General features: G+C 32.5%; 1 protein-coding gene and 1 long non-coding RNA gene across 2 annotated transcripts; both read right to left on the bottom strand.

Annotated features, from left to right (window-relative positions):
- Positions 1 to 15,566: 15,566 nt before the first annotated feature.
- On the bottom strand, positions 15,567 to 22,449 carry LOC132744852 (uncharacterized). Its single transcript, XR_009627760.1, has 2 exons — positions 20,783 to 22,449; positions 15,567 to 20,735 (listed from the first exon to the last, which is right to left on the bottom strand). It is a non-coding gene; the product is annotated as an uncharacterized LOC132744852 (long non-coding RNA).
- Positions 22,450 to 36,261: 13,812 nt separating this feature from the next.
- Positions 36,262 to 57,047, bottom strand: LOC132744665 (uncharacterized). The gene is made up of 5 exons (XM_060733462.1): positions 56,620 to 57,047; positions 56,106 to 56,177; positions 54,607 to 54,904; positions 54,216 to 54,272; positions 36,262 to 39,298 (listed from the first exon to the last, which is right to left on the bottom strand). The coding sequence occupies exons 1-5, from the start codon at positions 57,022 to 57,024 to the stop codon at positions 36,675 to 36,677; spliced, it is 3,456 nt and encodes a 1,151-aa protein (XP_060589445.1). The 5' UTR covers positions 57,025 to 57,047; the 3' UTR covers positions 36,262 to 36,674.
- Positions 57,048 to 72,089: the final 15,042 nt, after the last annotated feature.

Below are 72,089 nucleotides of genomic sequence, written 5' to 3'. Positions count from 1 at the left end.
TCTACTTAACATAGCTTATATTTAACTCGGACAAGTAGTGTACATGTTTAAGTGGAGACTTTAACTTGTAAAACAGCGAATACCAAAGTCCGACGTGCAAGAAACCCTTACCATTTGTCGGATGACGAACATGTAACCTTGTTACGTAATTTCATATATTTTCAGAAATGTTTTATGTTAGCAGCACAAAATACTACAACTAGTCTACAAGTTTTTCAGAGGAATTCCGCAACAACTTGTCAAGGTCTAGAAAACATCAGAATCCGCTTCAACGGGTGACATATAGAGGTTTCTTGACATTAAAAAAACTTTTATACATTATAATTTTCACTGGAAATTCTCTTTATTGTGATCTACAGCAAAATTGAATGCATATGGTTCGTCAGTTTATCAGTTTTCTAGTCTTATCTATTGATAAAAAGTGGGTCACTTTTTTACGAATAGATCTAATTGTTACAAAAATGGACGTAATATATTTTTCCAAAAAAATCATCAAAGACATGGTACAGACATGCAACCTGGCATGTAAGTTCAGCAAAGACTTTAACCGGATTTTGACGTTTGATGAACACAGGATAAAATAGTACCGAAACGTCAGCATTTATAATTAAGAAATAATATATTCAAAACAGTGATTTTATCGCTCAATAACATCACTTTTTGGAGTTCGGATGCGAGGAATTATATCAAGAGGGCGTAGCCCGAGTGATATAATGATGCGCATCCGAACGATCAAGTTTGAAGCAATTCACAAGAAAATGAGCATTTGTCATACGGTTTTAAAAAAAAAGTCCTACGAACATAAACAAAATAGACAACATGCCCGATATATTTTGTTACTGTGTAATAATTACAATAAACACTCCATGACTGTGGGTATAGATGATTATATTGTTACATTTCTCATGTTTGACAAACTTTGTACCTTAAAAAGTAAAACTAAAATTGTTCTATTTTATTCTGATTAGAATATTGAATACATACATAGTGAGCAAACTATTTCAGTCCAGACTCATCTTCTGTTGCATAATTTTAATTTTTGAACCAGGACTTTGCATAGTGAACAAGGGGTTCATAATTTATTATTGGCAATACTATTTTAAGTAAAGATATTTAGATTCCTCCTCCAAAGCATGGTTCATTCCTATAGCAGCTGCAATTTCTTTGCTGTAAACAAGTTCTGTATCAAATCTTGTAATTTGCCTTTCCTCATTTCTCACGCTTACGAATAATTTTCAAAATAAGATGAACGACATGGACATAAAGTATGTTTTATTTCGCATGAAGCATGTCGCACTTAGCAAAAAGCATTTCGGATAAATGCATATCGCATTTTGCATAAAGCATAACATATTTCGCATAAAGCATTGCACTGAATAACAATATTTTAATTCACCCTCAAATTCCATCGTTAATTTAATTATGATTGAACATTTCATACTATATACAGTAGAATTTTAACTGTACACTGTCATTCAATAATAACTTCCGTGTGTATTGATTAACCTAAATTGTGACAAACTTTTTTTTAACGGGGCCTCGCGACAGGACCCGTATGTAAACAATGACGTATTATTTACCACCTTCGCATTTCTATAGTCCGTTTCAAACTGGCATCGCGAAACGAATACAATTTTTTGTATGTGTATATATCTCCCTTCAGGCGGTATTTTTTTTTTCCTTTTTATGCTTCCCGAAAAAATTTCGGGGGAGCATATAGTCGCCGCCTTGTCCGTCCGTCCGTCCGGCTTTCCGTCCGTCCGTCCGCCCTCTTTTCTTGTCCGGGACATAACTTTGAAACAACAAGAGGTATCAACATGAAACTTTGTAGGTAGATAGATCTCATTGAGTAGGTGTGAAGTGCACAAGAACCGTAACTCTGCCTTACCTATTTTCTAATTATTTCCCTTTGTTTATTTTTACACTTTGAACTTTGTCCGGGACATAACTCTAAAAGTATAAGAGGTATCAACATGAAACTTTGTAGAAAGATAGATCTCATTGAGTAGGTGTGCAGTGCACAAGAACCGTAACCCTGCCTTGCCTAATTTTTGAATTATCCCCCTTTATTTATTTTACACTTTGAACTTTGTCCAGGACATAACTCTTAAAGTATAAGAGGTATCAACATGAAACTTTGTAGGTAGATAGGTCTCCTTGAGTAGGTGTGTAGTGCACAAGAACCGTAACTCTGCCTTGCCTAATTTGTGAATAATTCCCTTGGTTTATTTTTACACTTTGAACTTTGTCCGGGACATAACTCTAAAACTATAATAGGTATCAACATGAAACTTTGTAGGTAGATAGATCTCATTGAGTAGGTGTGCCGTAAACAGGAACCGTAACTCTGCCTTGCCTAAGTTTTGAATTATTCCCCTTTGTTTATTTTACACTTTGAACTTTGTCCGGGACATAACTCTAAAACTGTAAGTGGTATCAACATGAAATTTTGTAGGTAGAAAGATCTCATGGAGTAGGTGTGCAGTGCACAAGAACCATAACTCTATCTTGTCTTAGTTTTGAATTATCCCCCTTTGTTTATTTTCACACTTAGAACTTTGTCCGGGACATAACTCTAAAACTGTAAGTGGTATCAACATGAAATTTTGTAGGTAGAAAGATCTCATGGAGTAGGTGTGCAGTGCACAAGAACCATAACTCTATCTTGTCTAATTTTTGAATTATCCCCCTTTGTTTATTTTCACACTTAGAACTTTGTCCAGGACATAACTCTAAAACTATAACAGGTATCAACATGAAACTTTGTAGGTAGATAGATCTCATTATGTAGGTTTGCAGTGCACAAGAACTGTAACACTGACGTGCCTTCTTTTGGAGTTATTGCCCTTTGTTCATTTTGACACTTTGAACTTTAGTTTAAACATATTTTATTTATCAATTTTTACAAGCATGTAACATGTTTACATCACAATATATATGGATTGGAAAACAAGCATAACACTTATATTAATTCCTTTCCATACTTTGAACTTTGTCCAGGACATTACTCTAAAATTATAAGAGATTTGAACATGAAACTTTGTAGATAGATAGGTCTCATTGGATGGAAGTGCAGTGCTTAAGAATCATTACTCTGCCTTGCCTTATTTTGAAGTAATTGCCCTTTGTTTATTTTTACTTTTTGACTTTGGTCCGGGACATAACTTTAAAACTTTTAGAGATATCAACATGAAACTTTGCAGGTAGCTAGATATAATTGGATAGAACTGCAATGCTTAAAGAACCTAAACAAAGCCTGGTCTAATTTTGGAGTTTTTGCCCTTTGTTCATTTTTACACTTTGAATTTTACCAGGGACATAACTCTGATATCATCAGGAAACTTTATAGATAGATAGATCTCATTGAATAGAAGTGCAGTGCAAAAAACATAGATAAAACATAAATAAAGATAATTATGTTCTGTTTTGTTCTGACAGTTGAGAAGTGTATTCGTCATATAAACTCATCCGATTGTGTTATTTCTTATTAATTTGTGTATTTCTCTCGTTAATTGTATTAACAGACCATCTAAATGGAAATAATTGTCGAGTATCGGTACAGATAGTTTAATGTTAAATATGTATATGAAGTTCTGAATTGTGTATCATTTTAAAGCTCTGATATATTTCTAACATGATTTGCTTAAATAAACTTCTTTTTACTTGAAACTTTCGAGATAATATACGTTTTTTTTCCGTGATGTAATATGCTCTACACTAAAACATTGTCATAAATGTTAATAAGATAGTCATAAAGAAATACGAACAAAAATTTAATATAGACAAAAAATTGTATTTTTAAAACTTTTTCTTAATTTTTTTATTTATTTGAAATTTCAATACAGTAATTGTAAACTATTTACAGAGTTGTTTTTATTTCAATAAGTTACTGAAAATGGTATGTGTTGATCCGAACTAGACAGAGGCCCAAAAGTACTAGCTTCATAATCTAGTATTTCCTTTCTTACACTTTACAAACCGAATCTATTAAACCACAGATACGCGTATACAACATCTATATTTAGATCTATGACTAAAAGAGCAAAATTCAAGTCATACTACGGCATTCCACAAAATACAGCGGTCTGCTTACTGTTTGTTACTTGTTGTGCATAGTTGAAAGCAATAATATTAAAATATTCCGAATATTGTGATAATGTCCCGGCTCGTGAAAATATGTGGCATTTTATCATGTTTCGTGAAAATATTATTATTTTTATTATTTACCAAACTTATATAGCGCCCTTTTCATATACATGTTCAAAGGCGCTTTACAGTGATATAAACTAATAACTAATTACAGCAATACAATTTAAATACTAAAACAGCATTCACATAATAAATCTACGACATAATAAGAGCAAAGAATATGAGACAATCAATTAAAATGTGGTATTTACCGTTTTACAATGAATATAAAAAACTAATAACTAATTACAGCAATACAATTTAAAATACTAAAACAGCATTCACATAATAAATCTACGACATACTAAGAACTAGAATATGAAACAATCAATTAAAATGTGGTATTAACTTAGTCGTTTAGAATTAAAAAATTGAATATCGACAACATACGATTTAAAATATTCTAAGCGAAAATTTCTAAAACACTAAATTAGAAAATAATGTATTTTATAATCAACACCTTAATTATTTATTTTGTAACGGTTCTTAAAAATATTAGCAGAATTAGAACAAATTTTAAAATTATGGTTGATATCACACAGTAGTCACACAGTTTTCTTTCTAAAATCACTGTCTCAGATTATTCACGATAAACATAGGCTTGTTTGAAATAGTGTGTTTTTAAGTGCACGTTTAAAAGAACACAATGAGCTCGAGTCTCTCACACCAGACGGCAGATCGTTCCACCAGTTTCGGAGCTGCTATATTCAAATCGTCGGTCGCCAAAAGGTTACAGTTTTACTCGTTGGTTACCACTAAAGTAAGTGCTTTGTTCTGAGATCGTAGATTCCTTCGTGGTTTGTAAACACATAACATTTCTTCCATATATTCCGGCGATTTTCCATTTAAAGCTTTGTAGGTAAGTGTTAAAAATTTTAAACTGGATTCTGTATTGCACCGGAAGCCAATGTAATTCTTTAAGTACAGGTGTAATATGATTCGTACCGTGAAGTTCTGGAGATGATTAGGGCAGCTGTATTTTGAACAATCTGCAGTTTGTTTATTAATGTTTGAGGTACTCCATACAATAATGCATTGCAGTGATCTAGGCGCGAAATGACCAATGAAGTGACAAGTTGTTTAGATGCATCAATTGTCAGATATTTTCGAATTCTTCCTATTTGTCTAAGCTGAGCATAACATGATCTGCATACCGAATTGATGTGATCTTTCCATGTTCATGTTTGAATCAAAGATGGCACCTAAATTTCTAACATTGACCGATTTGTTCATTTTAGAGTCACCCACGGTTATCGATAGATCTTCAATGTGTTGGAGTTATATACGGAGATGAGAACATGATGACTTTCTGTTTTATCAAGTATTTAGTTTAAGCATGTTTGCATTCATCCATGATATTAGGTCTCGGAGACACGCTTGAATGCGTTGTAATGTTTCTTCCTTAGAAATGTCATCTAATGGTTTGAAAGATAGATACAGCTGTGAGTCATCGGCGTAGAGATGGTATTGCAGTCCGTGATCTTTGCAAATGGCACCAAGTGGTTTTGTGTACATAGTATAAAATTTTGGCCCTAAAACGGACCCCTGTGGAACACTTAAATTAAGTGTGACCGGCTTTGACAGCACACCGTTAATGTATACTGTCTGTTTTCTATCTTGAAGGTATGATGTTATCCACTCCAGTGGTTTTTCAGCAATTCCGAAAACATTTTCAAGTCTTCTGTACTAAGGTTTTGTGATCTATTGTGTCGAAAGCTGCTGATAGATCTAGAATAACTAAGATTGTCACATTGCCATGGTCAAGGGATTTTAGTACATTCATTTTGGACTTTGATAAGTGCAGTCTCTGTCGAAAATGGAACTTGCGATAGGCTGACTGATACTTTTTTTTGAAGTTGATTTGTTGTCACATGTTCATCAATGCGAGAGCTTACTACTCTTTCAAGTGTTTTCGATACAAACGATAAATTTGAAACACGTCGATAGTTTTTTAAAATATTTTGATCCAATGTTGGTTTTTCAGAAGGGGTTTAACATATGACCTTTTAAACTCTTCCATATTTCACTCAAACTAAAAAATATCCTCTTAATATATACATAATTATACATATATGTGTTTGTATCACAAATAATCATTTACAGAAGTCTTTCCTTATTTTTTCCTATGCTTTATGCAAAATGCGATATGCTTTTATTATATGCAAAGCTCAACGTTTGAAAAAACATTTAGCCTAATACTTAATATAAAGCGCGCAAAATAATAATACAACGTGACGTCATTTACGACGTCACGTCATTAAGTTGGTTTCCAGTACTGTGAACGCTTGTATTACACTGAAACAATGTAAGGGGCTTACATTCAAAAAGTGAAATAAATATCAAATTGATAATTTCACTGTTTAAAACAGTGAAATTATCAGTTTTTATTTCACTGATATATTTCTATAAACCACCGAAAAGCATATAATAAACATGCTTTCTTCTTATCTTTAAGCGCGTGCCACGCTTAACTTCTTATTATACCTATATAACTGATCTATTGGTTCAATTAATGAATGTATATATCATATAAAATTATAAATTATTCTAACACGACTCGAATTATTCCCTATTGAACATAGAAGAACCGAAAGTGTGTGTTATTATGCAATAAAATCACTGTTTGACGTTCTATATTTAGACATGTGACGTAATCATTATACACGTGACATAACCACTAAAAATGTGACGCGCTGACAATAAGTACGGAAACAAATCAGACGCAATTTAGCTAATTATCATGTACGGCAGCATTTATTTGTTGATGTCGTGTTAGAATCGAAATAATATATCTAAATCGATGATTTTATTGCTTGATAACATCACTGTTTGTCGTTCGGATGCGCATCATTATATCACTCGGGCTACGCCCTCGTGATATAATTCCTGGCATCCGAACTCCAAACAGTGATGTTATTGAGCAATAAAATCACAGTTTGGGATATATTATTTCTTAAATGAAATATGCTAAATTATTTGTCTTAAACACCTTTGATTCTGAAAATGATAAAAGCTTATAATGTTACTTAATACAATATCTCATTCTATTCTCTCAGCGATTAACAAATAGCATAGCCAGCGATAGGATAACCATTACATAAACTTTGTGTCTGTCTGTATAGATTATCTCCCCTGTACCAGTTCTAACAGATGAGAGGACGTATAGAAAATCTTAGATATTTGATATTAATACATGTCATTTCTTTGAACGCTGAATATATAATTTGTAAGGTTAATAAGACTTTACATGATCATTATTAAACCGTCAGTAACAAATTTGCTAAAACTGGTTTCCGTTCTTGTGTCATTTCCCATGTTTTGGTTTGGTGTCTTCTGAATCAACTGCGAGTGTGGCTGGTTGTGTATAAAAATGTCGCCTTGTTGACCTTTGTTCTCATGCTTTTCCGTTCCTTCATGGTTTTTGAAGGGAATATTGTTTTAAAAAATGTATAGAAAGAGATACATTATATCGAATCGTTCTCCGCCAGAATCAACTCATTGCGCAATGTATGCAAGAAACAAGTAGATAGGGCGGAATCTGGCGCTTAAAACAAAATCAAAACCATATTTGGACTGAATATGACGAAAAGGAAATATGATATGTTTTTGGCAAAATGGCTCTGTGGAGAATTTACCCAGTTCAATAGCGATTATTTTAGTGAAATCATGTATACGTACACGTAGGAGATGGAAAAATATCTGATAAATATTTAATCAGCACCCTTCTAAATAACTTTTTGGAGTTTGTTTGCCTAAACACAGATTTAACATTTGACACGTAAAGTGTTAAATTATTGCACTGCTGAGTAACGTTATAAAGCAAGACAATTAGAGCATGACCCTTGTTCTTTTCCCGGTGGCGTACAGGCAAATACGCAAGGGCGTAAAAAAACACGAAAATTTCAAATCGGGCATAGATCGATTAACACATTCGTAGCTGCTAAATGATTCTGTAGGTATGCTGAGGATGTTTCCAAATTCGAATATGTGTTACCTACTGTCCTAGGATGATAACTTGAGCCTTTGTTTACATAACAAAGAGCAATAACAATACGAAAAAATAGGTAAGGCAGATCAATGCCACAACCTTTAAAACATATTATCTTATGTCTTGTTAGCGCAGTAGGTAGAGCAACCGTGTCAGTAATGTGTTTTACCCGTACAGGCAGAAGTTCGACTACTGGTAAGACACTTTTTTTTACCTCAGAACAGTCAATTGTTCAGAAACAATTTTGACCGTTTTTTCTTATAACAAAATTTCTTATAGCCGTCTGCAATTTTACGTACTAAAGTAATTAAACTATTCCTGATAAATAACGATTTATTCATTCAGATTAAACAGTTCTGAGCTATTTTCTAGATATTTAATCTTTATTTCACGTTTTTTATTAACACTTTACTGTTTGAAATAGATTATTTAACTGCTTGTTAAATTTGGTCACGGTTCACTGGTACGCTATTTTTCCGTGTTGACTATTAAAGAAGGTACACGCGTTAGACATTATGATACACTAAATAAAAGGAGATAATTATAATTTAGAAAACGGTTTAACATAAATAGGATTTGAAAACTCTTGATGATTTCTACCACAAACTTTTACTTATTTATATATCGTATTGAATCTGTTGCTGAATGATAAAATACAATTGTGCTCATGTGTTGACAATTTATTATTTTGTTATTGTAACTTTGTTATAACCAAAATAAACTTGCAATTCACTACTGGAATAAACAGTGTTTAAATGTTACAGAGAATTTATTTATCTATGTAAAGCTAGTGTTTCATTAAAATTATAAGTAAAAGGTTTAACTGAGCAAAGTAGAAAAAGAATAGCGATCACTATAGAAGTATAGAAGTAAACTGTGTGAAACCAACCAACTCCCTTGACAGACTACTTAAATAAACCTCTATTGAGAGACCACACTACCAAAGGTTTTTACCTCACGGCATAGACCGTGACATTATTAGATCAACACCTGCAAATTTGGCACTCATCTCTTAACAATTCTAATAAAGGACGAAATTATTCTATATTTAAAGACTCTATAAAACTTGAAAATTACCTTCTTAAACTTAATAAACAGGAATACTTGAATCTTTTAAAATTTAGAACCCGGAACCATTGTTTTCCTGTTGAAACAGGCCGATGGGTTGGTCAGGATATACATGAACGTAAAAGTTTAGTCTGTGATTCTAATGACGTAGCAGACGAATTTCACTATCTGTTACAATGCTCTTTCTTGATGATGAACATAAAAAATATATTAATAGGTATTATTATAACAGACCTAATATCTTAAAATTCAAGCAGCTACTCACAAGTAATTCAGTCACACAACTTAAGAAAACATGTAAATTTATAACTACATTGTTAAATTCTATACAGTGAAAATGGTTTTATTTTGTCAAACAGTTGTACATTGTACAACTGTTTGACAAAATAAAACCATTTTAACATGTGTAATTAATTATTTGTGCAAGGTACTATCAATATTGTTAAAATCAATATATTGGTATTGAAATACTGATGATACCTGAATTAATCAATATATTCACATTCCGTCCATTTCTCTTTCAGTAATTTTCTCTTTTTATCAGCCACTATAATTACTATTTTATTTACAAATGTTACCGCATTGGAAAAACACGTGTAAGTTTACACAGTTGGTCATGTGACCAACATAGCGTGAAGATACCGGGAGTTTATTTACAAACATCATCGATCCGCCCACGCCTCTATACCTATAATCTGTTTCAAAATTGACCAATAATGTTAAACATGGACATCTACCCCCGAATCCAACTTCTTTTAATAATAAGATGTTGAAATAATAAGAATATCGATGGTACCTTTTTGCAGATGCTCAGTTGCCATGTCACTTATTATATCATATATTGATATACCATGTATTGTACACTCTTGTGTTGCTATATGTAACTAGAGTTAATAAAGAATTGTTCTGTTCTGTTCTGTTAAATAAATGAATGTATATATCATATAAAATTATAAATTAATGAATGAAAATGCATATCTAATTATCTTAAACACATCTGATTCTGGAAATGATAAAAGCTTATAATGTTACTTAATACAAATCTCATTCTATTCTCGCAGCAATTAACAAATAGCATAGCCAGCGATAGGATAACCATTACATTAATTGTGTATCTTTCTGTATAGATTATCTCCCCTGTACCAGTTTTATAATTGTAACAGATGAGAGAACAAAAAGAAAATCTCAGATATTTGATATTAATACATGTCATTTCTTTGAACGCTGAATATATAATTTGTAAGGTTAATAAGCCTTTGATGTTTGTACTTTACATGATCATTATTAAACTGGTTCTGATTATTGTCACTGACTAACAAATTTGCTAAAACTGGTTTCCGTCCTTGTGTCATTTCCCATGTTTTAGTTTGGTGCCTTCTGAATAAACTGCGATTGTGGCTGGTTGTGTTGGGGGCAGTTTTATATGAATGTCACCTTGTTGATCTTTATTCCCATGCTTTTCCGGTCCTTTATGGTTTTTGAAGGGAATATTGTTTTTTTGTTTTGTTGTTTTTGTAAAGTATACAAAGATCGAGATACATTATATCTAACCGTTCCCCGCCAAAACCCACTTATTGTGCAATATATGCAAACCGAATAGAACCGGGCGGCTAGGTCAAAGGTCATGTTCTAATCGTCTTGCTTTATAATAACTAGACTTCATCGTTACTCAGCAGTGCAATAATTTAACACTTTTGCTTTTATTTTTACGCGTCAAATGTTAAATCTGTGTTTAGGGTATTTTTTTTTTAAAGATTTATCATTTATTTTTTCATCTTCCACGTGTACGTACATGACTTCACTAAAAAAATATATATATATCGCTGTTGAACTGGGTAAATTCTCCACAGAGCCATGTTGCCAAAAACATATCATATTTCCTTTGCGACAGTTTCAGTCCAAATATGGTATTGATTTTGTTTTAAGCGCCAGACTCCGCCCTATCTACTTGTTGCTTGGCCCAGTGGCGTACCTACCGATACGCCAAATACGCAAGGGCATATGAAAAGCAAAAAACAAAATTTCAAATCGGGCATAGATCGATTGACACTTTCGTAGCTGATAATTGATTCTTTAGGTATGCTGAGGATGTTTCCATGTATTCGAATATATGTTACTTATTTTGATAATGTGTATACGAATTGATCTATCGTTGTTTCAGTCTGGAATCCCTGTAATGAAAGTTTTTATGGAGGTATGGTTTGAATTATCTTAAGATATTAATTAATCTATAACATCCTACTGTATACGGATTCTATTAAGGACTCCGAAAACAAAAATGTTCGGCCTTTCTACAGAGCCACGGAATGACGTACATAATGTAAAAAATATGATATGAATAATTTCTTAAGAAATCACTCTTTCTGCAGATTGAGTTATTAAAATAATCAATGTTATAATGCAAATTAACCTTATCAAAACCCAAATAATGATAATAAAAAGTCAAATTTATTACAATCATCTTTCCTGCAGAATCAGAATCAATGAAAACTGAACATATATATGCAAAATTAAGTATTGTCAGCAACTTGACACCGTGTAGCAAAATTTTAGGGAGTTGACCATATGCAATTCTTTTTTTATATTTTACCTTGTAGTTATAAGTCATTATATTTTTTTCTAAGGTAGTAACATTCTTTCATCGTATATTCATTCAAAACCATTGCCCAAATCTATCGTCCCAAACCATAGGCAACTTTATGTTTATTTGACTTAAAGATATATCAATATATGTGAAATGTTATTTCTACTGTCTTATTTTATTGACTATAGAAATAAATTCCAACCTACAGCAAACAATGATATATATTCTTCATTAAACATAGTCTCATCTACGGTGGCACAAAGGTGACATGTATGTGTTTTTATTTATCTCGGGGCCACGAGATACTATGTCGCGGCCACGAGTAACTAAGTCGTGGCCACGAGATAGCTAAGTTGTGGCCACGAGATACTATGTCGTGGCCACGAGTTACTAAGTCGTGGTCACGAGATAGCTAAGTCGTGTCCACGAGTTACTAAGTCGTGGTCACGAGTTACTAAGTCGTGGCCACGAGTTACTAAGTCGTGGCCACGAGTTACTAAGTCGTGGTCACGAGATAGGTAAGTCACGGCCACGAGATACTATGTCTTGGCCACGAGTTACTAAGTCGTGGCCACGAGATAAATGACCAATCAGATTACACCATTTATATGAATTTCCCTAATTAACTAGACATGTGCTATAGAACTAGGATGCCCCTACTTCACCAGCCTGTCAAAGTGCCATTTATACAACTTTATTGACTGATCAATAATTTTACAACTAGCGTCACTGTGACCCTGATTTTTGACCCAATGACCTCGAAATTATTAGATGTCATCTACTGATCAGGTGCAATGATTTTTTCCGGGGATTTAAAAACCTTTGGCTTATCTTTTTTTTAATTATTCATCAGACAAGGTTTTACATAACATTTTATCTACTGCCCATGGGGAAATTTTTTCCTTCCCAAATTTAAAATTTAAACCAGGATTTAAATTCCTTTCATTTATTGTACGAAAAAGGGGTTGACAGGGCGAAAGTCGTTTTTACAAATTTACTAATTCGACAAAAAATTTTGCCCCAAAAAAGGGGAGCTTTTGGGGTAAAAATTTAAAGGTTTGATGGGCCCTTGGAAAAGTGATTTTGTTTGAAAATTTTCAAATTTAATATCTTCAGTTTTTTTCAAAGAGTAAATGTTGATGAAATTTAAAAGTTGTTAATTTTTAAAAATTCATAAAAATATATGTATTTTTTTAAAATTATTTTTAATTAAATCTCTTCCCCAAACGACTTGGGCTATCTCTTTCCCCAAAGCTAGAAATCTCGTGGTTTTAACCACGTCCTATTCGTGGTCAAGAATTTAGCTAGCTTTTTGGCCCCGACTTAGTTTTTTTTGGGGCACGCCTTAGTAACTCTTTGGCCACGCCCTTTATATTCGTGGTCATATTTGCTATCTGGGCCCACGGGGACTTTGTAAACCCCGGGGCCCCACGACATAGAAATCTCGGGGGGCCACGAAAATAAAAAAAAAAAACACACACAGTGCCACCTTTTTTCCACCGTACTAAATCTTTTAGTTTAAAAAAGGATAGAAAAAATTTTAAAATAAAAATGAAACCCCAAATGAAAAATACCTAATTTAATAAAAGATTAATAAGATATTTTTTTTTTTAAACCACTTCTGAGGGCGAGTTTTAAATTATATATACCAACTTTGCTTTTAGTGTGAATGTACTAAAAATAACCCCAAACATTTGGGATGCTTTAAAAATTAAAATTTAAAAACATATTTTCTTTAGCATTGACATATTTGGCATTTGGAAATAATTTTAAAAGGAGTTAAATGATCAGGGCGATACTCCCCAATTTAGATGTAAAACCAGGGAAAACCCCTTATTGTTACCCCAAAAACATTTAGCCAAATTGTTTTTGTTTTCTTATTTTAATCAGCCCTTTTTTTAAAAAATTTTTTTCCTTTGGTTTAAATTATCCCCCTTTTAAACGGGGTTGGGTTGAAATAAAAAGGAAAAATAAAAAAAAAAAAGATTTTTTCAGACTCAGGTTTCAAAACAAAAAGGACATCTGGCTATTTTTGGGTTTTTTTTTTCAAAATAAGGGGTTATTTAAATAATTTTTTTTATAAACCCTTTTAAAGCGGGGGGTAATGTATTAGGATGGAAATACCTTAAACCAGTGAAACATGCAAGCAACTGTCCCTTTTCTCTTTTTTTTAAAAATTTACATGTCTTGATGTTTCTTTCAAAAACTATGGGAAAAAAAGAAAATTTTTTAAGTTGTAAAATTTCCCCGGAAATAATAGCTACAGAGCCCCTCTTTGATAAAGTTTCAAACCAAAGCCCTTTGAAACTCGGCTTTATACTTAAAAAATAACCCAAAGGGTACCCCCCAAAGATTCCCAGACGGTGCAAATCCTTTCGCCCAGGATTAATCATGGAAATTTCATTTTTTTAGGTCATTTACACTGTACCTCAAACCCGGGTATTACAAAAGTTTCATTTCCTCCGAAAGTAAAGGCATTTTATCCCGGGGGAAATTTAAAAATGCTTCCCAAATTTCTGTCCAGGGAAATGATGGGGGCTTGGTTAAAACTGGGGTATTGTTTTAAATTTGGCTTATTTCCCCGTAATCCGGAGTAAAAACAACCACCCCATCACTGTTTCACAGTTTGTTGATTTACCAAAGGAAATGTGTTGCGAATCATTTGAAATACTGCAATCCTAAATAGGACAAAAATAATTTCAAACATATAATATAGGGAAGAATCTAGTAGATCTACGTATTAAAAAAATAAAATTGTTAATTGTGTTTTGTAATAAATATGTTCATGACGTCATTCCATGACGTCAGACTTTTAGAAAGACTTAAACGTGTTAAGGTTTGACGTCATAAATGTCAATAAACGATCAGAAGCGCTCTGACCATCATTTTGGTAAGCCGTTGTTTTTATTTCTCACTCTTTTTTTCCACTTTATTCATTTTATATGTATGTACTGTAAATTATGCAAATGTTATGGATTAAATATTTACAATAAACTTATAATAGTCTAATTATTTGCATGAGTGTTTTTTTTTTTTTTTTTTTTTTTTTTTTTTTTTTTTCATTTCATTAAGTAATTTACACAAATGGTCAGATGATACGAACTCTCGCTCACATATTTATAAGCACGATGATAGTGTTGGTAGTTTTCACTCCGGATCCTGGCAGTAACCACACTGAATTTACTAGAGCACAATTCAGCCACCGCATCTTTTCTAGGCAGATTGTCAAGCAGTTTACCAATACAAATTGTCTTCATATTCCAACGAACTGATTACTTCTGTACATGCAACAGTAGAGGTACAGAGCGAATGCCCGTAGAAAGGATTTCATGATCAATCACAACGAAAACAACTTGCACCATCCGGGAATCGAACCCGGCTCGCCCGATTCACAGTCAAACATTCTACTTGATGATGAGCGAACCGGACGACGTGTCATTTGCATGTACAATACAGTAGTTAATAAGTGTGTAACATTTTAAGTCAATGTTACCAGTTGCATATTGCCAAATTGCTAACCTATTCTCAGAGTGCTAAAACGGAAATAAGAGAGGCACAATTGTGTTATATGCCAAGATTTTGTACATTGTTTAAAGCAATGATGTAGTACAATAGCAAAACACTACATTTTCAATGTGCTGAACAGGAAAATAGCTCTGGTAACATTTAAGAAACACTACTGTCATTTGGACATAAATATATGGAAAATAGGTGTAAACAGTGGAATAATAAATAACATTGTGTCAACACTGATTTATTGATTTATTACATATAATTTCTTAAAACAATCATTATGCAAACATACAAAATCATATGTCTTTATTCATAATAATTATGATAATAATAAAATACAATAAAATTTGGATATCTTATGTCAAGGAAAAAAAAAATCATTTTTTACTCCAGCAACAATACAATAATAGTTCAATAATTAATTTCCAACCCGAGTCACCCACTCAAGAGGAAAGTACTTTCCCTCAGCAGACAGTACACTTGTTTACTGTTTTTGTACAATACATTTGCTAACTGTTTTGAACAAAAGTACAAATAATAACCTGTTTTGTACAATACATTCCAAGAATCATTTTTGTTTCTAGTCTCAACGAAAACTTCTAAGTGATTTCAATCATTTGGGAAACAATGTTGTACTTTAAGGTCTGGTAGACAACATGATCCATTTCAAACCATTTATTTATGTTAAAATAACAAAAGAAAAGTATTCTCTTTAGTTATATCAAAGTCTGTGCAATTGTTAATTACCAAATGTTGTATAAACGATAGAACTTTTCAGTTTGCCGGATTTTTCATCATTTAGCAGAACAAAAGGAGTCTAGCTATTTGTTATAAATAAATCTTCAATGATATTTCCTATTAAAGTTCATTAAACTACCAAATGGTAAAACAAGCTATGCCAACTGGAAGATGTTCTTATCATTATTTAACTAATGCAGCAATCTTGTTTTTAATTATTTCGTATACGATGTCCAATAATTATTCCTAATGAGTTTAATTAAAACTAGAAGGGTTTTTGTCACAAAAACATATGTCACCCAAAACTATGTATGATCAGTATGTGAAGTTTTATTTGAATCCCATTAGTAGCTTGAACTGTGAAAGCCGGACAAGGTTTTTCTATCCAAAGCTATATGATGGTACTAATCACTCCTGTAAAGTTTGGTTGAAATCCCACAAGTAGTCTGACCTGTGAAGGCCGGACGAGCTTAATGCGGACGGACAGACACATGGCGTTGGCAAAAACAATATGACTTCCAAAAAATTTGGGAAACATAATTTAACTTTAGTATGACAAACACAACATATTGTTTTTATCATTTCAGAGAATTATTACACATTTTTAAGGAGGATTATTACAGGAAAGTTTATATTACATACTATTTTTCGTGGTAAAATGTACGGTATTAATATAACTAGAAATGTGTCCATAGGGCACGGGTGCCCCCACCGCGCCACTGTTCTGTCAATCTTATGACTCAAGAGCAAATATCTTTTGAAAACTAAAAATCTTTTACTAATTAAAGGACAAGAACTTTACAAATACTGAATAAATCCACGTGCAAACCCCAAGGTGCATAAGTACAACATAATGAAACGGTTTTTACTAAGTCAAGGGTAATAACTCTACAAATACTGGATAAATCCACAAGCAAAACCCCAGGTGCAAAACTTAATATAATGTACAACCTTCCCGTAATATCCAGACGAAAATGCTCAGGTGCACAACAACACATGCTGATCAACATTCCTGTCAAGTTTCATGACTCTAGGTCAAATATTTTTTGAGTTACATGCGACACAAGTTGAAAATTGCAAAATTTTACTAAGTCAAGGGCAATAACTCTACAAATACTGGATAAATCCACAAGCAAAACCCCAGGTGCAAAACTAAATATAATGTGCAACCTTCCCATAAGGTTTAATGACTCTATGTCAAATACTTTTCGAGTATCATACGACACAAGTTGAAAATTGCAAAACTTTTCTAAATCAAGGGCAATAACTCTAAAAATACTTAATGAATCCAGACAAAAATACCCAGGTGCACAACTACATATGCTGATCAACATTCCTGTTAAGTTTCATGACTCTATGTCAAATCCTTTTTGAGAAACATGTGACACAAGTTGAAAAATACAAAATTTTACTAAGTCAAGGGCAATTACTCTGAAAATACTAATACTATCCAGACGAAAATAGTCAGGTGCACAACTACACATGCTGATCAACATTCCTGTAAGTTTCATGACTCTAGGTCAAACACTTTTTGAGTTACGTGCAACACAAAAGTGAACAGACGGACGGAAGGACGGACGGACAAGGGTAAATCTAAATTGTGGGTGCACAAAAATCGATTGAAAGTTTAAATATATTTTATATAATGTTAAACAGACCAAAACAATTAATTTCATATGGTCCACACAAAGATTGTTCTTACTGAGTTCCATAAGGTTCTGTCAACTATGTTTGAGCGCAGGTTAAGGTGTAAAACGTTAAAACATCATATAAGTAACTACATATTTTAAATGGTTAATATAGCAGCAATTCTCCTTATAATTTACATGACCTTTCACTTTCATGGTAAAATCTCATGACCTTTCACTTTCATGGTAAAATATGTACAGTAAATAATAATTATAGACAAATGCAAATCCTAAAGTAAATCATGTACACAAATATAGGAATCATATTCATGTAGAAAATCTTATTCGCACATATAAATATTATAGATAGTCACGTAAACAAATACAAAACTGAGAGTAAATGTAAAATCATGGACATAAATATAAAAGTTTTATAGTAAAAAGTGTTTGTTTGTTTGTTTGTTTGGGTTTTACGGCACACCAACTCAGTATATGTCCAGTCTTACTGGAAGAGGAAGAACTCAGGTGCCCTTTTGCTAATTGTATCAGGCACAAATAGGCACCTGAGTAGAATCACCGGCATTTCATAAGCTAGCTGGATAGCTTCCTTACATGTAAGAACTCAAAGTCCCTGTCTGATAGTAAATAATATAGAAAATACTAATGGTAATCAAATAGTAAGCTATTTACACAAATATACATTTTATAGAAAATCGACCACACAAAAAACAAACCTCCTGCAAAGCATGTACACAATACAAATCTTATACAATGTAGTAAATAATATGAACACAAATAAAAATATTAAATAAAATAAAGAAAACAAATACAAATCTTCTATAAATCATTATGTACACAACACAAATGTTATACAATATAGCAAATAATATGTACACAAATACAAATCTTAAAGAAAATAAAGCAAACAAATACAAATCTTCTATAAATCATTATGTACACAACACAAATCTTATACAATATAGTAAATAATATGTACACAAATATAAATCTTATTAAAATTAAATACACAAATACAAATATTACATTTGTCTATGTACACAAATACAAATCTTGCATTAAACTATGCCCACAAATATAAATATTATACATACATTCTACAAAAACATTAAAGGGACTCCACTGAGGTTTTTTTAATATGATTGGACTGAAATTCTTTTCCATATAAATGTACCATTTGATGTAGGTTTAGACCTCTAATCTTTTTGCAAAATTTCAGATCAATCGCCCACTTCGTTTTTCCAGAATAATTATTCACATTGTAAATAAATGACCCAACATGAAAAGCGTTTAAACGCTTTTCACTCCAAACGGACTAAGAAAAATACGATTTTAAATTATTTCAAAATATATTTCTTAACTATCTTTGCATATATTTCTGTCTAAAGTGCCCCAGCTCATTTCTGTTTCTAAAAGCAAACAAAATAAACGGCTTAAACTTCTCTTGAGTCTTAAAAAAAGAAGTTTAGTGTAATTTCCTTTTTATATATTTTATAGGTCTGTCTAGTTAGCTTAGTATGAATCTTTTCCATTAATAAACGACAATGTTAAGAAAATATAATCAAAAGTCAATCATTCAATCAATCAATCATTTGACAGCCAAGGTTACCTAAAGGTCAAGGCCATATGTAAATTATTTAATTTAATAATCTAAAAATCTGTGGATTAATTACATAGTACATTGTAACATAAAATTATAGCAAAAATCAGTTAGCCTTCAAGGCCAATGTTATTAAAGAGCCAAGGTTAATTTGAGTTTGAAAGGTCTTATCCTAAAGAATGTTTAGTAATAATAATATGAAGTCAATCATTTCAATATTAACAAAGTTGCAGTCAGTTACAGCAATAAATAATTAATTTGCCCTTCAAAGTCTAGGTCATTCACGAGTGAAGGTCAAAGTATGTCTGGTTAACTGAAAGGGCTATCTTAAAAGATTATTATGTTCAAGTTTGAAGTTATAGCCACCAGCTTATAGCAAGAAACAAGCAACTTTTTTTACATTTGACCTTGAAGGTCAATGTCATTTATGAACAAAGGTCAAGGTAAGTCTAGTCTACTGAAAGGTTGTGTATCTAGAGGTGTTGTGGCCAAGTATGAAGAGTCAGTCCAGAGCTGCAGATAACATGCGTATTTGCGTAATTACCCAATTAAAATGTCAAAAAAAGCAATAGAAATAATACCTAAGGGTAAGAAAAAGTAAATAATTTTTTATTTATAACTACATTGGAACTGGTGGGAAAAGACGGAAGTTATACTTAATGCTGTACATCAGGCAGATCATACTGTTTCAGACTGTTTTAACCTTTAAATCATATCAGGCAGCTTGGAAATCTCCTGGGCCAATAAACCATAAAGCATAGTAGTAAGTAGCTTTTTTATTACCATACAAACCTACAACAGTCTACAATGAAGGTCAGAAATTTTGGGTAAAATACATGAACTTGTGGTTTAAAACCCAAATTGGTTAGAGATGGTAGGGTAAAAAATACAGAAATAACTCTAAGACAAGAAACATGGCAATGCCATGAAACCAGGTTTTCAATTATCACCATTGTAGATAAATATGTTGTATTTGAAATACAAATACAAGCAACAAACAATGTAACTATGTGCAATGTAAAACATGAATAATGTAGGAGGAATTGCCACTGAAGAAGTGTTCACTATAATATTATGTATAAGGAAAAAAACAAAGGGCCATAATTAGGTCAAAAACTATCCAATCACAAAACCCCGACAATATGTGCCAGGGTGCTTGATGACAAAGCTTCTGTGAAAGTTTGAACAAAATCCGTTGAGAAATGTAGGACGAGTTCAGCACAGAAGAATTTGTTCACTATAATTATATTGATAATTCTGTATAATGAAAAACAAGTTACAAAGTAGACATGAAATAATATATCATATCTTTTTTAAATTACCTCCAAAGATGATATGACCTTTGACTGCCAAATCAAGTTAAAATCATGTAAACAGGATTTTCAATGTTAATGTCACTGTGACCTTGACCTTGGAGCCAGCCATGCGGAACATGCGTTCTGCACTGTGACCTTGACCTTGGAGCCAGCCATGCGGAACATGCGTTCTGCACGTCATCTTGATGTGGTAAACATTTGTCTGAAGTTTCATCAAAATTCTTCAAAGGGTTGAAGAGTTACAGAGCGGACAGGATTTTCAATGTTAATGTCACTGTGACCTTGACCTTGGAGCCAGCCATGCGGAACATGCGTTCTGCACGTCATCTTGATGTGGTAAACATTTGTCTGAAGTTTCATCAAAATTCTTCAAAGGGTTGAAGAGTTACAGAGCGGACAGGATTTTCAATGTTAATGTCACTGTGACCTTGACCTTGGAGCCAGCCATGCGGAACATGCGTTCTGCACGTCATCTTGATGTGGTAAACATTTGTCTGAAGTTTCATCAAAATTCTTCAAAGGGTTGAAGAGTTACAGAGCGGACACAATTTCGTTTGACGCCCGCCCGCCCATCCGCCCAGCCGCCCATCCGCCCAGCCGCCCATCCGCCCATCCGCCCATCCGCCCGCCATACCCCAATCTAATAACCAGGATTTTCAAAATTGAAAACCTGGTTAAAAATATAAAAAACCCAATAGATCACAAAACTAGGGGTAATCACCCGATATATATAAACAAAATGCTATCTGTAGCCCTGAAGACAATACACTAAGAAATTTAAAAGTTCTGATCAAGGTACAAGTTTGCGGACGACAACGCCTACATGACTGTAACAGTACCTCTTTTTTCTAAAAAATAAAAGGTGAGCAAAAACATATTAGAAAACAATACTTTTGTAACTTTGAATAGAAACACAACTTGATAAGCTGTTGTATAATACTAGTCACAGATCTATATTAAAAACTTCAACATATGAATGAAAATAAATCTTAATTCACTTTGTCTTAAAAAATTATATACTGCTATATGTTATTTGTAATTATAACAGTGATTTATTTCATTAACAACTGATAAGCATTTACTATGATTTCAAAGATAACGCAAAATTATAATTTATCATATTTAAGTGGACATTCATGTACATTTTTTAAGTGACATAATTTTTTCATTGTCAATTTGAGCTGAAATGACCGTATATCTTTTAAAATAAAACTCACTCACCAACCTATTTCATACACTTGGTTGGACATAATGTTTCTTCTTGAAAGTATTTTTGTACAAATATTGACTAGCAGTTCTATATTACATAAATGTATGTTTACATATTAAACATGGATATAAATAATGCACATACTATACAGTAAAAATTCTATACAAATATCTATGTATACATTCACTAAATAAATTTTCCTGAGAGTTAATATAATGCAATATTGCACGAGTAGGCTATTTTCATGCCTTGAATTGTCTGAGTTGTATATCCAAGTTTTAAACAATACAATGACTGCAACTCTCTGGCAATAACTAAGTGTCAGGTACTCATTTGAGTCTTGAGTTTTGAAGAGAAATGTTAATATCAACTATTATATATTTTACCAGTATCTTCAACAAGTTGGTGGACGTCATTACACTAGGTGACTTCAGTATTTGTATACATGCAAAATTTCATGAATGCGATGTGACTCATTATGTTGGTTGAGGATGATTGTATTCGTATCATAACCACAGAAAATTCCTCATAAATGCCAGTTCTTGGATTAATTGAAGTCTCTTGTGAATCTGCCAATTTTTTGGAAGAAGGAGTACACATAATGCTGAAAATACAAAACAACAAAGTTTTAAAATAACAATCTTACAATAACCAATGTAAGAATCATTTTGAACTAACATACTTACATATATTTATAAAATTGTATGACATTATATTATGCTTTAATACATGTTTATATCCTGTGAATTTAGTAAAGATTTCATAGCTTATTTTTGTGCAATATTTACTGTAATATAGTTTCTTTTTTTTCAATACCATGTAAGCATGTTAATAAAATAGAGAAAAAAGAACCCCAAATGAAATCCGGCACAATTGAAAATGTTGCGGGCTTGGTTTGATTGAGCCTGTTTATGGACGGTACTGTTAAGTGCAAACTGCCGTCCACGCCCCCTAGCACCGGCTGAAGCATAATTCAACATTTAACATGAACTGGTACAATTTTGAATTTGTGATATCAAAATTCACATCATTCATTACAGCAGTTTTCTAGGGAGAATTGTGACAGGTTTTGAAAAGTCCAAATTTTATATTAGCCATATAATATGAAAAACAAGAGGGCTATGATTGCCCTAATATCGCTCTCCTGAATATAAATACACTAAATGACAAGGAACAAACAGTATTGTGAAAAGAAGCAAATATATTAAATCTAATTCTGAAAGTGTATCACAAAGTTTATATTTATATCTGAAATACAAAAGTACATGTGTAAAAACATCACTGGTTGCTACTTATAATTAAGGGACAACAATAGTTACAAAAGAAGTCACAGGTTGCTATTATACAAAGTCAATAGTTTCCTGGCTATGCAATTCAATGGTAGATTCACTGGTAATTATGGAAAGTTATTGTTAGCTATGGAAGTCATGGATCCAGGATTGCTACGTAACATGCAATGTAATGTAACGTCCTCTCTGATAATGCAAGGCACCCTCGAGGTGTCAAAGACATTTACTGTTGTCCCCTCTTGGCCAGTAAGTTAACCGGGCTGAGCACATAGAATGTCCCCGACTGCATTTCAGCCTAAAACATATTTATTCTCAATCTAGTTATACGTGAGTATGAATATTAACTTAATTTGAAAGAAAATTACTAAAAAAGCTAAAATAGACTTTTTCTATGAGTTGAAAAATAAAGAAATTATAAAGATACTTTCCATTTATCAACAATATTAATGAGATACATTGTAAATTACACTTTTTAACCACTTAATTGATTAGTTAAGGTGTAGAATATTGTATTTCTATCATCCGTAATATTAAGATATGTAAAACTTGATTGTACAGCTTAAATCTTAAATTATTAAATCGTGTGTCATGAATTCGCAAGTTTGAGATACATCCAGTTACCTCCCTTGGACTGTAGATTTCCAAAATAAGTGCATATTATAATTTTAGTGATTTTGCTTAATTTCATAGGTCATTAACCCATTACTTCATGAGCATTTTGTGAAAAATGGCTGTTTTCATTGAAAAGTCTCCCGTTACAAGTTCAAATTGCTATAATACTATAAAAACTGCTTCAACACTAATCAAACTTGGCACAAATGTTGACTGGACCATTGCCCTTGCAACAACATGCTCAGGCGTAAATTTTCTGTTACCATGGCAACGAGGGGACATCTCAAAATTGCCAAAAATCACTATTTTGCGTTGATTTTTTCCATCATAATTGATTTCAAAGTGCTGCAACTTCTCAATGGATTGAGATAGAGTCAAATGCTTTTCAGCGTTGGTTACACGTTACCTTATGATCAATCTGGGGTCATTTATAGCCTCTCACAAGTCCAAAATTTTCTTGGCGATGAGGGGGACGCCGCCCCCCATCAAACCCCCCAAACAGAAGGGGGTACATCCCCCTTCTGGCAACCCCCTGATGTATCTTTTGGTTGGGGGGTCGCGCCGAAAAAGTGGTCACTTTTTTAACAACATTTTTTAAACAAAAACAAGTGTTAAGGGCCTAAATAATGCATTTTTCACCATTTGAGACAACAAAAAGGGGGGGGGTGAAAAAGGCGTTAAAAGGCGTGTATATGAAGTAATGGGTTAACAGAAAATGATGAAAATACTTGAAATTACTCTAAATCGCGTTTTTCCATGTTTAAACATGGCCTGTCATATAAATTTGAAGAAAAATTGTTGTTTTGTAGATTTTTTGATCTTTTTCATTAACCCATTACTTCATGAGCATTTTGTGAAAAATGGCTGTTTTCATTGAAAAGTCTCCCGTTACAAGTTCAAATTGCTATAATACTATAAAAACTGCTTCAACACTAATCAAACTTGGCACAAATGTTGACTGGACCATTGCCCTTGCAACAACATGCTCAGGCTTAAATTTTCTGTTACCATGGCAACGAGGGGACATCTCAAAATTGCCAAAAATCACTATTTTGCGTTGATTTTTTCCATCAAAATTGATTTCAAAGTGCTGCAACTTCTCAATGGATTGAGATAGAGTCAAATGCTTTTCAGCGTTGGTTACACGTTACCTTATGATCAATCTGGGGTCATTTATAGCCTCTCACAAGTCCAAAATTTTCTTGGCGATGAGGGGGACTCCGCCCCCCTTCAAACCCCCAAACAGAAGGGGGCACATCCCCCTTCTGGCAACCCCCTGATGTATCTTTTGGTTGGGGGGCCGCGCCGAAAAAGTGGTCACTTTTTTAACAACATTTCTCAAACAAAAACAAGTGTTAAGGGCCTAAATAATGCATTTTTTCACCATTTGAGACAACAAAAAGGGGGGGGGGGTGAAAAAGGCGTTAAAAGGCGTGTATATGAAGTAATGGGTTAAAGGAAAAATGCTACCATCTGATTATTATTTAATGAAAGAACAGGGGATTTTATTTATTGTGTTGCAAAGTAAGAGCTGTTAATAGATATGATATTAGAACTATTAAGGTTGAATTTCTTTTATCTTGCTGTTGCTTTTTAAATACATATATTAATTGTTGTACCTTATTTTGCCTTCAGGATTCATAGGGAAAGTAATATGGCTGTTTTGTTATTTTGTGAAATTTGATGGGTTTTTTTTTTTAAATTTATCCTTCATGTCAAGTACTAGGGATAGATGTTAACTATTAGAACTTTTTTAAATATATTGAGTGATAAAGTTGTATTTGATTTAATGTGGCAATTGAACACAAATATCTCATTCCTGTGGTATTTTAGTTTCTTATTACTGTGTGTAGGAAAAATGCCACATCATATTTGGTGGAATTTGTTCATATGTTTCCAAAAAAATAAAGATAGCTGATATTTTTAATTTAGTTAGCTATGGAGAAGGTAAATTGAACAAGATATGTTTGTAAAACGTGTATGCCCCCTATCGACAGTCCGTTAGTCATGTGATCAGGTTATTTATTATTACTGACTTTTGACCTAGTGACCAAAAAAATCAATAAGGGTTACTGGTCATGACTACTCATTAGGAAATTGTGACCGAAAAGGTTGTGTGCAGCAATTATGACAAAGTTACCACAAATCTTACCAAATAACAAATGCATAAATTAAATTTTTATGAATCATGTAGGCCTTTTTAATGACAGCCAATTTGTTATACATATTATATAAGACCTTGAAATGTGTATACCAAATTTGAAAAGCATATTTAGTTTAATATAAAAAAATATCAACCAAGGTAACTTGAGTTGTTAAGTTTATGGTCAAAAACTTTCTTTACAAACAAGGTCAATATGACATTGACCTTTGACCTTTTCATCAATAGGGGTTATCTACTGGCAAAGACCAATGCACCTATTAAACTTGAAGGTAAAGGGACCATGAGTTGTTGGGATATGACCAGAAATATTTTTACCTATAAGGTCAATATGATCTTGACCTCTGACCCCTTAACCTCAAAAATCCACTGAATTTATCTTTTGACCAAAAGCGATGCATCTGTAAAGCTTGGAAGTCAAGGGTCCATGGGTTGTCCAGTTATTGATAGAAATCTGTTTTGACATAAAAGGTCACTGCGACCTTGACCTTTGACCCTCCTACCAAAAAATAAATAGGGGTCATCTTCTGGCCAAGACCAATGTACCTAAAAATTTTGATGGTCAAAAGCCGATAGCTTGTCAAGTTATTGATCGGAAACCGTTTTTGCCTACAAGGTCAATTTGAATTTGAAATTGATCTTTAACCCCTTGATATTAAAATCTATATGGGTTCTCTACTGGTCAGATATAATGCACCTATGAAGTTTGAAGGCCAACAGCCTACGGGTTATCAAGTTATTGACTGGAAACCGTTTTTACCTACAAGGTCAATTTGACTTTGACCTTTGACCCATTGACCCCAAAATCAATAGGGAGCATGAGCCGTTCATGAACAATCACCATACCAAGTTAAAAATTCCTAGGACTAAGCGTTCTCAAGTTTTTGATCAGAAAAAGCTTTTACCTAGAAGGTCAATGTGACCTTGACTTTTGACCCCTTAATCCCAAAATCAAACGGGTTCATCTGCTGGTGATGACCAATTACCATACCAAGTTTGAAGTTCTTAGGCCTAAGCGTTCTTTAGGTATTCATCAGAAATAATTTTTACCTACAAGGTCAATGTGACCTTGTCCTTTGATCTCATGAACCAAAAATTGATAGGGGTCGCTTTCTTGTCATGAACAATCACCATACTAAGTTTGAAGTTCCTAAGCCTAAGCGTTCTCTAGTTATCGCTCCGAAACCATTTGCTCTACGGACAGATGGACAAACAGACAAATGCAAAGCCCCACTTCTTTCATCGTCGGATACCCACGATTGATAAACATGTTACATAACATGCTGATAAATGTTAATGGTTCGGCCGTGGGTATTCGACGATGCACTTCGTTGAAAGAAGTTTTACCTGGGGACCATATGCTACTTTTTATTGAATGGCACTTACGTATCACATTGAAAGTTCCATGATAACCGCCATATGAACATATCTGCGAATGTTTCAAAATTCAAAATTGTACCAGTTCATGTTAAATGTTGAATTCTGCTTCAGCCGGTGCTTAGGGGGCGTGGACGGTAACTTGCACTTTCCAATACCGTCCAGGATGCACAGGCTCAATCAAACCGAGCCTGCAACATTTTCAATTTTTGCTGTGTTGGGCTTTCTTTAGGGATTCTATTTTTTCTCTTTAAGGATTATATTAATAGAACAGTACCATAGAATTACAGCATTTGATAGCCATATTAGGAATATTGCTGTTTCTTTCTTATTTTCTAATGGCTTTTGAAGTGGTTTTTTTCTACAAGAGGATAAGAGCTAGTTGTTAACTATTTCTAATATTTTAACAGACTAGAGTATTATTTTAAAGCTGCACGCCTCTAGATAAGCAAGAATATTTTGATAAAATCAAACCTGAGAAAAATGTACGAAGATTTTAGGAAAGGTATAAAGATTCAAAATTCTAGTAAAAATTTATATGTTTTGTGCGATTAATAACAGAACTTTTCAGTATGTTTAACTATATTTCTACTGCGTTACTAACGTAGTTAGGGCTATTTTTGCATGTGTTTACCTTTTTGTAGTAATTGACATAGGCTGTTAGTGCAATTGATAATGTGTAAATTTCTTTCTTTTGGCAAATTTACAATATTATACTGTTAAACAGTCATTTTCATATTTTCATGGAATTTGCATGAATCTGCGGGTCTGCTGCTTTAATAGGTGTTTTTTGTAATGCTTAATAAGTTTTGTAACTGTGGGCTTATTCTGTCACTAAATATATATAGGAAGATTATAAATGCAGGACAGTAACAGTTTAGTAATTTAATGAATTTTGATGTTGCTTTTTTACTAATTTCATTGGGGTTACATTTTTATAAATATCCTATAATTATTGTAATGGAGTTTCTAATTTGATTCTTCTATTTAGGTATTGTTTAATTATAGATAGTGCGCCAAAAATTTGCAAGCTGGGGTGTATTGTAATATTAATATTGTTTTATAGTTTAAGACATACCTTGAGTAATTAATTATTGGATTTTTAGTATAAAATTTATAATCATATATAGTATGAGAGAGCTATAAATAAAGATATATTCAATGTATTCAATTAAATTTTATCTGTTAATTTGCATTCTACAATAAACATTTCCAAGGCTCCAAACATGTCTATTTATTAAAGTTGATCAACAATACTTGACAGACTAAATCCAAGACCTGCTGCCTGAATACTAGATATCAATTTGGCTTTTTGGCCGTAAAATTTATGGCATTCAAATTAAGATTAAATATTACCTCACTCTGCACTGACAACACTCCGATCATTTCATTAAATGTACTGGCCTAAGTAAGATTCAAGGAAGACGGTTTGACCAGGTTACTGTAGTGACTGTAGAGTTATAGGAGTATTGTATAGGCCGAACGCCCACAACCAAAGTTTTAATGTGTTTTCTTTTTGGGCTGCTATCAACTCAAACCTGCCATTTCTTAATTATTTGTTTGTGTATGATAGAATAAATACCTCAGTTGTTAATTCAATAAATTTCGCTTTGAGTTAAGGTCTTGACTGATCAAGTCCGCCACTCAGCATAATGCATATATTTTAAAGGCCATTGTCCATTGCCAGTAGGTCAGTACTGGCCCAAGAGAGGAGGCCGGCAGGTCCATAATCTTGGATTTAGCAAAGCAGTCTGTTCCAAATTTGTACTTTCCAGACTTCAATTCAGGTGTCATGATTGGTGGAACAAATACGATAGGTCGGGGTATAAAGACCTAGGCACTCCCCGCAAATTAAAATTTCCATATTTTTGATTGTATTTTCATACTTGACCTGTATATTATTAATTTAACCGCTTACGTTTGGGATGTGTATATAGATTTACTGACAACGCAAGTTGGATTGATATAGTTACACATTTGAGTTTAAGTAAATTGTATCATACGTCTCTGAATCCTGTGAAATATTGAACCCTGATTAGTATTACAAAGTAACATGAACCATTTAATTTAAATTAACTGAATTAACATTTCTTCTGTTTATCACTAACTATGTCAATAAAGAAAACAGAAACAGAGCATTTAACTTGTTTCTAGTAATTTTATAACTACTGTTTTTGCAGTTCCTAATACAACAGTCAGATGACTGTGAAAGGCGGGACAATTTCCTTTACAGATATATAGTAAAACTAGATAACTATAAATTATTATAAGGATTAATGACAAAAACTTAGGATCATTCCATTGAATTTTAGTTAAAGTCCACCAAGGTGATGCTTGTTTAAAGCAAAAGTGGACAACAAGACACTAGTATCGCCAAAAGCTCACCACTGAGCAGAGTGCTCAAGTGTGCTAAAAAAATAATAGAGTATTATTGTTTTACTTTTGTTTAATGTTAATGTTATTAAACTTTAATGTAAATTCTAAGTAGCAAAAGGGGCATAATTCTTTCAAAATGCTTGACAGAGTCACTTCCTCATGTGTACCGATTGGGTACATCATCATATGGTAAACAAATGTGCAAAGTTTTAAAGTCATATGCCAATGGATTTTGAAAATATTTGAGGTGGTACGCAAACTTTAATGTAAATTCTTAGTCGAAAAGGGGGCATAATTCTGTCAAAATACTTGATAGAGTTACCTCCTCTAGTGTACAGATTGGGGGCCATATTGTGAACATGTGTGCAAAGTTTCACAACTACATATGTCAATGAACATTGAAAATATTGGAGGTGGTACACAAACTTGAATATAATTTCTAAGTAGAAAAAGGGGCATAATTCTGTCAAAATACTTGATACAGTTTCCCCTTCTTGTTTACAGGTTGGAGCCAAAATGGTGAACAAGTGTGCAAAATGTCAAAGCCATATGTCAATGGAAATATGGAAATTGAAAAACAGTTTGGGTGGTGCACAAACTTAAATGTTAAACCTATTTTGAAAAATAGGGAATACTTCTGTCAAAATGCTTGATAGAGCTACCTCATCTTGTGTACATTTTATGGACATTATAAATGATGAACAAGTGTGCAAAGTTTCAAAGCCATTTGTCAATGAACATTGAAAGTATTTGAGTTGCAACAATTACTTAAATTCTAAGAAGTAAAAGGGGGCATAATTTTGTCAAAATGCTTGATGATCAGATGTTATCTCTTTGTGTGTACAGGTTGGGGCATGATGGTTAACACATGTACAAATTTTAACATAAGTGGTTATGTCGACGCCGAGCCCAAGCTTTGGGGACCAGGATAGCCCTCCTTATTCAGTGATTTTTCCCTGTATTTTACAGCAGCCAGAATAAAGGCTGTTTCCCCTAGCCCAAAATAGGTATATTTTCCCCTAAAAATGCTAATGATATTCCCCTTAAATGTCCTGTGCACATTTTTCACGAGGGCAGCTGACTTATATCAGCTAGAAGACAGAAAGCTGTCCCTAAAGAAGTTATAGTAAAAATAATATTTTTAAAGTAAAAAAGTTAATGGGGAGATAATTCTTGCAACATTGGTACTAGATTATGACTTATGTGGTTAATGATAAGGAACATAAATTTTAACCTTAAGTAATAAAGAAGTTACAGTAAAAGTATATCTAAGGAAATTTCTAAGTTCAAGGGGAGATAAATCTGAAAATATTGGTGCTAGAGTTATAAACCTTGTCACATAAGATAATGGTTGCTGATAAAAAACATATATTTGAAGTAAGAAGTTGATCCCTTAAGTAATAAAAAAGTTAGAGTAAAAGCAATTTTATTTTTAAGGAATATTCTAAGTTGAAGGGGAGATAAATCTGAAAATATTGGTGATAGAGTTATAAATCTTGTCACATAAGATATAGTTGCTAATAAGAAACATATATTTGAAGTAAGAAGATGATCCCTTAAATAATAAAGAAGTTACAGTAAAAAATAATATTTTTTAAGGAAATTTTAGTTCAAGGGGAGATAAATCTGAAAATATTAGTGCTAGTTATAAATCTTGTCACATAAGATGTGGATGATGATAAGAAACATATATTTGAAATATGAAGTTGATACCTTAAGTAATAAAAAAGTTACAGTAAAAAATAATATTTTTTAAGGAAATTTTAGTTCAAGGGGAGATAAATATGAAAATATTGGTGCTAGTTATGAATCTTGTCTCATAAGATGTGGTTGATGATAAGAAACATATATTTGAAGTAAGAAGTTGACCCCTTAAGTAATAAAAAAGTTACAGTAACAAATATTTTTTAAGGAAAATTCTAAGTTCAAGGGGAGATAAATCTGAAAATATTGAGGCTAGAGTTGTGAACCTTGTCACATAAAATGTAGTTGATAATAAGAAACATATATTTGAAGTATGAAGTTGATACCTTAAGAAATGAAACAAGAGGGCCATGATGGCCCTATATCGCTCACCTTAAGGAATAGATCTTAAAAGAATTTTTCTTTTTATAAACAAGCAACAGGTTTATAAAATTAAAGGTTAGTGTCAAATGTAAAGTATTTTTGGCCAACAGCAACAGGAATGCAAACAAGTGTAAAGAAATACCTCTTTTTTCTTTTCTTTTTAAAGTACAGGTTTTTAAAAAATACACTCCCTGTAGCATGTTTACATCATGAAAATTTTAACAATGACATCATAATTAACAAGACGAAGTACGAATTTGGATAATACTTCAATAAAAATGGGTCAAAGACAAAAATGGCCAAGTTTGATTTGTATACCAAATAACAAAAAATTGACTCATGAGGCTGTGATGTTACAAAAATTTCCTACCATTGTCCATTTATGTCGAACACTTAACTAAGTTGGTAATCAGGAAGTGGATAAGAGTTAGACCTGAACTTGGGACCATGTGTTGATGCAGTCACAATACCAATTATCAAGAGGCTGTGATATGTAGTTGCTGAGAAAACTGTTACGGAAATTTCCTTCCATTTACAATTAATGCTGAAAATTTAACTAAGTCAGTCATGAAGTTGTTGAGCGACAGACCTGAAATCAAATCCCATGGTATGGGACAATGTGTTAATGCTGTTTACTAAATATCATCAGGCTCTGATTAGTAGTTGCTGAGAAAACTGTTACCAACTAGAAATGTGTCCATAGGACACGGATGCCACCACACGCCACTGTTCTGTCAATCTTATGACTCTAGGGACTACATGTGCCACAAGTTGAAAACTAAAAATCAACAAAGAGTTGCGTTCACAAAATTTCTACATAGTATATAATGAAAAAATCAACAAAGGGCCATAATTCTGTTAAATTTGGTTGCAGCAAAAATTCCTTCCTTTACTGCCATCTACACATTAAGGTTGTTCATCCCTGGAAGTTTAAGCAAAATCTACCATCCAGTTTAAGAGGAGTTGCATTCACAAAATTTCTACATAGTATATAGTGAAAAAATCAACAAAGGGCCATAATGTTGTTAAATTTGATCGCAGCAAAAATTCCTTCCTTTACTACCATCTACACCTTAAGGTTGTTCATCCCTGTAAGTTAAAGCAAAATCTGCCATCCGGTTTAAGAGGAGTTGCATTCACAAAATTTCTGCATAGTATATAGTGAAAAAATCAACAAAGGGCCATTATAATAATTCTGTTAAATTTGGTCGCAGCGAAAATTCCTTCCTTTACTACCATCTACACATTAAGGTTGTTCATCCCTGGAAGTTTAAGCAAAATCTGCCATCCAGTTTAAGAGGAGTTGCGTTCACAAGATTTCGGGACGTATGGACGGACGGACTGACGGACAAGTGCAACGCTATATGCTCCCACATTATGGGGGCATAAAAATGGCCCAACCAAACCACCTGCCTGCCCGGAATCAAGTCTCAATACATGATGGTAAACAGTATTTTTTTTCATACATGAAATTTTCTTTCGAAAACCAGTAATAAAGTCGTAACAGATATCCCATTAGTGTTTAAATATTAAACTATTTTTTGATTGCGTTTACAAGGGGTATTATGCTGGGGGGCAGGATCTAACCCCCAAGCATCTGTGGTTTATCATATTAGAACACCCCTTTCTACAACTAGAAATGTGTCCATAGGACACGGATGCCCCCACATGCCAATGTTCTGTCAATCTTATGACTCTAGGTCAAATATTTTTTGGACTACATGTGCCACAAGTTGAAAACTAAAAATCAACAAAGGGCCATAATTCTGTTAAATTTGGTCGCAGCAAAAATTCCTTCCTTTACTACCATCTACACATTAAGGTTGTTCATCCCTGGAAGTTTAAGCAAAATCTGCCATCTGGTTTAAGAGAAGTTGAGTTCACAAAATTTCTACATAGTATATAGTGAAAAAATCAACAAAGGGCCATAATTCTGTAAAATTAGGTCGCAGCAAAAATTCCTTCCTTTATTGCCATCTACATATTAAGGTTGTTCATCCCTGGAAGTTTAAGCAAAATCTGCCATCCGGTTTAAGAGGAGTTGCGTTCACAAGATTTCGGGACGGACGGACGTTCTCACAGGACAGTAATTATGTGGCTACTCTATTGTTCTTTTTAGCCACACAAAAGAAAATAGCCACATAAAAGCATTACGGAATGAATGACATCAAAGAGAAAGAACAGTTACCTATTTTCCCTCTAGCCACATAATTACTCTCCTGTGAGTGCGGACGTACCAACTTTTGATATTTAAGAGGTAAATCAGCTCATAAACTACACCTGGACCAAAGTCCATAAGCAAAATCAGCTCATAAAATCAAAAAAATAGCTCTTAATTTGAATTTTATGAGCTTTTGTTCTTTATTTAACTACGGAATGAAGCTCATAAATATCAAATGTTTGCTCGGACAGACAAACGTACGGACACTCGGACGGACAAGTGCAACGCTATATGCTCCCACTCTGTGGGGGCATAAAAACTTCTTTCTGTTCACATGAGTGGCTCTATACACAGGTTTAATTGTAAAATTAAATCTTGTAAAATGTTATACAAGAGGGCCATGATGGCCCTGTGGTCGCTCATCTGTATATAGGCCCCCCACCCCCGGGCCAATTTTTACCCAAGGGCTTTTATTTTGTTTATTTGAACAGACTTGGAAGACACCCATAAGAAGATGTTTCATGCTAAACATCCAAGTTCTAGCTCATTGGGTTTTTTAAAAGAAGATTTTTTAAGTTTTTACTATACACATATAGTTAAAAACAATGACACCCCTGGGGCAAGGCCAGTTTTGACCCCCGGGCTTTTATTTGAACAAACTTTGTAGATATTTACTTAAAGATGTTTCATGCTTAATATCTAAACTCTAGCTATTTGAGTTTTTCAAAGAAGATTTTTAAGTTTTTGCTATACACATATAAGGAGAATCAATGACCCCCCGGGCGGGGCCAGTTTTGACCCCAGGGCTTTTATTTGAACATACTTGGTAGACACCCATTAGAACATGTGTCATGCTAAATATCTAAGCTCTAGCTCTTTGAGTTCTTAAAAAGAAGATTTTTTAAGTTTTTACCATATGCATATAGGGAAAATCAATGACCCCCTGGGGCGGGGCCAATTTTGACCCCAGGGCTTTTATTTGAACAAACTTGGTAGACACTCATTAGAAGATGTTTCATGCTAAATATCTTAGTTCTAGCTCTTTGGGTTCTTTAAAAGAAGATTTTTTAAGTTTTTACTATATGCATATAGGGAAAATCAATGACCCCCTGGGGCGGGGTCAATTTTGACCCCAGGGCTTTTATTTGAACAAACTTGGTAGACATTCACTAGAAGATGTTTCATGCCAAATATCTAAGCTCTAGCTCTTTGGGTTCTTTAAAAGAATATTTTTTAAATTTTTACTATATGCATATAGGGAAAATCAATGACCCCCCGGGGCGGGGCCAATTTTGACCCCAGAGCTTTAATTTGAACAAACTTGGTAGACACTCACTAGAAGATGTTTCATGCTTTATATCTTAGCTCTAGCTCTTTGGGTTCTTTAAAAGAAGATTTTTTAAGTTTTTACTATATGCATATAGGGAAAAATCAATGACCCCCTGGGGCAGGGCCAATTTTGACCCCAGGGCTTTTATTTAAACAAACTTGGTAAACATTCACTAGAAGATGTTTCATGCTTAATATCTAAGCTCTAGCTCTTACGGTTCTTTAAAAGAAGATTTTTTTAAGTTTTTACTATATGCATATAGGGAAAATCAATGACCCCCCGGGGCGGGCCAATTTTGACACCAAGGCTTTTATTTGAACAAACTTGGTAGACACTCACTAGAAGATGTTTCATGCCAAATATCTTAGCTCTAGCTCTTTGGGTTCTTTAAAAGAAGAATTTTTAAGTTTTTACTATATGCATATAGGGAAAATCAATGACCCCCTGGGGCGGGGCCAATTTTGACCCCAGGGCTTTTATTTGAACAAACTTGGTAGACACTCACTAGAAGATGTTTCATGCCAAATATCTAAGTTCTAGCTCTTAGGGTTGTTTAAAAGAAGATATTTAAAGATTTTTCTTTCGGTTGCCATGGCAACCAGAGTTCTGCATGGAATTAAATTCTTTGAACAATTTTTAAAGGTGACCACCAAAGGAACATTCCTGTGAAGTTTGGTTGAAATTGGCTTAGTGGTTTATGAGGAGTTGTCATTTAAAGCAAAAGTTTACGGACGGACGACGGACGGACGGACGCCGGACGGACGCCGGACGAAAAGCGATCACAAAAGCTCACCCTGTCACTTTGTGACAGGTGAGCTAAAAATTATAGTGAAAAATAATATTTTTTAAGGAAAATTCTAAGTTCAAAGGGAGATGAATCTGAAAAAAATGATGCAAAAGTTATGAACCTTGTCACATAAGATGAAGTTGATGATAAGAAATATATATTTGAAGTTTGAAGTTGATACCTTAAGAAATGAAAAAGTTATAGTGAAATACATTTTACAGCACCAAAACTCTAATCTGGACGCGGACGCCGGGGCGAGTAGGACAGATCTCCATAAACTTCGTATAGTTGAGCTGAAATGTACAGACAATTTGCCCAAAAGGTAACGAATGGTCACAGGATTAGCTGACCAAGACAGATTTTGCATGATATCTCTAATAGTAAGGCTAATGATGCTTCCAAGCCCTGGAACAACAAGTACATGGATATGCCATAATTTACTATAATAAAGTAGAAAAATAAACAACACTTACTTTTTAAACACATCTAAAATTAATCCACATTTGAGAAGAAGAAAATCATCAGTTTCCATACACATTACATTGTTATGTACAGCAAATTATTGATTAAATGTCAGACTCAAAATAAAAAAATGATGTCTATTTCACCTGTCACTTGTCTCATAATCTATTTATAAATTATTTATCCCAAGTTCATTTAAGGTTACTCAGTACTTGTTGTTGTTTTAAACTCAAACCTGTACACTCCAGACTTCAAGGTGTCATCAATGGTCACCACAAAATTGTCTGATTGTTTTATAAATGTTTTAAAGTTTTCAAATTCTGTTTCTGGTTTTATATCACAACCTTGTATATATACTGTCACTGTATGTGGTAGTTTGTTTATAACAGTAATGAGATCATATAACACTGAGCAAGACATTGTTATATGCCACAAGTAAACACGTTCAATATTGATCATTTGAGGTGACAGTGTTAATGATCTTTCACCTAAATTGATTCTAAACAACCTAACATATTTCACATGATATAACAATGATAATGTTTGTAACATTGTTTCTATGTCACTGGAAGATTCTAGAGGACCACACATAAATGTTTGTAATTTACTGGCTGCTGGTAGTTGACTGAGATAAGATGACACAACACCAGGTTTATATAATTTACCTACAGTACATTTCTCTAACAACGATACATCCATGTTTAATTGTGACACAGGTATATACATCAATCCTAAACATCTTAGTTGTGAATGTTGAGACAGGTCAAGGTTGAATCCCCTACATGAAGTATTCTTATGATCACTACAGTATAAACTGCCCAATGTTATTTCTTTCATTGATTTTTTACTAGTGAGGAAATTTAACAATGTCTCCATTACCTCGTGGGTCATAGTGAATTTGGCTATATATAAACACTCCAGGTGTTGTAATTTTACCAGTCGTCCATTTATCTCTGCAGACAGCGGGCAAAGTTCTCCTACAAATTGATGATTTTCCCATTTATTTGATATCACAGATAAACATTTTAAAGGGTTCAATAACAAGCTCATTATTTCCTCTTCTACAATTTCACCTCTATAGTATAATTTCTCTATATGTGGAAGGTCAGAGAGTGTAAACACACTGATAATTTCTTGTACACTACAAATATCTTCATTTTCTATCATTATTGATTTTATATTTTCTTTATTTTGTTGACATAAATGTTGTAATTGACTGAAGTAGATTTCTTGTTGACATTTTTTATTAATGAAGAAATCTTGTAAACACAATTTGAGGTCTTTGTTTTCCTGGCTTTCTTTGGTACAAGAAATGTACATGTCTTGTATGTCTTGTAATGGATTAATGTACATGTAATCATAACCTGTCAAAGTTCTGTATTTGCTTGTTTTTTCATCATTGTTTATCAGAGGCTTCAAATCACTTGATATTGTAGACATTAATTTAGGGTTCATACCACTAATAAAGACAAACACTTTTGACATGTCTAGAATATTTTGTAAACATTTGCACTCTTCAAAGATGATTTTCTGAACTTCACTTGTATTTTGAAAACTTACGAATATTGCTGAAAAGTATTCCTGCACTGTTTTATGTGAAAATGAGATTTTAGAACTTTCATTTATTAATGTTTTCACTTTACTTTCTGATAATATTCCTGATAGACAGCTTGATTTCAAATCTTCTGGGTTAAGATATTTTTCTGCAATATTTTCATCAAAAACTAATGTGTGCTCTTTTTTCTTACTGAACAATGTACTAAAAGCTAGATTCCCAATGGTCACCAGAAACATGTAGTAACGACAGAAATGTTGATGTTTTCTAAAGCATTCGGGAACTTTACTCGGAGATGTGTCACACGATGAATGAAACTTTCCATGTAATTTTTCTGTTCTAGATAGAAGGAGCTGAATAATGCCTGTATATAATTCTACTGCAGAATTTCCTATTGGAATTTTTTCAACCCATAAACATATAAGATAGAGTAACAGGAGAGGCGTGGATTCCATATCTTCAAGGTCATGATTACTGATTTCTTCTTCAAATCTACACACTTCATTTTTCAGTTTACCATCTTGAAGGTTTTTATTCAATATTTTCATTGTGTTAAGCTTAAATTGCCATGCATTATCTTCATTTAGTTCAACTAGCTCTATTATTTTGTCCATTTGACTTGTTTTTAAGTTTGAGACCCCAAGCTTCCATGGCCGGGTCGTTGTTAAGATTACACAGTTTTCACGTGCATATCGATGTGGAATACTTTTAGGAATTCTTGTACACTTGTTTTCAGGATGAAACCATTCATCTAGTCCATCTAATATCACAAGACATTTTTCATCACGTAGAATTTCATTTAAAAGAGTATTTGGTATTTCAGATTTACATGGAAGATTATTTATGATTTGTTGTTTGATCATTTTGTCGACATCACAGACTGTAGTTGAATCTCTCAATAGCACTAGAAATAAAAACTCAAAGCCAGATAAAGCCTTTAATTCTCCTTCTTTAAAATGCTTGCAATTTTCATCCTTTTTATGAGCTTGACACCATGTTATTGCGAGATATTTTGAAAATGCAGTTTTCCCAAATCCAGCAACAGCTGATAAATATATTTCCCGTGGAACTTTTCTACCACATGTAAACAGGTCCTGTAACGATTTGACTCTAGTTGTTTCCTTCCTTCCGCCTGATAGATAAGTCTGTATGTCAATTTCTGGCATAATGTAGAACCCGGCTAGAGGGGTATGGGAATCATCTGTGAGTGGTGAAAGAGGAACTGAACTGTGATTGGTGTTGTACCATATGATGAGTTCATCCTTCAGTTCTGAAATAGAAATAATTGACATAATTATTAAAACTAATAGTAACCTATATTAGTCCAAGAAAAAACACTCAGCAAGCAGACAACCATACTTTTTTAATACAACAAATTTGTCATAAAAAGAGAATGAAAAAGGAGTCATTAAGAGATAAAATTTAAAAAGAAAACATTTTCTGATAATTCCCTAAAAAACTTGGATATAGACAAACAAATCACGCTATGTACAAATCGTATTCGTCTGTCATTTTTTCATAGCAGACGAACACGGCATAGATATGATTTTTACCAAATATTCATACAAAATGTCTGAAAAATACCTTCAAGTTGTATTCACCGAGAATCTTATTTGCTGATGCTTTTATCTTTTAAATTTTACAAATTAAAATTATATTTTGGTAGCTCTGCTCTTAACATTTTTTGCATGTAGATCTACCTAAGATTTTTTTTTCGCACTGGATAAACTGTACTGTAATTAACATTTTAAACTATAAATAGAAACGGCTGACGTGTAAGAACTGTCATTTTCTACCATCTATGGTGGATGATGTATGCCATGTCATATGAACATGTTTTCAGGGCAAAATTGCGAAAACGTGAACAAACTATTTTCGCGTGACGGGGACCGGGAAATTGAGAAAATAGTGCAAATGGTGATACAAGCATGAAACTTTCAGGAAATCATCTTTAAACCACATAGATTTCAAAAGTGAAGTGGGCCCAAACATATATCTCTGCTCATTCAAGATGGCGCGCCGCCATATATAAATTTGACGTACATAAATAACTCATTCAGTCAAAATTTTTGTCAACCTGAAACTTACACCATAGCATTTAAAAAGTGTCTCCTTGACAAAAATTTTAATCTTACAAAATTCTGCGTTCATACCTCTTCTCAATCCAAGATAGCGTTCAATATGGCCGCCGATTTTATGCAAAACTGTTATATAATTATGCCCCCATTTCGAAGAAAAGGGGGTATATTGCTTTGCACTTGTCGGTCCGTCGGTCCGTCGGTCCGTCGGTCCGTCGGTCCGTCGGTCCGTAGACCAAATGGTTTCCGAGTGATAACTAAAGAACCCTTAGGCCTAGGAACTTCAAACTTTGTATGGTGATTGGTCATGACCAGTAGATGACCCCTATTGATTTTGGGGTCAAGGGGTCAAAGGTCAAGGTCACATTGACCTTGTAAGCAAAAACGGTTTCCGATCAATAACTAAAGAACCTTAAGGCCTAGGAACTTCAAACTTGGTATGGTGATTGGTCATGACCAGTAGATGACCCCTATTGATTTTGGGGTCAAAGGGTCAAAGGTCAAGGTCACATTGACCTTGTAAGCAAAAACGGTTTCCGATCAATAACTAAAGAACCTTAAGGCCTAGGAACTTCAAACTTGGTATGGTGATTGGTCATGACCAGTAGATGACCCCTATTGATTTTGGGGTCAAAGGGTCAAAGGTCAAGGTCACATTGACCTTGTAAGCAAAAACGGTTTCCGATCAATAACTAAAGAACCTTAAGGCCTAGGAACTTCAAACTTGGTATAGTGATTGGTCATGACCAGCAGATAACCCCTATTGATTTTGGGGTGAAGGGGTCAAAGGTCAAAGTCACATTGACCTTGTAGGTAAAAACAGTTCCCGGTCAATAACTAAAGAACGCTTAGGCCTAGGAACTTCAAACTTGGTATTGTGATATGTCATGACCAGCAGATGACCCCTATTGATTTTGGGGTCAAAGGGTCAAAGGTCAAGGTTACATTGACCTTGTAGGTAAAATGTTTTCCGATCAATAACTAAAGAACGCTTAGGCCTAGAAACTTCAAACTTGGTATGATGATTGGTCATGACCAGTAGATGACCCCTATTGATTTTGGGGTCAAGGGGTCAAAGGTCAAGGTCACATTGACCTTGTAAGCAAAAACGGTTTCCGATCAATAACTAAAGAACCTTAAGGCCTAGGAACTTCAAACTTGGTATGGTGATTGGTCATGATCAGTAGATGATCCCTATAGATTTAGGGGACAAGGGGTCAAAGGTCAAGGTCACATTGACCTTATAAGCAAAAACTGTTTCCGATCAAAAACTAAAGAACCTTAAGGCCTAGGAACTTCAAACTTGGTATGGTGATTGGTCATGATCAGTAGATGATCCCTATTGATTTTGGGGTCAAGAGGTCAAAGGTCAAGGTCACATTGACCTCTTAGGTAAAAACAGTTTCCGAACAATAACTAAAGAACCCTTAGGCCTAGGAACTTCAAACTTGGTATGGTGATTGGTCATGACCAGTAGATGACCCCTATTGATTTTGGGGTCAAAGGGTCAAAGGGAAAGGTCATATTGACCTTGTAGATAAAAATGCTTTCAAATCAATAACTTTAGAACCCTTTTGCCTACGAACTTCAAACATGGTATGGTGATTGGTCATGACCAGCAGATGACCTATTGATTTTGGGGTCAAGGGGTCAAAGGTAAAGGTCACATTGACCTTGTATGTTAAAGCAGTTTCCGATCAATTTACTAAAATCGCTTAGGCCTAGGAACTTCAAACTTTGTATGATGATTGGTCGTGACCAGCAGATGACCCCTATTGAGTTTTGGGTCAAGGGGTCAAAGGTTAAGGTCATGACCAGTAGATACTTGATAACCCTTATTAATTGTAGGGTCAGAAGTCATGCATAATAACCTTTTCACATGACTAATTGGCTGCTGATAGGGGGCATACATGTTTTACAAACATATCTTGTTTCTATAGTAGATCTATAATTTGTAGCAATAATCAAATCATATGTTAATCATAATGAAAGTAAAGTTTTTTTAAGTTCATGTCTAAAAGTATCTTTAAAGATATCAAGAAAAAAACTTTATTTTTTGCATATTTCACATAATTTGGTTTTCTAACTCAGTCTATGATTATGCAAATTTAAAAAAACAAAAAAAAAAAACTTTATTTCTCTTTTGTAATTGAATTTTAAAAATAGGGGTTTGTTCTTAACATGTAAGAGAACTATAAAACTAGGTTTTATATTTGTCAAAGTGGGTGGGGTAAATTTATCCTATAATTACAATAGAAAACCAACAAAATTTACACTGACCGTTGTTTCTGTTTCTTCGCTTTTTCTGTTACTTATTATGCAAATGTTCCCTATTAAAAAGTATTCTTTATTGGACGAATGTATTTTTGTCTTTCTTTGGTATACAGAATTTATTTTAGTTTGATTGTGTAGGAAGCTATGAAATATATGTCTTTCTTTGGGTCAAGTAGGTGAGCTAAAATATCAATAATTGCACATTACATTCATAAGTATACACTCAGTTATTAAATTTGGTTGCGTGATATTACTGGTTTCAATATCTTGATATTAATTATTGATTGTAAAGATATATAAAAAGACAATAAATCAACAAACATGCTTTAAATAGCACACATGCACATGCATAAGGTTGTCCATTGACGCATATAATTAATTCCTTCACAATTTTATATTGAAAATATGAAAATGGCTTTAAAGCTACCTCAATGAGATAATAATTTTTGCATATATCAAATAAAAGGCTACTAGCTATTACATCATCTCATTCTATGTGTTGTGAAACATATATATCAATGATATCACCTGACCTACATACAGTTTTTGATTATTTAAAATAAAATAATTGTAATTCATAAACTCTTTATATCTATTTTTTTTTATTTCAATAACAGGGCAATGATGACCCTAAGTCACACACCATTGTTGGGGAAAGGTCACCATTCTTTATAAACGATGGTAATTGGGTGTATCAATTTTGTCATAACATATATGATTTGTGAAATATTGTAATGATGCTTTAACAGCCTTATATCCAGTTTCTCAGAATAGTTTCTCATTAGAGGACTTAAATAACTTTTAATATTCCTATATGAGTCCATATAAACTTAGTGACCCCTGGTGCATGATACATTTTGACAATCTTGTCCATACTTTTTTAAATACTTGTAGAGTATTACAAGGTTATGATGGCACATAATTAATTTGGGAACTGTAGTTTTATAGAATACAAATTACTTACATAAGTCTGTGTAAAATAAGTGATACCCATTTCAAAGCCATTTTAACTGCAGTGTTTTTTTAGTAATATCGGAAAAATGTCGAATTTAGAATCGAGACATCTACGTTAAAAAATCTTTACATTCAATCAAATTTGAGTCATACAAACCCTTCAAAAGGCTTTTTTTAATCCCGAAACCAAGTTCCTATGATTATGTATGTCAAATTTATAAGGCGGCCATTTTGAAAATGGCGGCCATCTTGGATGAGCAGAAATATTTTTGGGCCCCACTTCACTTTTGAAATTTCTATAGGCTAAAGATGATTTCCTTGTATCACAATTTGCACTATTTTGACAGGAGAGACCTTATTTCCCTCTCCACTAAAATGCAACTTTGGTGTGAAGTTTCATTTCTGAATATATTAAAGGTTGTTTTTGATGCATTTTTTACTGTTTTTGATGCATTTTTGACTATCACAATAATGTTCACAATTTTACTTTGTTATGGATGATTTATGTTTCAGAGATATTAAACAGTCAACGTGACTGAGAAAATAAACTGTTGACTGTTTGCTATAGAAATAACAACATTTAAAATACGACAACAGCAACAACAATTTATGAAACGTTAGACAATTTCCTAAATTAAATGAGTTACATTTGAAAAAATATATAATTAGATTATTCTAACTTCTAAGTATATGTTAGTGTCCATCCCTGCTGTTCTACAGAACTTGGAAACTTCGACGGGAGCGATAGCGACAGGAGAGTGTTTCTAATATTTGTAGAACAGCACGGATAATTACTAAAATACTTAGTGTCAAGCTGTATTTTGCCTTATAATCACTCACATTATTACGTCACTATGTGGTTCTATAAAGTCGACTATGAATGGAATTCGTTATTTAGTGTCCAACTTTATTTGTCATCCAATGAAAACGCTGTATTTTTTAAAATCCTATGCGTTAATTTTCATATATATAATGAACTGAAGTCGATTCTATATCAAATTCCGTTCATAGTCGACTTCTATTTTTCATAGTACTTCATAAAAATATATAAAAATAATTATTATAGATGTTGAAATATGATTTTTTTTCAAAACGGCTTATATTAAGTTTTTTGATATATATGATCAGTACATGTGCTGGGATTGACAAATATGCATTTTATTTGGATTTGAAAGGCGTTTTGAGCTCCAAACCACAAGTGTCTGTGAGAAAACATGCTTATTAGTAACAAAAGGAGTATGATTTTTTCAGCTATCTTGAACTTTGTGAATCGATGACATTAATCAGCCGAAAACTCATGACATCAAATGAGACAAATGAGAGAAGAAACAATTATAAATAATAATACATATAAAGCATGATTGAGAAAACAATCATGAAAAGTATGCAAATTACCAAGTATAAAAAGTTTGGAAATTAACAGGAAATATGCATTTTATAGTTCTTATGTTCTGTCATGGAATAAATTCAAAGTGTAAAATTGAAAAAAGGGCAATAACACTAAAATTTATACAGGGCGAGGGTTACGGTTCCTCTGCCTCGCACGCTTACTCATTCGGATCTATATCCACCTACAAAATTCGAAGTTGAGTTATACATTCTGAGTTATGCCTCATGTTTGTATCATGTTTAATTATCTTGTACATGAAGTTAGTTGAATTATTAACTGTTGAGCTCCATGTTTGGATAAATTGGTCTTTAATATTTCTTTTAAAAGCAAGTGAAAACCATTTAAGATTCAGTTCACTTTGGTTTATCAATACATTACTGAATCCATTTGTTTGAATCAGATTATAAATAAAGTCTAACCATTTTGATTTGACATTTCTTTGCCTATTTAATGCAGTTAAAATATTATACATTATGTTTGCCAGTTTGTTATTATCTGTATGTGTGAATTGATTATAATTATGGTTGTTATCATTATCAGTGTTATTATTATCATTGGGATTGTTATTAGTGTTATTATTATCATTGGGATTGTTATTATCAGTGTTATTATTATCATTGGGATTGTTATCATTGGTGTTATTATTATCATTGGTATTTTCATTATTGGTGTTGTTAATACCATTGTTATTATTACTACTACCGTTATTATTATTGTTATTATTTATATTGTTATTGTTATTATTTATTCTACACCAGAAAGATATCATTCTTATTTTGGCTTCTTCTTTAAGCGGCATTATACCTAGTTCACTGTAAATCATATAGGAAGGCGTTGACCTTTTTAAATTTAAGATGTGTTTGAAAAACTTGAGTTGTACTCTTTCAAGACATGTCATGTTACTGTAGCCATAAAGCTCACTCCCATATAAAAGCATAGGTTGGATTGTTTTTTTTTATATATATCAACTTGTAGATCTAGGGGCAAGTCAATATGTCTTATTTTCTTTGATAACATATACATGGCCTTTGTTGCCTGTTAAGCAATGTGATCTTTGGTTTTTTTATAGCTGCAGGTTTTTGATAAATAGAGTCCTAAGTATTTGTATTCATTTACAATTTCTATTTCTTTATTCCCATAAGTAAAGATTGGAAGGTTATTTACAATTCTTGATCCTAAAATGATTATTTTAGTTTTTAGCGTGTTGACTGTAAGTTTCCATTCTGAGCAGTATTGTTCGAATAGTTCTAGCTCTTTTTGTAGGCCTTGTTGTGAATCACTTAATAACACTGTGTCATCAGCATATAGAATAACAAAGAGTTTGAGATAAATTGAAAGGTTAAGTTCAGAGATGCTGAAGCTTATTCCATTTGCATTATTATCTAATAGAAAAGTTTCAAAGTCATTTAAATAAAGTGAAAATAGTATCGGCGACAAATTTTTGCCTTGTCTTACTCCGATTAGACTTGGGAAAAAGTCAGACACTCCTTGAGAAGTTTTTACACATGATTTAATGTTTTCATACATACTTTTGACTATTTTTAAAAAATTTGCCATTTACATTGTATTTAATGAGTTTATTCCATAATCCTTGACGCCAGACAGTATCAAATGCTTGTTTAAAATCAATAAATGCACAGTATATTTTTTCTTTTGTGTTCTTAGAATATCAATTAAAGATTGTTATATAAATAAATTATCTGTAGTTGAGTGATTTTTGCGGAATCCTGCTTGGTATTTGGTTATAATGTTATGGTCTTCAGTGTAATTTGTAATTCTATTGTTCAATATGGCAGTAAATAATAATTAATTAACCTAAGCAACTTAATAAAGTGATTGGTCTATAAGTTTCAGGTTGAGTGGCATTTCACTTATTTTTATAAATGGGTAATATAACACCTTTTGTCCAGCTGGATGGTATTAATCCAGAGTCAAAAACAAGGTTAAATAATTTGTTATAAATTGGAAGCATTGTATCAATAGTTGACTTAATGTGTTCATTTTAAAATATAGTCACATCCTGGACTTTTATTGTTTTTGAGTAGTTTAACTGCTTTTTTTATTTCCTCATCAGTGATTTCTGTATTTATTTCTTCATTTACTTCTATAACAGTTTCTGAATCTATTGAATTATCTTCTATGTTTTATCCTTCATTTGTCTTTTTGAAAAAATCATATAGGTCATGAAGAGTAGCCTTAGTTGCATTTTTAGATTGATCAATAGAGTTAATTATTTTCCAGTATTCTCTTGGGCTTGTACTTTTGGCATTTCTAAGTTTCTCAATTCTTTTATTTTTGTGTTCTTTGTGTGCAATATTGATATTTTGTTTGTATTCTTTACTTATTACTTTTAGATTATTTTTATTTATTTCTGTTTTGTTTCTATTATAGATTTTTCTTGCTATATGATATTTGTTTCTCATTTGTTGGCATGTTGTATTAAACCATGGTTGCCATTTATTTTCTTTATGGGTCCTCTGTTTGTTCTTTGGTTTCCCAAACGTTACCTTGCAATTGTTTATAAAAAGTTCTTGAATTTTTTCTAAACAGTTGTCAAGGTCACATTGGGATATATTTTCTTGCATGTTCATGTTTTCTAAATATTCCTTTATATTTGATATGGTTTCAGTGTCTAGATTTTGAATAAATAAATTATTTTTGTCTTTATCCCATAACTTTTGCTCACCTTCTGTTTGTTCTAAACTTTGCTCATTATTGTCTGTGTTTATTGTAACAGTAGTTTTGATTTGAAGTGTAATTGCGCTATGAACATCGGAATATAAACTTGAGAATGATTCAACATTTAATTCATTTACATATCTTATCATGTTAACACTACATGTATAGTAATCAACTGTACTAACACCTTTGCAAGTTGGGCTGGGTGAACTTTTATCATTGTCTATTCTTCCATTTAGAATAAATAAATCATTGGCAGCACACAGTTCTAGTAATTGATTACCATAATTGTTTACAGTTTTGTCTATGGAATTTCTTTTTAATGGTATATTTAACTTGTTAAGCTCTTGTACTGGTATATTACTTTCATAAAAAAGTTCCTCATTACAAAATAAATCAAAAATATATTCATCACATCTTATGAAATCATCTCTGTCTCCTGTCCTTGAATTGAAGTCACCAAATATTAATACATTTTCATTATCATATTTATGTAACTCAGATTGTAATTCTAAAAAAGGATCATAGTGCTCATATTTTGAGCCCACTGGTGGAATGTAAACGTTTCCTAAGTAAAAAACAACAATTTCATCATTTATATTACATGATAATTTTAGCCAATGTATAAGTTTACTATTTGGTTCCAAAATCTCAATTGATGTTTCTAGCTTGTTTGAGATAAGATATGCAGTTCCACCAGACTTAATTTTAGACACTTCTTTTCTGTTTGACATGTATATTTTATAACCTTCAACATTAACATAATCAATGTCATCAAGTTTTGTCTCTTGTATGGCTATAATGTCATGTTTGTTGATCAATTCAAGGAATTCCGGTATGATCAGCTTTGATTTCAGCCCACATACATTTATTGAGCAAATTTTAAGTCCATGTGATTTCAAATTTTTTGTTGCTAAGTCTGTTTTGTTGTCCTCTTGTTTGTCCTATTGTCGAAAATTTTTGTCTCTGATTTCTTGATGTGGCATTGCATGCAATTCAAGAAAGAGGTCCTCTTCTTCTGATCTGTCTTCACTATCACTATGTTCTTTATGTTTCTTGGGATCTGGTTCTATCTCTAATGGAGATCTTTGACTGGCATTTCTTTTATCTGTTTGTTTTCTTTGAGACATACTGATGGGTGTTTCATCCATTGTTGTTAGAAGGTCATATTTGTTTGAAATTGGAGTTCTAAACATACTGGTTGTTGCTGGGATTTTACTTCTTTTGCTATTATAAACCATCCTGTAGTTCTTTTGTGATGTTGTATTTGTTTCTGTGTTTGGATTTTGATTGTCTGTATTTGTTCTACTTTTGGATGTGTGGTTGTATGTTTCTGGTCTATATTGTTCATTGTTGATGAAAAGTTTGTCCCTGATGAGTTTTACCTTTTTTCCAGATTTTTTAGCTGTGTTCATCTCTGCATACAGGGGTTTTCTCCTATCTTGTATTTCTTTTGGGAATTGTTCTCGCACTGCATATTGGGTATCTTTAAGTTTTGAAAATGCTTTGTGTTGTATGTATTCTTTGTCTTTTATTGAATTTAATTTGATACCTATAGGTCTTGGTTTCATCTGGTATCTTGATCTCTTACCTATTCTATATGCCTTTTCTATTACAACCTTTTTGTCAATTTCCATTTCTTCTTTTAAGAATTGCCTAACTAACCCTTCTGTAAATTCTGAAGCTTTAAGTTCCTCATTAATTTCATCAATACCAAAGAAGATTAGATTATTTTCCATGAGTTTGCACTGTATTTCAAGAATTGTTTCTTTTTGTGTTTCTTGATTTGTTCTTAGGTTTTCATTTTCTTCTTGCATTTTAATCATTTGTTTCTTATGTTCTGATAGTACCTCTTTTGATTCTTCATTAAGTATAACCTGGTTGTCAAAAAAGTCACTGTTTGCTTGGCAACTTAGCTCAAACACTTTATTTCTAAATTCACAGACACTCTTGTCTAAATCTTGTACATTTACTTTGTTGTTAAGTATCGAATGTTTTAAATTTTCATTCAAACTGTTCATTGTGGTCAGTTTATTTTCAACCTTGCTCAGCCTTTTGTTTTGTGTTTCTAATATGTGGTCTATATTTTTCCAAACCTGATTTTGCTTTTCTATTTTTGCTTCAATATTATTGAGTTTTATATCAAGTTTATTATTGATGTCCTGAAGAACACTTGCGAGCCATGGAGGGATGTCATTGCGTTGTGCTGATGTTTCCACTTGTACAGGGTTATCAATCTGAGTAGTGTTTTGTAACATATGCTGCATGTGGGGTGGTACAAACATTGGGTAGCGTGGAAAGGGAGGATGCATTCCATACATATAGTCTTGTTCTGTTTGGTTGGTTGTTTTAGTATGCACTCTATTTTGGTTTATGGATGTATCAGCAGTCTGATGATAAGTATCAGCACATGTTGGATAGAGAGCTTCTCTTGCCTGGGACAATTGGTTTGATATTTCTGTATTATTAGTAGTAGTATTATCTTTGTCTTCTTTATCATTATCATGTTCAAGAGTTTTTAAATTCTTTGGAGATTTACGGTTTACGTTACTGTTTCGACCTTGATTTCCTCTAGTGGGTGGGGTCCGAGTGGGTGGGGTACTATTCTTATTCATATTGTCAAATTACCAATTGAGTAACGTTTACAAGGCATCTAATACAATACTCTGGTTATATGGACCTGTGTGTTGAAATGTGTTGACAACGATATAGGTCTTACTCTTTTATCTGTTTTATTTTCAAAAAATTGGCTCAGATGTCCATCTGTAGATCACGGTCATTTAGATATATTTTCCAAAGTATATATAATAAGATTTTCTATGCTGATCTGCATTTCGGCATACGTCAACACTTAAATGCAACGTCACATTTTTGTTTGGCGGGCGCCGGGCGAAAATACGGCACATATTATTTTTCAAATTTTCGCCTGTCGCGGCGAAAAATAAAAAGACACGACAAATTAAAGGAAAACTCTGACATATAGAACATTTCCGCTTGGCGGGTCGAAAGGTCGCCATGCCATATATGATTATCGTGTGGCGGGTTTTCGCCCCGCCATGGATAGATACGACAAACTGTTGGTAACGACATGATACATAAAATGTGGCGTGTTTTCATGTGGTGGGGCGAAAATTGCACTTTTCGAGTGTTTTCGCCTTGTGATCTTTCGTCCCACCACTCGAAAAAAGCATGTTCGTGTTTTCAGATTTTCGCCTCGAACACAAGCACAAATCAGCCACCATATATGTCAAATAAAATTATGAATCGATGTGAAATATCAATGAATCAAAGGATACTCGGCTAATAAATTTAGTAATGAAGCTACCTGAACATAATGTTTTATCTATCACATATTCAAAATACGAACTATTAAAGGGACTCTACTGAGGTTTAAACGTCTAAAAACATAACATTTGAATTTCTTACATAAATGAGCTGGGGCACTTTAAACAGTAAAATATGCAAAGATAGTTAAGAAATATACTTTGAAATAAATTGAAAATCGTATTTTATGCTTTTCTTAGCCTAATTTGAGTGAAAAGCGTTTAAACGCTTTTCAGTTTGGGTCAGTTTTTTACAATTTGAATAATATTTCTGGAAAAATTGTGTGCGCGAATGATCTGAAATTTTGCACAAAGATTAGTGGTCTACACCTACATCAAATGGTACAATTATCCTGAAAAAATATTTTCAGTCCCATCATGTCAAAAAACCTCAGTGGAGTCCCTTTAACGGTAGAAAGAATCGCTTTTTATTGATGCGCTTATAGTATAACGCTAACATTCTGTGCAGCTTATGCTAAAATTTGTTTTAATAATACTGCACGTTTGTAATTTCCCTTTTAATTGGATAATCGTGACTTTTATAAAGTTTTATATACACGGCTGCTGTCTATCTTTTAAGAAATCTCTAATTATTTCCCTCAAAAAGGAAGTTTGCTGCATTATAAATTCGTTATAAATATTACTGACATGTTATATGACCGTATTTAAACGGTTGTTTGCAATATAATCCTCGCCAAGCAGGTCTGGTTATATTTCCAAACAACCATTTATATAGGGCCATATAACCAGTCATAATCTTGATAACTAATAGTATTACACAAATGACGTCACGTCGAAATATTAGCACGACCGTGCAATATCGTTTTACAGAGTCGCAATTTAAGCGACACGGGTATGTGGAAAAGTGCTGTTAAAGCTTTTCTGTGACGCATTTACAAATAACCAATTATAAAAATCCCAGTTTTTAGAAACTTCATAACTAAATGACAAGTGTACCATCGAAAATATATGTATGTCTAGTGTGAAAGCCTTAAAAAGTTGTTAACACCAAAACTCATCATTTTTATAAAAACATTAGGATACAATAAATATTCTGTGCTCTAAATGGATACATTTCAGAAAAAAACACCTATATTTATGTCTTACAATGTAGATTACTTAAATGCAACAGCTAAAACAGTTGTCAAATGATGACAATATTTCCCAATAGTAGTAAAACAACACTTTTTCCAATAGTTTTGGAAAACATTTTAAGGCCTTGAATTTAAGTGTAAGGTGGTGCCTTTTTAATTAAACGATATAGAATAGATTATAAAACAACAAGCAGACCTTTCAACCTTAAAATGTTATCTTACTGATTTACTTTATTTTTTTTATGTTTTAAAAATATAATTTCTTGATTATTTATAATTTCCGTTAAATATTGGGAAATGTATTATGTCTGTGTTTTTTTTATAGTATATAGTATATTTGGATATTATAATTAATATTGTTATTTGATAGAATTTCAAGTTCCTGTGGTAGATATTCCGCACTGGATCAGTATATTAGGACATCCGTGAAATTTAAACAAAGTATTCTGTATACCTCTTGTATAAAAAATGTCCCCGATTGAAACGTATAAGTGAAAACAATATCCACTTAAACATAAAAAGGCAAATAATTCCAAAGGCAATAGGAATACCTCAACTATATTAATTTAATATAGATCTATCCGTCAATACGTTTGCGACAATCGGACGCAAGTTCGGTGTGTGGTATACCATGCATACGACGGCAATGTTCGTTTGTCGCACGTGTGAAAAAGAACGGAGCATGCAACGTTTCGTTTCTTTTTTTTAATTGCAATCGGACAGACGAATAACATTCAACCAAGGAATAATTTTTCAAAATGAAAACTCTGCATTATTACAATTATTGCGAATATTGAACTTGTTAGAATTAATGCAATTAGCTAGCTATGATTATTTCTTCTTTATTCTCTTCACAATGTTTTACTTTTAAATACATCTCTTTTTTTAAATATGAAAATAAGCATGAATCTGGAGGCATGTTGCTTTCAGTATTACAATACAAGAAACCTATTTCAAAAAACGAAATTCAGTTGCAAGATAATCACTTCTTATATATATCTTCCGATATTTGACTAATTAATATAGCTTAATACAGACAAACAGAGACAGTCATAAAAAGAGAAAAATAAAAAAACGTTACTTTTCTGAAGAGAACTTAATCATATCTGCTATATTAAAACAATAATAAGGAAACTGATAGTTAAAGAAAACATTTTAAAAGAAGGGTTTTCAGGGAAATTCCTGTGCTGTTACACATCAGGCCCACTATGATTAAATATTATTTTGTAATATCTTTTTTTCTCTAAAAGATCACTAAAATTTGACTGTCACTGAAACAGGGCATCCAATGAAAAATAGTATGCATTATTATACGTCATATCATGTGTCACCGAAACAAACAAAATTGCGTTTTTGATGTGTTTGAACTTTGAAGGAATACAAAGTGATAAACAATTATTGTTTATCATAACATGTAAAATACGGAGTAAATACGGATTGAAATTAAATCTACAACATTACTTCAGATGTAAACAAAACAAGAGGGTGTACTATCTGTGAAATTTAGTATAACACTTAATGTCTGGTATCACATATGTGTAAGAGTGTGACGTGACCTCAAACCGGAAGTGACGTAAAATTTTCCTAAGTTAAATATTGGCATATCAATATAAAATTAAAGTGAAATGTTCTGATCATAGGCACTTTGTTTACACGTTTTTTTAGTAATATCGGAAAAATGACGGTTTTAGAAAAGAGACATCTACGTTAAAAAAAATCGTAACATTCAATCATATTTGAGTTCTACAAACCTCTAAAATGCTTTTTATCCAGAAACCAAGTGCCTATGGTTCTGATGCATTTTGAGACATTTCTTATTATTTGAATAATCAGATTTACCAGTTTGCACAGAAATTGGAACCTACAAAACAAACTTATTGTTCGTGCTCTGTTGAGCCGTATTTTACACATATTGAAAATATAAAACGTCTGTGAATTGACATTTGTGTAAGAAGTGTCAAGTATTTTTGCCAAATAGGATGTAAAATACTGCTTTAACATGTATCTTGCATTACGTTCTTATAACTATAAATATAAACAAAGAGGGCGGGAACGTCTCATAAGTCTAATCATAAATATGTATATGTTTCATGCATTTTAATGCAATCTTTAAATTTTATATAAGCCGGATGGAGTTTAAAAGTCAAGTAAACAAGATATAAACACAGACTCATGTATTTCAGTAAAGACAGAATATGTAGGTATTATAAAGACCTTTACAAATATATGTTCATTTTTATTTACCTTGAATATATTCTCCCTATATACACAATAGGCCTACATTCATAAATCATATTCTTAAACACAGCATAAAAAGTGTTCTGAACCAACATTGTTAATTATATACCACACGTCTTTTAAATATGTTATCATTACATAAAGAGCTATAACTTACTTTTTTTCGACTCTTTATATTGAGACTGCCTCATTGATTCTGTCTCTGCTGTGACACCTGAAGTATGACAATTTAATATTTTAAATGTAAATTTCTGCAATAAGTAATTAAACTTTAACAATTGTTTTACGTTATCTGCATTTAAATCAATTTATCTATTACATGACAGATATAGTGAATATAAACAAATTTTAACTGAAAAAAGCAGTTGAGAATGTGAAATTAAATTTCAATGTTGATTACCAAATACAATTTCGAATGATAACAATGAAAATCAAAAATGAAAGGCAAAGTGATCGGTTTAGAAAATTAAGCACTTATCAGACAAAAAGATCTTTCAATAAAATCAAAACTAAAATATGGTTTATGTTAAAAAGCGTCAAGGACGTACATTTTCTACTTTCTTCCTTTAACTTTAATTCCTGTATTTGTTTAGCATTTTCACTGGTCTTCTTGTTTAACTCCTTCACTGTTACATTTTGCAATTTCAAAGAAACTTCTATATCCTTGGTTTTCTCTTTTATCAGTTTTAAATCAGCTTCTACTCCCTTTTCTAACAATTGCCAACTGTCTATGGCCTTCTGAACCCTTCTTTCTGCTTCGGGATCAAGTGGATTCACTTTAAAGTCATCAATCATCTTCTGTAGGTTTGGTATGGGGGTCACCGCCAAGTTCAACCTCAAAAGAACCTGGAAAAGGACATGATGGATGCCATCAAATTAATCACGATCCCATTATTAATCTCACACCAAAACATATTTATTGAAAACTAAACAAAATGATCATTGTATATGAACGCACTGGACACTTGAACATTGATCATCGTGCTAATACACATGATTATAAATGAGCCGCGTCACGACAAAACCAACATAGTGGGTTTGCGACCAGCATGGATCCAGACCAGCCTGGGCATCCGCGCAGTCTGAACAGGATCAATGCTGTTTTCTATCAGTTATCAGTTTCTCTACTTGTAATAGAGTTGGTAAGCGAACAGCATGGATCCTGATCAGACTGCGCGGATGCGCAGGCTGGTCTGGATCCATGCTGGTCTCAAACGCACTATGTTGGTTTTGTCATGACGCGGCTCAAATGTTATATTCTGTTCTGCTATGTTCTGCTTGTATCTTACCAGACAGAATTATTTACTGTTTACACCTCTGCTAGAAACCTTTCTTACACCCCCTGTATGAGACAAAATGTGTGATTTAAGTGACGTCATTCACGCGCGCTTTTTATAAATTAATGGCGTTCTTAAGTAGACGTCATTTTCCCGTTATGAATTAAGTTCAGTTATAACAATACTAGACCCATACAAAATGTCATTGCAAAAAAAGCGATAGCAAAATATTTACATCTATAAAATTATTTAACATCTGGGGAAAAATGATTGCTGCTTGGAAGCTTTAAACATAGCAAAATTAGAAATCTACATGAAAATAGATTATTGAGTTCGTACATGAGGAATAATGAGGAAGTGCTACATCCCTATGCCCCCTAGCACCAGCTGCCTGAGCGGTTGCCAATTCTCAAATGACCAGAAAAATATAACAATAAGTTTGTCGTACAATGATTGTCTTATATAAAATTGTGTTTGTATTTTGCCATCAGAATTATTTTTTTAAATTTATTGATAAGTTCAAATGACTTCTAAAATATACTAGAAAACACGATATTTATAAAAAATATAAATGTGTCTTGCGAGAAATCATCATGTGCCTTTATTTGCACAAGGGCCGATTCAGTCTTCATCCAAATAGTTACATTCCATAAAGTTCAGACAGTTATGTCGTGAAGAATTCTAATTAATTTACAGGCAAGCAGGTTTGGCTGAAGACTGAACGAAACTAAAAAGATAGATATATTAGTTAGATAAAGTACCAGTCTAACCTGTTCGATCTCCGTCCACTTTGGTGCGAAGACAGGCAACGTTATTCCACTTGTAGAAGATATGTGACTAAGCTAATTAAAAGGTAAGATTATATTAAATATATTGATATCAAATGAATATATATGCGCGGAAGACAAAAAATATAAATATAATGTTATGTAAGCATGCAACACCATTGGCTAAATCTCATATTATAAAGCCAGTCTTTGATATATACCATCTAATGGAAATGTTTCGTAGTTTAATTAATGAAGACGTTTCATACGTTAAGACATCATGTAACTGAGACATAATAATACTAAATTAGTAGGAACATTAAGTTAAACAGCATTAAAAGTAAACATTCTTAGGATTTAAAGTTCTATAATCTAAAAGCTATTTCAGCAAAAATTTACATTTTATACCTAATAATTTAAACTAGACGTCATATAGATTATTTTTGTTCACAACTAGGTTATAATCAAAAGCACTCAAACCATTAAAACATAACTAATTATCTTATTTCTTATTTACCTCGTTCCTGTACATTTTCAGACGGGAAATATCAGCCTCAACTGAGGTATCACCTTGTGCGGGAACCGAGTTCCATTGGAACTTCTTGTTCAGCCCGAATGACTTGATGTTTCTAAGGAGACATATGATTAACGTGATGTCTAGGTCTGTTGTAGCTGGACCGCTGCCGCCTGATGGAAACAGTAGATCATATTGTACCTGAGTAATTATTCCAAGTGTTCTCAAGTTTGTAATTGTTTGTCTTTCATTCTTCAACAATGCGGCAAGAGGAACACTTTGCAGTTTTTGATTGAAAATATTCCTCAGAATAAGTAGTCCACCATCTATAATCAGCATTTGCAGACGAAAATGACGACAACGATTCTGCTGCGTCCTTGAAGACGTTGCTTGACTGGTGGTTGCCATTGTTCGTTTGTTATCAGATCATCATTTCTGTAATTACATAAATAAATTCATGATCATTAAATCAACATGATTCGTAATTTTGTCATTTTACTAAAAAAATCAATCAACTGCCAATTAATACTAACTACTTTTTTCAGATGAAAAGGATAAACAAATGCAACAATAATAAATAAATGTATTGATTCTTTCCGTCCGTATTATGTTTTCTTCTATAATGTTATAATAACATCTCGCAGGCATCTTGACACTTATCATTTATTTAAATTATCAGAAGAATAATTGACAATTCAAAAGGTGCTCAATGACGTCATCCAGTATCCATTTCATTCATAAGTCGTCATAACGACGTTATTAGAAATTCCATAAGTCAGGATGAAGATTCATTAATTTAGCAAGGATGTAAACACGTCTGTAAAATCAAGTCTGATATTTAAGGGTGTTTTAATTATAATTTACAAAAGATCTATGATACTAGCTTTTATTTTAATTTCTCTTACTACTTTAAGGTGCGGAAATGGTCTTACTTATTTTGTCTTGTTAAAATCGAAATAAGATCGGTCTTTTTCAAAACTCCAGACTTAGATTGCTAATAATTACCGCTCAGATAGATTATATAACGTCGAGGTTTACATATTTATCTTACAATATACATTTTAAATTGTTATTTGGAATAACTAAGAAAAAATGTATGCATATTGACAATCATAAGAAGGGCTTATGTACCTTCATTACTTTAACCATTTGGTATTTATTTTCGTTTTTAAACTTAACAATTGATGAAACTGGAAAACACATATACATGTATATGTTACAAAAAAGCTAGTATGGAACTTATTACATATCCGCAGTTATTCTGACTATTAACTAAGTAAACATTTCCTATTAAAAGGGTATGCTATTTTTTATGGAACATTTTACAATAACAGGACTAGTACATATCAACAAGGAAAGTAAATAGTTTTTAGTAAGGGTTTATGTATGTACACAATTTAAGTTACTTTTTGAAGTGTATAATTAACAGCTAAAGTTAAGGGTTTACTTCTCTCCAAATATGAATATAAGAAAATCTTTAATGCATTAAATTAAAATAACAGAATTAATTGTATCATACATATGTCCCCTCGTTAAAGACGTATTAAGAAAATAATGTAGTAACTGATAGCTATCGTGAGAATTTGTTTTCAACAGGCTTTAGGTTAACTATTATGAACTACTTGACACTAGGAATGACATGCCATAATAGTGTAGTGGTTTAAGATTTGAATATTTATTTTACATTTACAATGAATACTTTAAATGATAATTCAGAAATGTGTCCAATCATTTAAGACGTTTATGTATTCATTCATTTATAAACCAAAAAACAAAAACAAAAACACCCGAACAAAGAGACAATGGGATCTTTGGTGAAATCTTTAAACTGAATCAGATACGAAGGTATTAGTTTACAGTAAACCATATTTATAGCCATAAAATACATACATGTATAGCGGTGCATACAAAATTTACAAGAAGAAAAATATGACAATTTAGATTTGACAAATATTAGGTTGTTTTAGACATCTGCTATCCTAGTACTTAAATGGGAGTGATTTCATTGTCTTTCTCTGAAAGACAAATAAAACAATCGGGCTTATTTGTAAACAGATTTTTTTAGAATCTGCCGACATTAAAGTAATAAACATTTGAATATAAATTTAACCATCTACAACATTACGGAGTAAAGGTTTTGTTTCGTAACTGCCTTTATTTAGGACAAACAAGTAAAATAATAAGGATCTTTGACCATATTTTTATAAAATTAAAGTTACAGTATCGTTGTTGTAGGTCAGTATTGTATAACCGTCCCGTTTCAATGCTCAGTTATTTGTGCAGTCAAACATCCTTCGCTCGAATTCAATGAGCATGCGCAAATTTGTTCGAGAGATCGTAGTTCGAGCCAACCGAGGTTGAACTATGCTGAAATCATGTGATTTATGATCATATATTACAAAGGACATAGACCAGAAGCAGCTTACATCGGGCGAATGATAAATGCGTCTACATAGATGTTTGCTTGTTGTCATTTTCTCTAAATACTAAAATTTATTTTCAAAAAATACACACCCATTTATTTAATGAGCATTAACGGTATACACAGCGTAAATTTATATTCATGCATGTTGTAACTGGTTGCGTTCGGTTGGCCAATCATTTCTAACATTTTCCAAACTTGTTGAACAATGTTCAAAAATACATCTATTTGTTTATTATGGGATAAATATATTATTTCGTAACAATGAATTTCTAAAAGATTAACAAATCATTTGCCCCATTACTTCATATAGACATATTTTCATGCCTTTTCACTTTCCGCCTTTTGAGGCCTCAAATAATGAAATGACATATTTAGACCCCAAACACTTGTTTTCGTTTTCGGAATGTTCATCTCCTATCAAGAGGTTTCAGAAGGGCAGACCCCCTCATCTCCAACACAAAGTTTGGACTTGTGAGAGGCTGAACATGGTCTCTGGTATGTATATATGGTTAAAGTAGCAAAGCGTGACGTAACCAATAAAATATTTGATTTGCACGAAACAACATGAAAATATCTATTTTACACTATACACATACGCCCTCGTGATATAATTCCTCGCATCCGAACTCCAAACAGTGATGAGCGTTAAAATCACAGTTTGGGATATATCATTCTTTATTTATTATTATGACAAATTCGTTGTGTATGTTGAATGCGTAATATTGGAACTGAAATTATATAAGCTCATTTGAATATGCCTTATATTAAGCGCTTCGGCTTTAAACATAATGTTGATAGTGTATAGTAGATATTTTCATCATGTAGTTTCGTGCAAATCAAATATTGGTTTCATATATGAATACCATTACCTTATCTTGTATTGTCCATTGATTACACTATACAAATATGTTACTTTAATAAATAGATAAATAAATTAATTAATTAATTAAAAAATAAATAAATAAAAAGATAAAAATAAAGATCAACAATCGAAGCAAAGTTCACGAAATGCAAGCCCGTCAATATCCGAAAAAAGAAACGTATTGCATATTTTTGTTGTGTGTGTTTTTTTTTTTTTTTTTTTTTTTCTGCTACAAAAATTTATCAATATACTTTGCATTTACACTGAATTTCAGTGAAATTAACATTTGGATCTTTTGCTCTTAAAATCAAGAATATAATAAAGTATCTAATATTCTTTAAGGTATAAACATAATGCATAACCTTCGCATTGAAGAGTATTCAAAAAGGCTAGAACTACTGATAAATACATTGAAACTTAGAGCCGAGGATTCAAACATCTAAAAGGTCAACCTTTTTCTGTTAATTGTGATTATTTTATTATTATTAATTATCTTTTGACTGAATAATGCTAAATTTAATGACACATATGAAATATGTTATTTTCAAAGTGCAATAAAATCAAAACTAGATGGTAAAGTATTTAATATTTTATAAGAGCAACCAAAATACCTTTGAAAACAAATTAGGGAAACTTTGAAAACTGGCACTCAACTAAATAAATTTTAGGGATTTTTTTTAATTAGGCTCTTTAAGTAAAAAATGGTCAAGCACGTATTTGAAATGGGCGGGGTAAGGTAACATTTTCAGAGAAACAATCATTTTGCTTATGTGGATTGTTAAATGAATGTTACATTGTGTTTCTTACAAATAATTATTAGGACATTTTCTGCGCAGTCTGATCAGGATCCATGCTGTTCGCTGTCAGTTTTTCCACTTGTAATAGAGTTGATAAGCGAACAGCATGGATCTTGATCAGACTGCGCGGATGCGCAGGCTGGTCTTGATCCATGCTGGTCGCAAACCCACTATGTTGGTTTTGTCGTGACGCGGCTCAAATGTTTAAATTATACTTGAAATATGCTTTATATGTCTAAAAGATTTTCGTGATAGCTTCTTTTCAAAATCAAAACCAAACAAAAATGCATTGTCATTATTGGGTCTTTCTTAAGCGCGGTCTTGAGCTATTTTAAGAAATTACTGTAATGGTATACTAATCAGACTACAACTATGTAGTATTCATGACAAATAACTTAATTGCGTTGAAAGCATATAGGGTCTATAAACAACTATATTGATGAAGAAAGTAAACAATAATATATAACATTCATATCTAAAGCTCTGTAAATATGGACTTTTCCCTTTCTGACCCTTGGTTATAGACAACCTTTCACAGTTACAGCTGTGTTGTACTAATTAATATTAAAGTTACAAAAATAAACGCAACATGTTTATTACTCTGTTGTGAACTTTAACCAACGCAGACGCGGACGTGGACGCCGATTCCGGGGCGACTGCAATAGCTCTCCATATTCTTCTAATAGTTGAGCTAAAAATTACTGTACAAGAAAATGCCGACGATATTCACAACTTAGCACTGATCTTTAATGTAAAATAGAGAAAATTATAATCTCTTAAGAAAGCCCAACACGTCAAAATTGAAAATGTTGCAGGCTCGGTTTAATTAAGATTAAGTTTGGATGAAATTGCACGAGTAGTTTTTTAGGAGTAGTCCGGTCACTTTTGTTACGGACGGATGGCCAGACGGATGTGCCCAAAGATTGGTATTTAAGTGGCTACTCTTTTGTTCTCTCTTTAGTTCTGTTAGCCACGTAAGAGAAAATGTAGCCGCATAAGAGCTTACTAAATGAATATAATCAAAGGAAATTTACTGTTAACTATTGTTTCGATAACCCCCTAAGTATCTTTATGTTTATACTGACAGACAATCTACGACGGAGAAATGACCAATATGTGTCGCCATTATTCCGTAGAGGCGGTCACAAAAAAAAGAAATACACCAAAATGCACCTGTGAAAGAAATAGTGTGGTATTTTCCTTAAAGGCATAATATGCCTTAGAGACGAATATTGGTTTCCATTCTTAACAAAGGGAAAACATTCGTTTATAGCATTGAAAAACTACTATTGGAGCATTACCTGAAAAGGTAGCTTTGAACGTCGAATTATGTGTAATGCATGTAGCATAATGTACACAAAGTAATTTTATGACTTCCAAAAACTACTTTATTATATATTACTTCAACTTTACTGATTGACAAAACGCAACAGAAGCACACTATAGTTGAAGATACCAAAACTATAAATCTAAACTTAGAGAAATAAAATTAAGAGCCTTTTTCGACGAGAAAATTATGGAATATTTTACTGTTTTTAAATTTTGTAAAAAAAAATCTACATCAGATATATCTCTATAAAGTAAATAAGATAAGATCTAGGTATTTAAATTGTTGAAAAGAATCAAGTGCGTGAATGAGGCATGTAATATATGGTACAGAAAACCGAGCCTATTTATTGTTTAGCAAGTCATTTATTCACCGTAAGCACAAATATGTCTTGTCACGACATGTCTTTATTTTCAATGGACACTATTTTAAAAAGTACACAATAACAACGAGTATCTCATTCCTTTACAACGAACTCTTTCTTAATAGGGAAACGTAAATATTATCCAATACTTAACACAAACATAATTAAATAAATCATCATTATACAACTTAGTTTAATTTTACCCATGAAATATGGTGCAATATCAGTCAAATATATTTCATATTTTTTTAAAAATAAATATGAAATATAACTATGAAAGTGGGCGGAGTCAAAACTCATATTTATTTTAAGGGACTTTTTTCGCCATTTTGTTTGAAAAGTCTGATAAGTACAAAACATCATTTTGTGATCGTGAAGTGGAGATGATCGTGTACAGATCGGATAAGAGATTATACCCGACCAAACTAGATCGTTACACGATGAATTCTCGATCAACTAGATCTTCTAATCGATCACTATACGATCGCTTCTCGATCGCTTATCTATTAGACATGTCAAAAACTTCGGATAGGAAGCCCGAGCCATGCCGACCAAGGTAGACCACTCCAACCACTCCCGATCACGCATGCAGACCGAGCTAGACCGGTAACCAATCGCTGGATCGTGCTTGATCGAATTGATCTGATCGGTGGTGAGTAGTATTATAAGCTGTACAGACGTTTAAAGATGTCAAAATGTAGAGCTAGATATCGCGTGAAAAACAGACTATAATTATATATCTGCGCGCTGTACAATTTCAATTGGGGTTCGAACGGTGGCACAAAGGTGACATGTGTGTGTTTTTATTTATCTCGTGGCCATGAGATACTATGTCGTGGCCACGAGTTACATATACGAGTACCATATCTCCCAAAAAAAGAAAAGAATACGAGTTACTTAGTCGTGGCCACAAGTTACTATGTCGTGGCTACGAGTTACTAAGTTGTTGCTACGAGTTACTAAGTTGTGGCCACAAGATAAATAAGTCGAGGCCACGAGAAGGAATAAGTCCTGGTTTTAATTTTAATTGAAAGGGACATTACCCATGGACAGTAGATAGCCTATAAGGTAAAATCCTTGTCTGATGAATAATTTATAAGGGATAATCCATGGTTTATATAACACCTGATCAGTATATAGATGACATCTAATAACTTTGAGGTCATTGGGTCAAAAGTCTGGTGAAGAAAGGGGCATCCTTGTACTATAGCATATGTCTAATTAATTAGGGAAATTCATATAATTGGTGTAATCTGATTGGTTATTTATCTCATGTCCACGACTAAGTCACTCGTGGCCACGACAGTATATCTCGTGGCCACAACTTAGTAACTCGTGGCCGCGACATACTTAGCTATCTCGTGGCCACGACTTAGTAACTCGTGGCCACACACGTCACCTTTGTGCCGCCGTAGGCTCGATACCATTTTTCTTTGATAATGAAATTAAATAAAAAGGTTATTTTTTCGTTCTTTGGGAAATATGGTATATATTTTCACTCAACATAATAAAATGCCAAATATTTTTACTCACCGTCACGGCTCGTAAAAAATTGTGGCATTTTATCATGTTTCGTGAAAATATATTCCATATTTCACTCAAACGAAAAAAGATCATCTTAGTATTCATTTAAATTGAAATATTCTCATTCTAACTAATACTGCTGTAAAGCTGATGGTACAACAAAATATGCGTTCATCATTTATTAAATGTTTTTAAATTTGAGATTTTACAGAAACAGCGAGTTTTACTTTATATGATTGTTTACGAATAAACAAATCTTTTTAATAACTTTTTTTGTACGATAGGTGTTCAGTATTTTAACAAAATAAACACAATGGTTCTAAAGATTAGCATGATGTTTCATTGAAAATTATTTTATTTCTTTATGTGAACTATACAAAGAATTAAGTAGGCCAAGTAGTATTGGCCAATAATGTATTATTTGCTAAAGATTGTCCCTCTCGTTTTCAGGGCTTTAAATACCAATTACATGTAGTGCATCAATACACCTTTTATATTAAAAATACGACGGATTTAATATTTCTTTGAATCTATGTCAGAATTCCTTCGCATCCTTTCGTCTGGTGTGGTTAGGATAATTTTCCAAGATTCAAGGTAGTTAAAGGATTTTGGCTATGTAACCTTAGGTACGCTACATGTTTCTGTGCATAACCAGGAAAATTGTTAGTACAGCTTCTTACAGAACAGTGCTAACCGTATATCTCCCAATTCTGTGCGCAATCACTTGCGTCAAGCTAGGCTACATGGACATCCACAATACGTTGGTTTTCATCAAGGAAGGGTGGCGTTAATGAACGCCACCCCCACACGAACCAGCAACACAGGACCACCGGTAAAGAGCAGGACAGGACACCAAACAAAAGTAGGACAGGACACAAGGCACGGACGGTGATTACTTTATTAATACATAATAGGTGATAGAAACCGACAAGAAATTACAAAGAAAATTAATCAATAGGCCTACAAAAGTAAAAGGCTTTAAGGGAAGGGGACTTGATGTCGACATTTTTCATTACCTTTTAAGTCATTAGTTACCTTTCAAGTCATCAATATATTTGGAGTATTATTCAACTTGGATATTAAGTTATTTATTGGAGCTTGAATTTTAAAATAGATTAAATTATTCTTGTAGATTTTATTGTGGGAATTTATTCTAAAGTATACTTGGATTTAACTTGGATTTAATTGTGCTATTCAAAAAGGGATCATTCCAGGATCAGACTAGACATTTGAGATTTCATGTTTATTTGAACTTCATGTTTTTGTTTACATAAAATGTTATTTAATTTTTCTTTAATAATTCTTCTGTAATAAATTTGATATTGTTACAAGTTTGTTGCTGGCTTTTCTTTCTCGTTACAACAGGGGTGCAAAATTAAAATAAAGCAAACCTAGAGGGGAATGTAGATACTAACCGTAGACGAGACAACAACAAGAAGGGACACAAAAGTGTCACTTTAATAGTATGAAACAAATGAAATAGAAAAAAAAAAGAAAGCCCAATACGTCAAAACTAAAAATGTTGCAGGCTCGATTTGATTAAGACTGTTCATGGACGGTTATAGAAAGTGCCAGTTACCTTCTACGCCCGCTTGCACCGGCTTAAGCAGAATTCAACATTTAAACATAAATGAATTTAAAAAAAAAACATCCGCAGATGTATGCAAACAGAGTATTTATACATTTCGCACGTTCTATAGGGATTCTATTTTTCTCTATTTTGACATTGTGTCGAAACAAGGCAGACATGGAAACTGCCGCCTTGTGTATGTGGACAGTTAAGTTAGTAATTGTATATTAAACTTTTCTTAGTTGATAGTTTAGTCAGTATTTTGTATATTTTACTTGTGGAAGTGGACAGTTTAGTCAGTTTTTTGTATATTATACTTAACAATTAAGACAGTGCTCATAATTGACACGATAGCGATTGAAATATATGATAAACGAATTTTCAATAAATATTTTACAAACTTTTATCAGTCACATTAAAAACAGTTTGTCATAGTTTAATAGTAAGATACTTACTTCTCTGGTCAATTTATAGAATAAGTTCATATCCAACACATTTTGATATGATGCCATATATGGATAACTTTGCACTAGAGCATCTTTAAAATCACATGATAATTTTAGGTAAATCCTACAATATTTTATGACAGTTTTACACAATTAACTATTGCTAGGATATTGAATCCCGAATTACTGTTAACAGGGTTTTCAACAGTTGATTATTTTTTAACACATCGGATAAACTTTGAAATGAAATCCTTCTTTGATATTATGAAACCGAGCGAATTTTCAGATCGTAAAGCTATACATATTCATTTGCGGTGCAAACCACGCCTTCGTCCGAAGCGCGACGATGACGTAGTACCGAATTGCGAGTCGTACATAGTATGGGATAACACGCTTGTTGGTTTGTTTAAGAGTTCTTAAATAGGTAACAAAGCGTATATAGATCGTAAATCGTAAAATAATCGTGCAAAACTTACACATCCCAAATGATGATCAGTCGGTCGAACAATTTACGGTTTGTATGCGTGATTTTAAGAACGTGTTTTTAGTGTTTTAAGTAAAAACAGGAAAATAAATAAGCCGAGTGTATGTAAATTTTCGTGAGATAAAAATAAATGACTTAATCACGGGTGTTATAATGTCCTCATGAACTCAATGCAGCGAGAAATTACTATTTAAGACATAAAACAATAGAAAATAGAAATATTATTTGAATGAAAAGAAGAATATTACAGTATTAAGAATAAATGTAAACAAACTTTTTTTAAACGTAACGATGGTACACGTGTTTCAAAATAAGCAAGTTAAAATCCAAATGCTTTTTGGAAGGACGTTAAAACGCAATATAAACACAATATTCGAGGGTCCAAATAATATATCTATTGACGATTTGATATGCACTGCAATAAATTGTATGGAACGCAACCTATGTCGGATCATAACTTAAATGAACATCAAGAACAAATGGTACAAAAACGATTGTTTAGATTTCGTTATTCACTATCTCTGAATTGAGATATGTTATTTACAGTCAGAATAATTAAGAAATTCCGAGTGCAGCACACCTAATAGCCAAAGTATTTAAGCGTGTTTTTGATATTACTTCTCTTTTCTTACTTCAATTGTATAACAAATTATTCACCGAAGGTATCTTCCCGGAAACTTGGCATCAAGGTATAATTGTTCCTACAGAGCCCACGGAGCAATGTACAAAATGTAAAAATATACTATTTTGAAAATTCCAATTTTCTTTCAGATAGAGTAGGCCTATGTATAGAAAAGATAATGTTATATTGCTTATAAACTTCGCTGACCTTTAAGTACAGATTTATTGTTTGTAGTACAAAGGAAAACGATTGAGCGTTTCGTATTTAATCCTTAAGTTTTTTGTCAATGTATTTGTCTATCACACTCATTTCATCTTACATTTATTTGAAATTTATATAATAGTTTGAGTCCTACAAATCTGATCTTAGCAGCAGACAATTACCTACAACTATCATCACAAACTCAACTTGTATTGTAAATAAACATTTCTTTTATTTAATAAAATCCCTTAAAATACAAGATTTTCAAGATATATCACTATTGAAAGCTATTTTAAATTTATTTCGTTGAGTATAGACATGAATTGCATATTTCAGCAAACAATGACATCTATTATGTATTTTATAAGAGTCTAATATATACGCATATACAGAACAGAGATAAAATTATAATCCGAACAAAAAAGCCATATGAAAGAATTATTACTCTTCCTTTTTCTCATTTTTAACTGTTTACAAAACTAAAATATGTTTCCACTCTTGCTTTAAATAAACCAAAATTTCCCTGTTCATTTGTAAATATTTGTATGCGATACAAAATGCCTTGTCATTTATCTTTTTTCTAAGGTTTTGACAAAATTATGCCGGACTAGTTTGGCATTAATTTTAATTGTGTAATTATATAACTAAAATATATCGGATTAATTTTAAGAGGAATATTGAGGAAAAAATGTTAAAAACAATTATTCTCTAATATTTACATAATTCTCTTCAATTTTGTGTTATGATCGCATATTAATATATTTTTGGTGGGGTTTTGATGCTATAAATAATTGGCACACTTAAACATATAATCTCTTGTCATACAAATCGTTTTAAAAGCGATATTTTCCATGATTATATCTCATGTTTATGTATGTTAAAATATAAAAAAATATAAAACAAAAAAATATTTTGAACATCTTGATTTAAATAGAGATATCTTACAATGTTTTGTTTTTCTAATGGCAATATTTTCCTTGATCCTATCTTATGTCATCCTCGGTTACCCAGGCGTTTTACCGTATACATGCATTAAATATATATATTTAACGTCATATGTGTTTATAAAAGGTTTATTGAAAAAGCAAAACAAGTTAACCATCATGATTACAATAGAGGTATCAGGCTATATTTTGTTTTCCTAATGGTAAATAACTTTTAAATTATTTAAAAGAGCAATCTTCACATCAGACTTCGTGAAAATACGACACTTTGGCCCGAGGGACTGTGATTGGCGTATACTCTAAAAAAACCAAGGTACACCCCTTAACTTTATAAATTAACTGAGCCGGTGTTTTCCGGTCTCCGTAGTACAATACATAAACATAAAAAGTAACACAGCAGTGAAAACAGTGGCTACCACAGGTTACTACCAGGTTACTACAGGTTTCTGTTTTTGATTGGGTTGAAGGATAATTGGGTATTATAGAGGATAGCAAAATTGTAACCATGTCGTGTAAAAGAGTGAATTTCACTAAAGTGGACACAACGGCTCAATATGTTAAAAAAATTAATTTTTAAAAATCTTAATGTTATAGAAAACAAATTAAATAAATCTATGTTCGATAACAAAAAGCATGGGAAGAAAAGTTAATAGTTTTTAAGTAGTACATTCTAGAATAGCAAAAAAAATGTTGAAAAAACAGACGAAAGGAAAAGACAGGACGAAAAAGGAAAACTTAAGAAACAATTGGAAGGCTTAAGACAGGCATTTAGAACTGAAATAAAATTGACATTTTCATGAAGTAAACTTCATTTTGAAAGTAGCATCCAATTTTGTTATGTTAATGAAAGAAATCAATACACAACTATGTTTCCTGTTCTTAATCATCTTATGGCATTTTTAAGGCCCATTATGCATCAGAAATTATATCATTTTTATTTCTCTAACATTTTCTAGTCTTGGTATCTTGTAACAGGTCGAAAAAAAAGCTCATTTGCTACATAGATGAACTATCCTATTTATTTTATTCTATCTTTATAATTATTATTTTGCAAAGGGTAACATCATATATAGTGCATTATAATTATTTATGGAAATCAAATACTAATTTGTTTATATTTTTCTACCGTCACAACACATGTCTGCACGTTAAATGCAACTTTAAATAGTTGATAAACATCATGTTTACTCTAAGTTCATTATTTAAATATTATTGAACCCATTTTTCTAAAGAATTGAAATAATAAGGCATAATGTGCCTTTCACAAGAACGTTTTATTTATATCTTTGGGATTATTTTAACTATTTTAAAATATTTAATTATTGACGACAGTTTCTTAGTTCTATATGCGTTAGTATTTTCTTCTGGCCCTATATTTAACAAAAATTCTTATTGGTTAGTTATATCTCGTTTTTGATTGGTCATTGAAGTTTATTTCACGACGCTATCAGTTATTCGCGCCACTATTTGATGTTTTGTTTGTATGCGTCACTGTTTGAACAACTATTTTTGGAGTAGTTTGAAACAAGACAATTTGTCTTATCAGTTGTACAAAGATGATGTGTTCTTTTGAAATGTAGAAGAAAAGCAGTTTCGATCAAGCTTTCATAGCCTTTTGGCTGGGAGGGTAATGCACATTTAATTGTATTGTGAACGGTTAAATGCAGTAGAGCAGAATTTATCGTTGTTTAGTAAGAAAAATGAAATGTAAAAAAAAAAAAAAAAAAAAAGCCACCAAAACAACTATTCTGGGTTGAGCGAAAGAAAAAAATGTATTCCCCTATATGCCATTACAACGAAAAGGTAACCTAGTCGCCGTAACGCAATAGAGCTTTACTAGGACACGCTGTGGAACAACCGTTGATTCCGTTGATGGTCGGCCATTTTGTCGAAAATGAAAGTCCCCTACGAGTACGTTCGCAGAACAGAAGACAACGGTAACCATCAATTTATTAGTTACTGTTTTCATATTCTTCAGCGAACGAAGGCGTAGGGGACCAGGACAGCGGAACAGTACGGTGTATGTTTTGTACTTTCTTTTTCAACAAAATGGCCGATAATCAGTGTTGTTTTGCTTAATTTTAACAAGTTGGGAGTGTCCGAGTTTAAATGTAAGTCATTTAAGATTGTATGTAAGGTAGAAGAAGAATGTTTACATTTTTCTAAATGCATGATGTGTAAAGTTTTTATGTTCTAGTAAATCTCCATAAAAGGTTAGAAAATCAAAAGAATTCACATTCCGGTCATATAAAAAGTAAGATAGAAATACGGATAGAATCATATATTTGTAATCATACAAATAAATGTTCTCTTTGTATGGAAATTAAAAAGGGCCCTAGTGTTTCTCAATCTTAACATAACGTTAAGATTCATAAAGAAGTTAACCAGTCAGGCAAATATCATTTTGAGAGTTGTCGTATTAGAATAAACGACAGGATCAATACTGGTTATTTACTTACTTGTCTGAAACATTTCAATATTACTACTTGTTTATGACTTGTTAGAGTTTGGATTGCCTTTGGGTTTCCTGGGTGATGAAAATTTGTAATCTGTATTACATGTTTGTTTAATTATCTGATAATTGAATTGTCTTACATTTATTTCTTGTATAGTTATTTTGATAATAGAATAGTCTTACAGTGACGCACATTCATTCATTGAAATTTAATTATTACTTCTGGATTGAGTTTTTATTTAGCAAGATAAAAATAACTGGACTATTTTAAATATTTTGAAATATTTAATTTTTGACGACAGCTTCTCAGTTCTATATTCGTCAGCATTTTCTTCTGGCACGCGGCGTCTAGTAGATATGCATTTGTCCAAATAGCTTTGGGAAGAATTTAAGGCTTTTTTTAACAAAATCACATTGTTTTCAAATTTTCTAATAAAAATAGATTTTCAGTGGCACAACATGTCACAGGCCTTTAAGGGATAAAATTAACGTTAAACTGAAATGATAGTGCCATTTTTAAAAATCAAATTTCTTTTACCATTATCTATTTGCCAATGAACCAGTCTATAGTAGATCGTTCTAAAACTTAACCGTAAGGAGAGGTAACGACTGAAGGAGTGACACTCACTTCATTTGCTCCGCCTCTTTTGAAGTTCGGCTCCGCGTTAAATAGTCGCCAAATTGAATATGATGCTCCGTATGCTAGCATTTAGTCTTCGTTGACGGGGAACCAAGACAACTGTGATAATGTTCACTTGACAAATCATTAAATTACAAGTTACAAAGCCTAAACCGCACCCACTATCAGAGAGGCAGTTCTCTCTCATTCGTTATAAATGTACGCCAAACTCTGCGCACCTGTTACGCTACGTTCAGTAAGGGGAGATCAATGCTCGGGAGATTGAAAGTACGCGTAGGTCTATAGTCTAATTACGGGAACAAAATTCGGGCAGGAAACCAGTGGCATGACTAAAATTCGCAACGGAGATTTTTTGTCGGAAATATTTTTTGTAAAACAAGCAAAACGTGTGCGAAATGTAATTCATGAAAATAATTGACATTTAAGTTATTAAACAGATTACCTGAGTGTTAAAAGTACGTTTATTTTAAAATGTATCACAAATATTTGCAAAAGGTTAATTGAAGGATTCTGTGACTGTCGATTGTTCTCTTTTGCCTAGATTTTTTTATTACATTTAGTGTTCAGGCGAATATGCAATCTTTTTTTTAATCAAGTAGTTTAATCTTTTATAAATAAGTAAATAATACGTGACTAAGAATTGATTATATTGAACACTTTATTCATAAATATTATCAGATATTACATACATATTTTGCTATTTTTCAAACCTCAAATTTTTTCGAACATTATGCAATTCGCACTAATATTTAAATGAACATAGTCTTGGCACATATTGTCTTGAAGCAAACCAATCATTTCATTATTAAACA

This window comes from Ruditapes philippinarum, unplaced genomic scaffold (genome assembly GCF_026571515.1).
Source record: "Ruditapes philippinarum isolate M1 unplaced genomic scaffold, ASM2657151v2 ctg4016_1_1_1_1, whole genome shotgun sequence".
Lineage (NCBI taxonomy): Eukaryota > Metazoa > Mollusca > Bivalvia > Venerida > Veneridae > Ruditapes > Ruditapes philippinarum.
The sequence above is the reverse complement of the archived record's forward strand: the minus strand, read 5'-3'. Positions and strand labels throughout refer to the sequence as shown.

Bases quoted from the DNA above. Each gene is read 5' to 3' on its own strand.
- LOC132744665 (XM_060733462.1), bottom strand. From the start codon at position 57,024: ATGGCAACCACCAGTCAAGCAACGTCTTCAAGGACGCAGCAGAATCGT. The intron at 56,178-56,619 runs GTAAATAAGAAA...CCTTTTAATTAG, and splicing joins TGAAAATGTACAGGAACGAG to CTTAGTCACATATCTTCTAC. The intron at 54,273-54,606 runs GTACGTCCTTGA...GTCATACTTCAG, and splicing joins AAAGGAAGAAAGTAGAAAAT to GTGTCACAGCAGAGACAGAA.